We start from the raw sequence: 72,089 nt of genomic DNA, 5'->3' as shown, positions 1-72,089 counted from the left end.
CGAAAGATACTTTTGTTCTTGTTATAACCATTTATAAAATATTTGATACATAAATGATACAAGCTACAACAATAAACCTTCGTTCCCAGTTCAGCAATTAATGGTTACCCAAATATTTCACCAAGTGAAGTTAGTCCTCATACTCACCATGGGCATTCGTTATATAATTTACCCCCCCCAATACTTCCATGCAATTTATACATTATCCCTCTGGATCTCCTTGCAGTTTTTGCTGTCCGAGTGCTCCCATTTAAAAAGGTGGGATTATTCAGGAGGAACCCAGTTTCTTGTCTTCATGTAGTATTACCCAATGGTGCATGGCAATGACCAGAAACACTGTCTCCCAAATCACAAGTACAAACCCACACCCCAACAAGTCACATTAATTCTGCAACACACTGGGGTCCTTAAAACCACTAGTACTCACGTACTCACTCGTACTCACTATTGCAACAATTTGTTTATAATATTTAATGGTTAGTTTTGAATTGAACTGATCCAGTTTTACAGTTGGCTGTTCCACAGGTCTGTTTCAGTCAAATAACAATACAATTTTGAAAAGTATAGAAAAATTACTGCACAGCAGATCTCAACATAAACCTGTAACTGGTTTAAAGAAAGACTTGCATTTATATAACGCCTTTCACGACCTCAGGACATCCCAAAGCTCTTTGCAGCCAATTTGCACACAGCAAGCACCCACAAACAACAATGTGATAATAACCAGAGAATCTGTGATGTTGATTGAGATTGAGATATAAATATTGGCCAGTATACTGGGGATAACTCCCTTGCTGCTCTTCTAAATAGTGCCATGGGATCTTTTACATGCACCTTAAAGAGGCAGGTTTAATGGCTCATCCAAAAGATGGCACCTCTGACAGTGCACTGGAGTATTAGCCTAGATTTTTGGGCTTAAGTCTCTGGAGTGGGACTTGAAACCACAAACTTCTGACTCAGAGGAGAGAGTACGACCCACTGAGCCACGGCAGATAGCACACTTAACCAGATTACGTCTAGTTCCTCAGGTCATTCCACACATAAAAGCTCAGTGCCTAATTTTGCTTTATGCACCCTCACAAAAATGAAACAATGCATTTTCAGATGAAAGGTCTGGTCGAACAATTATTCGAACATCATGTTTCTAGTTTAGGTCATTGATTTTTAGAAAGTAAAAATAACAAAAGCTCAATCTGCTTCACGTACCCTACTTACAGTATGACATTTGGCTATGTAGATTGAGACAAACAGCATTACGAGAATTTATGCAGCAGTGGTTTTAGGCAGTACCTTGCCCATACTGACACACACTAATGATCACAAAGGTATCTACCGTTTACATAGGCAACTGAAGGCCATAGCTACCAGGCAGCTGCCAAAATCTAGCCCCTTGCCAATAGTCAGCCCCAACACACTGTATACTCATTTGGGGGGGGGGGGGGGAGGGAAGAGAAGCTTCATGCAGGGAATGGCTGCAGATAGCATGGAGGTAGCACAACAAAAACAGCCAACTATCCAGTTAAACTTCCCATCATAAACAGAACCCAAAAAAGGTATCTTTAAAAAAAAATGGATGAGGAGTTAATGTGTGAAGAGTTTGGTATAAATTGGATGTGTGAATGATTTACTTGTCACTAAGCAAAAGGTAAATGAAACAACTTAGTTTCTGGTGTTTACACTGCATAATCAAACTACCCGGAGTAGCAAGCAGGCATTAATCAGCACTGAACTTCCACATTCCTTACACACACACACTATTGAAGTTTCTAACTATTAATTGCTACATTAAAGTGAAACAGTTGTGTTTAATGAGTGAATGAAATATCTTTCTACTTTGGACAGTGTTAACATTAAGCACTCCCAGGACTGGTACAGTGCAGGTTAGGAAACAGCTGAAATTCACTTTACATTGGAGCCTTGCAGCTGTAGGAGGAATCGATCTACCCAGCAGTCTGGCTGTGGACCATCTCCCTGCATTTACTTTAACAAAACCTATTAGCCCCAAGCTGATAACACTCACTGTCATGCTTCCCCAAACATCAGATCATTTACAATATGGGATGCAGCTGATGAAAGAACTGCACATTTGCAGTCAGTTGCACCCCTTTAGTGTAAAAGTACCTGTTAATGGCAATGATAATAAATACGCAAGTGATTTCTATGTTGAAATAAGGATTTTTGAACAGCTTGAAACACATGGATATCATCTCTCCCCCTGCCCACTATTCTGGTATAGAAACCCAATTCATTCCAATTATACTTTACACAGTCAGTTGTTCCAGTAAGCATTATTAGACCAAGTGTAACATGGGTCAAGTACAATCCAGGGCTCCTCCATAGTCTCACATTATACAATTCAAATCCAAGCATTCAAAGTTGTCACATTCTACTTGCAATACTTCAGCAGATATTAGGAAGGAATGCCGTGCAAGCATGTCTACATTGAAGGAAACAGTAACTGCCACTTCACACATTGAACAGAACTGAATCCCAATTATCCACACCGAGATTTATAGTCAAACCACCAAATGCTAAAACTGCAATCCTGGTTGGCCCAGACGGCTGTCCAGAGACTGGATTGGCTGCAGCTTTCCCTCTGGCCATTGCTAAACAGCACAGAGGTTTGACAGAAATGAGGGAGTCCATGTAGAGAGGCAAGAGACACAGAAAAAATATCCAATGAGAAAAAAAACAGGCATCACAGTACAAATTAAACCACTGGCACAAGAAATACAAGGATGCTGCTGTGGTCTTTTGTACTGCGAGCTCAGTCTCTAAATAGGGCCTGGACATTTATGCTCCATTCAAGCGTGCAAACCAATGTATTTCAATTTCCCAATTTTACTCCTCTCCCCCATTCCACAAAAAATTGTGATGTCTAAAAGTTAATACAGATGGCAAACTTAACAATTCATCAACATACGCAAGAATTCAAAAATGGAGGCAAGTTACAAGTAGTTTAAATACAAATAGTGTTAACATTTGCACCGAGACACAACATACAAGTGCAGTTTTAAAAAAAAACATTTCACTGAGAAACCACTTTTGCTTTAGGTTTAGTTTGTGTGATACAACTATGGTGCACTGCGTTGGTGTCTGGACATGAAGTATCGGATGCACTGTGCTCCATGAGCCACATGCCCAGTCTTCACCATCTCATTATTAGTGGAGTTACACACAAAAAAAAAATCAGAACCAACCTGCAGACAAATAGATAGCAAGATTATACTCACTGATTTCAGCTCATTTCAGCAGCTTTCTTGGAACTAGAGATTTTAAATCAAGTTGATAGGTTTGTTGTATTGCAATTTGTATTCACTATAGAAGTTTACAGCTTCAAGTTGAGTTTCATTGGGACACAGTTTAGTGGCATAAATGGCAACACATTTATGGAGAATGCTGCAAATGTCACGGTGATAAAGCCAGATTTATAGCTTGTTGCACCCATCTCCAATTTATAATATTTCACTTTCTCTCCATTCACACCCTGGCCCGGATAAGAGGGCAGGTGAGCAACTTACTGATTCCTGTACTAAAGACATGATGGTGCCCACTCTGAGCACCTGAGAGAGGCTGCGTCTCTAACTTATTTTACCATTCCCCTAACTGTAGAGGATGGTGCACCCAATACTTCATATTCAGATACCATCATAGTGTAGCCATTATCCTTTCGACAGATGGTAATATTACTCATTACTCTATAAATGTTCACTGGATGTAGACTATTGCCGAGGATTACGAGTGCCCAAATAGGCACTATTTCCAGCAAAGGCCTGTGAACACCACTGCTGCACAGATCACTGGTCAACCAGAGGACAGTATTGTAGCTTAAATATACTTAAAAATGGAAAACTTTCATCACTAATGAGAATCCAAACAGGCAATGGATATAAACTAATCCTGAATGTAGCAGCTGAACAGGGGCTGGGTATGGAATAAACAAAAATACACAGGCATAGGTCGGGAACCTTTTCACTGTTCTCATTGTTTTATTGTAGGGAACAGTATTGAGTGAGTGATGAACACTTCGGTGGGCTATAGTTTCAATGTGACTGAAGTGTTCATTTCACTGACTCATGTCGGCTAAATCTGGTTAAAAAAGCTCCAGGTTAGAGGACAAGTACTGGTAGCAAGTTTCAGTCTAATCAGAATTGCCCCTTGGGGTACTGTCCCACTTTGGCTATGTACCTCCCGATAGAATATGTACATGATTAGTATGTGTGCATGCGGCAGATTAATGGTTACAGACAGGCCATTAGACTAAATTTAAACAAATTTCTATTCGCGAGAATTCAACAGGATCAATTTTGTGTGTTGCAGTTTCATCAATCACTTTTACTGTGTTTTCTCTCCCACTCTCACGGCATACAATGTCACATTGCTACCTTAAAAAAAAATCTACATTAAAAGAGAGTGCAAGTTACTGATCAGCATAGACTTCGGCACAGAAGAACCTCACCATCTCTGGAGTCTACCAAATGCCGTGGGTTAATTAGCTGTTATTTCTATGCTAGCCAGGACCAGTGCTTTTCAAACTTAGATTTTTATGTTTCGTACAGCTCTTGTGACCGGGAGGTGTACACTGGGATAGCGGTCAGTACCAGCTAGCTGTACAAAAACAAGCATTATTATTTCATATCAAACACAACTGTCCTGTTTAAGAACTCTCCAAATGCAGAATAAATTTGTTAAGATAGCAGCAACCTGGTCATGTATTCAACATAATTTTAATATTCGAAAAGAGTTTTTATACTGGGGGATTTCTGCAACATGTCAAAGAGCCAGAAGTTTTAGATCAGGATCAGTTTTTATCTGGAGTGAAGTAAAGTAGAACTATGTGGATAAGTACTAGCGACCCAGCGCTTCCAACTGTGCAGTGCTAAGGTGTGTGGAAAACTTCCTGAACACTTTATCTGTCCAAGGAGCGTGGGGAAAATTCTGGGATAGTTAGACTGGACGGCTGCTAGCTCCTCTGTAGCTGCTGTTACAGAATCAGAAGACTTTGGACATGTGCAATTGTAAGTATGGAAAAACACATGCCTGACCCTCATAGCTGAACAAATGTAGAAATTATAATGAAGGGAAAGAGTCTGCGAAGAATCCAAGTCCAAGGGTGGTCCTAAATTTCCACAGCATCGATAGGTCTCATGATCCAAATAGCCTGGAAACAAAAAGAAATTGATCAGCCATTTTTTGACAAAGTTGACCACTTTTAAACAACTTGGCTTGACGAGAACAATCTTACACAAATCAAGGCGTAATGGTGACACGTGGGCTCATGTACCTTTCTCTGCAAGGCAATACCAAACTTTTAAGTTTGATGGGAGGAGGCAGGGGTTATGAACTATTCCTTTTCTGCAACAAACAGCAGCAACTTTACACCTCTCCCTGCTCCACACCCAAGCAGCCAGTCTGCATCCATGTTGTCAGATAACAATCTGGATATTTGCACTGTGTGAAATTATTTGGGGCATTAAAAAGCTAAGCAAAAAGAGCCAAGGACTGGATGTGCAGGACAGGCCCGATTAGCAGGGGAGGCACCGAAAAGCGACAGGGATCTTTGATTGATAAGGCATCTAAAGACCATTGGTCATGGCATGTGGCAAACCACCGATTTTTAAGCGGAGCCTTATTTTGAACATCCATAGGGCAAGGTAGGAACTGGACAGTGAGTCAGGGCAGAATGTCACACATCTCACTCAGTGGTTGGACACACAAGGTCACAATGAACACTCCCACTCGATAACCCAAATCAAATAATCTGCAAGTCTTTAACCCATAGCCTGTGTTATTTGGGCTCAGCTTGGACCGAGAACTGATAAATATTTGTATTTGGTAGAATTCCAACTATCTTTTGCAGGTTGTGGGTGAAATGCGGCCCCAGGTATTCACCCCCACCCCGCCCCCCCCCATCTCTCCTCGGGTCTCTCCGCAGCACACTTGATCCCTTGGCTGAGCTTCTGCTAACAGTACTCTGAATCAGACGCTGGAAGACGCGTTCTCTGCTCTGCGCTTCATCGTAGTTGGGATTAGGGACTGGGCACGCAGAGGATAGTGGGTACTGACTCGGGCTGTGGGATTATCTCAGAACCACAGCAACAACTTGCATTTATACACCACCTTTAATGTAGTAAAATGCCCTAAGGCCCCCCTCACATAAAACCTAACAGGCGCATTAACAAAACTTAACACTGAGCCACATAAGATGATATTAGAACAGGTAACCAAAGAGGTTGGTCAAAGAGGTAGGTTTTAAGGAACATCTTAAAAGGAGGAAAGAGAAGTAGAGAGGCGGAGAGGTTTAGGGAAGGAATTCCAGAGCTCAAGGCCTAGACAGCTGAAGGCACGGCCGCCAATGGAAGAAGACACTACGAGGCTCCCTCCCAGCTGTAGGAACTTGGGACCCGGCTATCCCATCAGATACAGCAGTAAGACCGAGGTCAGTAACTTTCTACAACAGACACCCAGCAGTATAGCACACGCTGCTCTGTTGGATTTGAAGATAATTTAACACAACTTTTAATAAGTGAAAGCCAAACAAGATTCAGGGTCAGTTGACATGGTGCAGGTTGTTTTATTAGTTTACTGCTAATCCATTGCAGAGAGGCTTGAAGCAGAATCCTATAAAGCTGTTTAAATATTTCAGCCTAAAACAGCTTTTTTAAACAAACATAAAAGCAAAATACTGCGGATAATGTAAATCTGAAATAAAAACAGAACATGCCGGAAATCTGCTCTTCATTTCAGGTCAATGACCTTTTGTCAGACCTGAAATGTTAACTCTTGCTCTCAGATGCTACCTGACCTGCTGAGTATTTCCAGCATTTTCTGTTTTGATTTTTTTTAAACAAACATTTCACGGAGAGAGAGATGGCACAGTTTCTGGACTTACACAATCATACAGAACATCATGAAGATATTCCACAGTGCGATGAAGATGCGGAAGTATCGCAGACTCAGCAGGAACTCTGACGTTATCACCTGAGAAGCAAACCAATAATGGTGAGGCCACCATTGCCTCAGTGGTTCGATTGTATAGTCCGCCTCCCCACTGCTGTCATCGCCCCGCCCTTCCCCTCCCCTCCCCTCTCCAACTCCTAAGCAACAGAAAGGCTTGTCTCAACACTGGGATTTGGGAACAATTCCAATACATTGTCCCTCAAGAATTATTCAGCCTGGGTCTTTTCACGCCGACTTAAAATGAGGATAGCATCGCTGGAAACAAAACATGTCCCCACTTGCCTCAAGCAATCTTAACTTCACTTTCAAGGTTGAACATCAAATAGGTTACCTGATCACTGGGGAAGGCAATCAATCTGCTTTGGTCCACATCTTGCACTCAGTGTCTGCATGTACCCACCGTCACATATACCACAGGGTGGATGTTGTGGAAGGCTCCATTACTCCTACTTCAGAAGGATGCTGCTGTTGGGCCAATGTGATTTTTTTTATTTTCCACAACAGCCATGCTGGTGCTCTGTGAGTGAAGCCAGCAATTTGTTTCCTGCTGCCGTTGTACACCTAGGGGGAACCTTTACAGAGGTATGAGCCGTAGCTCAGTTGGTAGCCTTCTCGCCTCTGCGTCAGAAGGCTGTAGGTTTAAGACCCAACCCAGAAACCTGAGCACATAATCTAGGCTGATACTCCAGTGCAGTACTGAGGGAGTGCTGTACTGTCAGAGGTGACACCTCTCAGACAAGACATCCTGTCTTCCCTCTTAGGTGGATATAAAATATCCCATGGCACTAATGGAGAAAGAAGAGTGTTCTCCCCAGTTTCCTGGTCAATATTCATCCCTCAGCCAGCATCACTAAAAAGTTTATCCAGTCATTGTTGTGGGATCTTGCTGTACAGAAATTGACTGCTGCGTTTCCTATATTACAACAGTGACTACACTTCAAAAATACTTATTGGCTGTAAAGCACTTTGGGACATTCCACAGTCATGAATGGCACTATACAAATGCAATTTTTTTTATTTCTTGCATCTGTCTTTCAACCTAGGTCCTGGAGATGAAACGACAACATGCTTAACTCTGGATCCCCTGGACAGTATATCAACTTAATTAGAACTACTGAAAAATATATAAATAACACCTCTTGAAGAACATGCACTAAGTGCTAGGCAGGAAAACTACAGGATACAAAGTGAAGAGTTTGCACAGCTTTCAAAGCACAGCTGCATAGCATGATGTCTAAATATACCATCCCAGTCAGATTAGAATCAATTGTTAGCTTTTGGTTTGTTTGGTTGTCACATCATCCATTGCAACAGTCTGCCCTGGAATGTTGGAGGGAGAGGTAATGATGCTGCAAGAGTTTCCAGCCTCAAGGGTTGAGGGTGTGTAGTGGGTACTGGCAGTACCGACAGCGCAATACAAAAACAATACAGGATGTGATCATCTTCGCGATGGAACTTGGAACTTGACAAATACTAATGGAAGAAAATGAGCAGAAAATTCAAAATCGTTAAAAAGTACAAAAGGAGGAGAAAAGAATCATAGTCACAACAATGACTGGATAAACAAGTGGAGTGTGTTACAGTAGATCATCTCGCTAACAGTGACCACAACATAATTTAGTTCAAAGTAATTATGGAAAGAAACCAGAGACTATCAAAGATAAAAATGCTCAACTGAGTACGGGCTAATTTCAGTGATTAAGAAGGAACCTAGCACAGGTAGATTGGAAAAGGCGATTGCAGGATAAAGCAATAAGAGTAATGAAGGGCATTCAGGGAAGAGATAGTTCAGGTGCAAACTAGACATATTCTTTTGAAGGGAAAAGGTAGAGTATCCAAAGCAAAAGCGCCCAGGATGAAAAATAAAAGTTAAAATAAAATAGAAAAAGGAGGCTTATGAAAAATGTCAGAAGCAAGATTCTGTTAAAAACCAGGAAGATTATGGGAAGTACAGGAGGGTATTGAAAAAGTTAATACGAAAGGCAAAGAGAGGTTACAAGAAAAGATCAGCAAGCAACATTAAATTGAACGCTAAAACATTTTATAAACAAATAAATTGTAAGAAGTTTGCTAGGGAAAATGTTGGGCCTATTAAGGACCCAAAGGGAAATCTTCCTGTAGAGGCAGAGGACATGGTTAGAGTATTAAATGACTACTTTGTATCTGTCTTCACAAAGAAAGTGGATGTTGTGAAGGTTACACTAAAAGAGAAGGGGGAAGTTATGGGCAGGATTATAATAGAGAAGAAGTACTATAAAGATGAGCATTACTAAAAGTTGGTAAGTCATCTGGTCCAGATGGAATGCATCCCAGGTTGCTGAAAGAAGCAAATGTAGAAATAGCAGAGGCATTGGTCCCAATCTTTCGATCCTCATTGGATACAGGAGCAGTGCTGGAGGACTGGAGGGATGCAAATGTTATACCACTGTTCAAGGGGAGAGGGATAAACCAGGAAAATACAGGCCAGTCAGCCCAACATCAGTGGTGGGGAAGTTATTGGAAACCATCATCAGGGACAAAATAAACTTTCATTCGGAAAGGAATGGGTTAATCAAGAAGAGCTAGCATGGATTTGTTAAAGGTAAATTGTGTCTGACGAACTTGATTGAATTCTTTGATGAGGTAATAGAGAAGATTGATCAAGGTAGGGCAGTAGATGTTGTACGTATGGACTTTCGGAAGTCATTTGACAAAGTATCACACAGGCTTATTAAGATGGAAGCCAATGGAATTTAAGGGGAAAGTGACAGTATAGATGTAAAATTGGCTCAGTGACAGGTAGTAAAGGGTGATGGTGGATGGATGTGTTTCAGACTGGGAGGAGGTTTGCAACAGTGTTCCCCAAGGGTCAGTTTTGGATCCATTTGTAATTTTTATATACGACCTAGACTCGGGTGCAGGGGGCAGCATTATAAAGTTTGCAGATGATACAAAACTTGGCAAAGTAGATGATTGTGAGGAGGATAGTTACAGGCTCAGGATGACAGACAGGATGGTGAAATATTGAAAATAGGTGCAGGAGTAAGCCGTTTGGCCCTTCGAGCCTGCACCACCATTCAATATGATCATGGCTGATCATGCAACTTTAGTACCCCATTGCTGCTTTCTCTCCATACCCCTTGATCCCTTTAGCTGTAAAGGGCCACATCTAACTCTCTTTTGAATATATCTAACGAACTGGCCTCAACAACTTTGTGTGGTAGAGAATTCCACAGGTTCACAATTCTCTGAGTGAAGAAGTTTCTCCTCATCTTGGTCCTAAATAGCTTACCCCTTATCCTTAGACCGTGGCCCCTGGTTCTGGACTTCCCCAACATTGGGAACATTCTTCCTGCATCTAACCTGTCCAATCCCATCAGAATTTTATATGTTTCTATGAGATCCCCTCTCAGAAACAAATGGGCAGAAGCATGGCAGATGGAGTTCAATGTGAAGAAGTGTGAGGTGATGCACTTTGGGAGGGCTAATATGGAAACACTGTATACTATAAATGGCACAATTTTGAAAAGTGTAGATGAGCAGAGATACCTTTGTGTGCATATACACAAATCCTCAAAGGTAGCAGGGCAAGTTGATAAGGTGGTTTGAAAAGCATATGGGTTACTTATATAGGAATAGAATATAAAAGTGAAGAGATCATGCTAGAACTTTATAAATCACTGGTTAGGCCACAGCTGGAGCATGATGGACAAATCTGGGCACCGCACTTCAGGAAAGCTGTCAACGCCTTAGAAAGGGTACAGAGGTGGCTTTTCAGGGATGAGGCACCTGTACTTCAGTTATGAGGAGAGTACTGTTCTCCTTGGAACAGAGAAAGTCAAGAGGTGACCCAATAGAGATTTAAGATGATGAGAGGTTTTGATAAGAGTAAATATGGTCAATAACTAGAGGCCATAGATTCAAAAATAATTTGCAAAAGATCTAGAGGGGAGATGTGGAGGAAATGTTTCACTCAGTTATCAGGATCCGTAACGTTCTACCTGAAAAGGTGGTAGAAGCTGATTCCATAAATAATTTTAAAAAGGGAGTTGGACAGGTGCTCGAGGGTGAGGAACTTAACAGGGTTACGGACAAAATCCAGGGATGTGGGACCAAGCACGACTGCACTTGCAGGAAGGGAGCACTGGCATGACAGGCTGAATGGCCACCTGCTGTGCTGTAAGTTTATAATTCTGTCAGTCAGGGACATTGAGATCCTCCCCTTTAAGATGTATAAGGCTAGATCTGGGTTAGATGTCAGGAGGTGGTTTCTTTTCCCAGAGAATAGTAGACCTCTGGAACAAGCTGCCGTTTCATGTGGTGGATGTAGACTCACTGAATTCCTTCAAGCAAAAGCTGTATTTATTTCTAGCTGCGGCAGAGATGACCTCTGACAGAAGAGGGATACTTCAGGGAATGTAATGGCCAGAGTGATCTCTTGGACTCGTTTTGATCACCTAGATGGGTCGGAGAGTTATTTCCCAGATTTCCCCCCCCTCCCAAATTGGACTGGGCTTTTAAATCTGTTTTTTTCCTCTCCCAGGAGATCATATAGTTTGGGGTGGGGTGGAGTGTATATGTTGTGATACACAAGGTATCGCAATTGTGTGGGACAGGCTCGATGGACCAGATGGTCTTTACCTATCTGTAATTTTTCATATGTTTCGTAAGCTTTTGGTCACCTGTCCAAATATCTCCTTATGCAGCTCAGTGTCAAGTTATGTTTGATAATCACTTCGGTGAAGTTCTTTGGGCCATTTTACTACATTAATAGCGCTATATAAATGCAAGTTGTTGTTGTTGTCGTCCAAGAATAATAACAACAACAACAAATTTATATAGTGTCTTTAACATAGTAAAATGTCCCAAGGAGCTTCACAACAATTTTACACCATGTTAGATATTGACCATTGAAGGAGAGAGAGAAAAAGCGTGAGATGGACATGTAAAAAAAGGTTAAAGACTCGGGTCCGAACGGCAGCCAAAATGTGCACGCAGATAGACACAGGCGAAAAAACTATTAAAAAATATTCAAATTACATTGTAAATAGTACAAAAAGGAGTGTACAATAGTAAAATCAGTATAAGATTAATTATAATTAAACAAAATTAAAAAATATATACCATAATTATAAATTGTTAAAATAAGAAAATCAGCAATTGAAGGAAATTAAATCAGTTATTAGTTGCCTTTAAGATTCATTCCCTATCCAGTGATTCAATTGATCTGGAAGAACCACTGTTCTACATCCTTGTGATGTCATAATTGTTACTTTTTATTTCTCATTTTGTCCTTGACAGGACCTGTAATAGCTCCAGGCTCAAGCTGCCTCCATTGTCAGGGAGACGCTTATGTTCAATTCTCCCTCCAGCTGCTGCATGTATGTGAATGAATGTATGCAGCCTGTAGCTCAACGGTAGCACTGTCGTCTGAGTCAGAAGGTCATGGGTCAAAGTCCCAGTCCAGGGATTTGAGCACATAATCTAGGCAGGCACCGGCTCGACGGGCCGAATGGCCTCCTTCTGTGCTGTAATTATTCTATGTTTCCATGATTCCATTCTCTGACTCTCCAGTGCAGTACTGAGGGATAGCTGCACTGTTGGAAATGCCGTCTTCCTAGTGAAATGTTAAACAGAGGGCCCGTCTCCCCTCTCAGGTGGATATAACAGATCCCCATGGCACTATTCGAAGTGGAGCAGGGGAGTTCTCCCCAGTGTTCTGACCAATATTTATCCCTCAACCAACATCAAACAGATTATCTGGTACCTCTGAATATTTAATTCCCAGTCCTGGTCACTTTGCAACCACGTCTCTGTAATGGCTATCAGATCATACCCATTTGTCTCAATTTGTGCCGTCAACTCATCTATTTTGTTGCAAATGATTTGTGCATTTAGACAAAGTGCCTTTCAGTTTGATTTTTTTTACCTTTTTTTCCTGCTTGCTTCCTCTCTCCTTCAAACTCACTTTCTTTATTTTTGCTTGCTAATTCCAGCTTTACTCCCCTCCCTACTGAATCTATTTTCAGGTTCCCATCCCCCTGCCAAGCTAGTTTAAACCCTCCCGAACAGCACTAGCAAAGCCCCCTGGGAGGATATTGGTCCCGGCTCTGTTGAGGTGCAACACGTCCGGCTTGTACAGATCCTACCTCCCCCAGAAGCGGTCCCAATGCCTCAGGAAACTAAAGCCCTCCCACCTGCATCATCTCTCCAGCCACGTATTCATCTGCTCTATCCTCCTATTTCTGTATTCACTAGCTCGTGGCACTGGGAGTAATCCGGAGATTACTACCTTTGATACCTGGACTCTAAGGGATAAATTACGAGGAGAGATTACACAAACTACGGTTGTATTCCCTGGAATTTAGAAGGTTAAGGGTTGATTGAAGTTTTCAAAATATTAAGCGGAACTAATTGGGTAGACAGAGAGAAACTATTCCCACTGGTTGGGGAGTCTAGGACTAGGGGGCATAGTCTAAAAATTAGAGCCAGACCTTTTCAGGAGTGAAATTGGGAAACACTTCAACATGCAAAGGGTTGTAGGAGTTTGGAATTCTCTTCCTCAATTGGCAATTGATGCTGGAATCAATTGTTTATTTTAAATCTGAGATTGATAGATTTTCGTTAACCAAAGGTATTAAGGGATATGGGGAAAAGGCGGGAGTTAGGTCACAGTTCAGCCATGATGTCGTGAATGGTGGAATAGGCTCGAGGGCTAAATGGTCTACTTCTGTTCCTATGTTCAACCAACCTTCTATTGATACTGCTGCATTTCCTCTCATACCATATGCTTGAATTTTTCAAACAAACTTCCTGTGAAACAATTTATTGAATGTCTCCTGAAAATCCATATATGCAATATCTACTGCATACCCTTTATCTACCAAAGTGGTCACTTCTTCAAAAAAAACTTTACTCAGTTTATCAAATATGACTTTGAGTGTAAGCCATGGCTCAGTGCTTGTTTGCCTTGGAGTCAGAAGGTTGTGGATTCAAGTTTCACTCCAGAGACTTGATCACAACTATGTAGGCTGACATTTCAGCGTAGTATTGAGAAAGTGCAGCACTGTGGACGTAAAAGATCCCATGGCCCTGAGGAACTGGGAAGTGCAAAACTGAGGTGCTAAAATGCCATGGATGGTGGGAGGATCTAATTACAGTGTGTCAGCTTTACATAGGCACTTTCCATTATATAAAGTGTACGAGAAAAAATTGACTCAAAAACTTACAACCGGAAGTAACATTTTGTAGACAAGAAGTACGTACAGATGTATAGATAGCTCAGTGGTAGCACTCTTGCTCCTGAGTCAGAAGATGATGGGTTGAAGCCCCTCTCGAGACTTGAACATATAGACTGACACTTTAGGGCAATAATGAGGCAGTATTGCACTGTCAGAGGTGCTGTCTTTTGGATGAGACATTATATGAGGCCTTGTTTGCCCTCTCAGGTGCATGTAAAAGATCACATTCTGTACAAGTACAGAAATCAGTAAAAGCTAGCGGACAGGTACAAAAAATTAAAAAGGTTAATGGAATGTTGGAATGAAAGGTTAATTCAAGGGGATTGGAATAGAAAGGGGCGGAAGTTATGTTACAGTTATATAAAGCTCTGGTTAGACCCCATTTAGAGTAACTACATTCAGTTCTGGGCACCGGGCTTCAGGAAGCATATATTGGCCTTGGAGGGGGTGCAGCGCAGATTTACCAGAAGGATGCCAGGACTAAAAGGGTTAAATTATGAGGCTGGGCTTGTATTCCCTTGAGTATAGATGATTAAAGGGTGATCTAACTGAGGTGTTTAAAAGAGTGGATAGGGTAGATAGAGAATGTTATGTTCAGAATAACTCAACAAGACTATATGTTGTAAGCTCAAACTGATGTGACCTCAGTCTCTTTAATCAAATTCCAGAGTGCAACAGCAGCATGGCAGACAACCTTTTATACTTGCTTGCACGAGGTATGCAGGTGACCCTTGGGTCTCCAACAGGTGGCAAGTCTTACACTAATACAAAGTTTACATACATAACATCACTGCACCTCCCTCCCGCCCCCCACCCCCCGTCACACCCCCACCTCCCCCCAAAGTCTTAAATACAAGTTATTTACAAGTTGAGGCGATCAGGGGCTCTTCGTTCCCGGGTTGATTGCCTGAGTTGAAGTCCTGGCATGGGTGAGTTGGTCGGATCATTGCTGCACTGCAGCGCGGCTGGTCTGATCAGACTGTCGGGCACGGTGGTTCATCCTCGTGATTAACAGCGAGGTCGATTGCTGGTTGGGTGTGTGTTGGTGGATCAATTATGGTAATGTCCTCTTCAAACTGTTCGTGGTTGTCAGTGAATCGCAGTTTGGTCTGATCCAAATGCTTTCTGTGCGTTTGCCCATTCAGAAGTTTGACAACAAACACTATTCCCCTCCTTGGCTAAAACAGTGCCAGCAACTCATTTGGGACCATGACCGTAATTAAGAACAAATACAGGGTCATTAACCTCAATGTTACATGATATAGCCGCGCGATCGTGGTACATGTTATGCTGGTGACGCCGGATTTCTACATGATCACGGGTGGAGATCTGGGTGGACTAAGGAGAGTCTGGTTTTGAGTGCTCTCTTCATTAACAATTCTGCTGGGGGAACCCCGGTAAGCGAGTGGGATCGTGTCCGGTAGCTGAGCAGAACCCGAGATAACCAGGCCTGCAGGAAACCGTCCTTCAAGCATTTCAAGCTCTCCTTGATAGTTTGGATTGTCCGTTTCGCTTGACCATTGGATGCGAGCTTAAACGGGGCAGACCTGACATGTTTGATGCCATTGCGGGTCATGAACTCGTTGAATTACGAGCTGGTGAAACATGGTCCATTGTCACTAACAAGGATGTCGGGCAAACCATGGGTGGCGAACATGGCCCAGAGGCTTTCAATGGTGGTAGTGGACGTACATGATGACATTATTACACATTCAATCCATTTAGAGTTAGCGTCCACTGCTACTAGGAACATCTTTCCTAGAAGGGGGCTAGCGAAATCTACATGGACCCTGGACCACGGTTTGGAGGGCCATGACCACAGACTCAGTGGGGCTTCCCTTGGTGCATTGGTCAACTGTGAGCAAGTGTTACATTGGTGTACGCATGACTCCAATTCTGAGTCAATGCCGGACCACCAAACCTGGCAATAGCCTTCGTCATGACTATGCCTGGGTGGGTACTGTGTAGGTCGCGTATAAACGTTTCCCAGCCTTTTTTTGGCAAAACCACGCAATTCCCCCATAGGAGACAATCCGATTGGATGGACATTTCATCCTTGCATCGGTAAAACGGCTTAATTTTGTCTTGCATTTCCCCGGTAACAGCCGACCAGCTCCCATTAAGGACGCAGTTTTTTACTAGTGATACTACAGGGTCCTGGCTAATCCAGGTCCTGATCTGGCAAGCTGTGACAGGTGACCCCTCGCTCTCAAAAGCATCCATTACAAGAAGCAAGTCTGCGGGTTGCGCCATTTCCACCCCGGTGGTGGGCAATGGTAGCCGACTGAGGGCATAAGCACAGTTCTCAGTGCCTGGTCTGTGGCGGATTACATAGTCATACGCAGATAATGTTAGTGCCCATTTTTGGATGTGGGATGAAGCATTGGTGTTAATACCTTTGTTTTCTGAAAACAGCGAAATGAGCGGTTTGTGGTCGGTTTCGAGCTCGAACTGGAGTCCAAATAGGTATTGGTGCATTTTCTTAACCCCGTATACGCATGCTAATGCTTGTTTCTCAACCATACTGTAGGCTCTTTCAGCCTTAGATAGACTTCTGGACGCATATGCAACCTGTTGCAGTTTGCCTGACACATTAGCTTGCTGTAATGTACAACCGAACCCGTATGAAGCTGCATCACAAGCTCGTACTAAACATTTACACGGGTCATACAATACAAGTAACTTGTTAGAACACAGCATGTTTCGGGCCTTATCGAAGGCTGTCCCTTGAGATTTACCCGAAACCCAGTCGTCACCCTTACGTAGCAATAAATGCAAAGGTTCCAGCAAAGTGCTCATCCCGGATAGAAAGTTACCAAAATAGTTGAGGAGTCTCAGGAATGAACGCAGCTCTGTCACATTCTGTGGTCTGGGTGCATTCTTGATGGCCTCTGTCTTAGAGTCCGTGGGTCTGATGCCATCTGCCGCAATCTTTCTCCCCAAAAATTCGACCACTGGCACCAGGAAAGCACACTTGGAGCATTTCAGCCTGAGTCCCACTCTGTCCAGTCGCTTTAGAACCTCTTCCAAGTTGTGCAAGTGTTCGGTGGTGTCACGACCAGTGATCAGGATGTCGTCTTGGAACACAACGGTGCGCGGAACCGATTTCAGCAGACTCTCCATGTTCCTCTGGATGATGGCAGCAGCCGAACGAATCCCAAAAGGGCATCTGTGGTAAATGAACAATCCTTTGTCAATCTTTTCAAAGATTCAGCCAGCTCCTGTGTCAGGTAAGCAGAGGAAAGATCCAGCTTGGTGAACGACTTCCCCCTGCTAACGCTACGAACAGGTCCTCCGCTTTGGGTAGTGGGTACTGGTCCTGTAACCCGTTGATCACTTTGTAGTCTCCGCAGATTCTTACCGTGCCATTGCTTTTCAGCACCGGAACAATTGGACTGGCCCACTCGTTGAACTCGACTGGCAATATAATTCCCTCTCGTTGAGTGTGTCCAGTTCGATCTCGACTTTCTCCCGCATCATATATGGAACCGCTTGGGCCTTGTGATGAACAGGCCGCGCATCAGGGACTAGATGGATCTGCACTTTGGCGCCTGTGAAGTTGCCAATGCCTTGTTCAAATAATGACGGAAATTTGTTTAGCACTTGAGCGCACGAGGCGTCATCGACCGAAGACTGCGTTTTGATGTCCTCCCAGTTCCATCAGATCTTTCCTAGCCAGCTTCTGCCGAACAGCGCTAGGCCATCACCTGGTACAATCCATAGTGATAAATCATGCACAGCTCCATCGTACGATACCTTCACTGTCAATTACTGGTATGAGCTCTTTGGTGTAAGTGTGCAGCTTTGTATGAATTGGGCTTAGTTTTGGCCTTTGTGCCTTGTTGCCCCACAGTTTCTCAAAGGCCTTCTGGCTCATACTTGACTGACTGTCTAATTCCATGGAAACTGGAATGCCGTTTAATTTGACTTTCAACATTATCGGAGGGCTTTTGGAGGTGAAGATGTGTACCCCATACACTTCCTCTTCAGCCTTGGGTTGAGTTGCCTCTCTTATTCGTTCAGTGTGATCCGCGCCGGATCAGTCATCTTCTGCCGACTCTGCCACGTGGTGAGTCGCAACACGTTTGCACATTCGTTGGAGGTGCCCCATTTTTCCACAGCCTTTGCACATGTAGTGCTTGAATCGACATTGATAGGCTCTATGATTACCCCCACAGCGCCAACATAGTGTTAATGAATTCGCATTCATGCCCCACAGCAGACTCTGAGTCATCCTAGCTCTGGCCTCTGCAGGCGCGTAGGCCCTGCCATACATGTTATGTACAGTTCTGCCTGCTGAAGGCGTTATTTTATGCACAATACTTGCCGGTGAGCTTCGATGCTGAGAAGATATCTGCTTAGTGTTATCGTTCGTGGGCATGAAAGCCTCGGCTATCGTGATGGCCTTGCTCAGATCTAGGGATTCGGCACTCAGCAGTTTGCGAAGAATTACCTCGTGGCCGAATCCAAGCATGAAAAAGTCCCACAACATTTCCCCCCAAAATCCAGCAAATTTGCTCGGTCCCGCAAGGCAACTTAGGTCGACGACATAGCTCACCACGTCCTGGCCCTCAGAGCGATGGTGGGTATAAAAGTGATACCTGGCCTTTAAGATGCTCTCCTTCAGCTTGAGGTGTTCCCGAACCAGCGTACACAACTCTGCATATGTCTTGTTCATTAGTTTCGTTGGTGCTAGCAGATTTTTGATGAGGCCATAGTCATCATTATCACAGACAGTCCCTCGAAGCGAGGACGATTTGCTTCCATGCCAAAAAAGAATGAGTTCACAGGTGTTTCAATGAAGGACCTAATATTCCAGATCCCGAACTACATCTTGAAGGATGAAAGATGCCTGTGCTTGGATTTTTTTAACGTGTGGTGGCCGTTGCACATAAGTCACCACACGGGCTTGACAGAGCTAGGTCTTGGTCCAGTGGCAAGGATTACCCAAGATGACTGGAGACCAGCTCTGCTGCACAGACCGAGTGCGCACATATATAGCAGTATGGGCTGGCTCGTGCTGCCCTATATCGGGCCATACATCGTGGACCCAGAAACGGTGAGGAGAATTGCCCTGCGTTTGACCGCGTTACTGTCTGTATCCAGCTCGTTGGCCACAAAGTACTGGTCAAGACGCTCAACGAAGGCTTCCTAATCATCACCCTCAACAAATTTCTCAAGAATACCAATGGCAGCCATAACCGCCTGAAAGTTCATGATCTGTTACTCGGCGCCAATTGTTATGTTCAGAATAACTCCACTGTATGCTGTAAGTTCAAACTGATGTGACCTTGGTCTCTTTAATCAAACTCCAGAGTGCAACAGCAGCATGGCAGATAGCCTTTTATACTTGCTTACACGAGGTGTGCAGGTGACCCGGGGTTTCCAACAGGTGCGCCCCTTGGTGGCAAGTCTTACACTATTACAAAGTTTACATACATAAGAGAGAAATTATTTCCTCTGGTGGGTGTGTCCAGAACAAGGGGGCATAACCTTGAAATCAGAGCTAAGGCCATTCAGGGATGATGTCAGGAAACACTTCTTCACACATAGGGCAGTGAAATTCTGGAGCTCTCTCCCCAAATAGCTATTGAGGTTGGGGGTCAATTGAAAATTTCAAAACTGAGATTAATATTTTGTTCGGCAACGATATTAAGGGATATGGAAGAAAGGTGGGTGGATGGAGTTAAGGTACATATTAGCCCTGATCTAATTGAATAGTAGAACAGACTCAAGGGGCTGAACGGCCTAATCCTGTTCCTATGTATTCCAAGCACATAAGTGAGATATCCTGGCCAATATTTATCCCAATAATCCGTACCACCCAAACAGATTTTCTGCTTATTTATCTCATTGCTGTTTGTGGGATCTTGCTGTGTGCAAATTAGCTGTTGCGTTTCCTACATTACAACAGTGACTACACTTTAAAAAAAAGTGCGTGGGTCGTCCTGAGGATGTGAAACGCTATATAAATTCAAGTTCTTTACGGGCACGATGGGCCGAAATGACCTCCTTCCGTGCTGTAAATTTCTATGATATTGTACGTCATTTAAAAATAAGCAGAGGAGCTGTAATTATTTTAAATTCAATAAAAACACAGAAAATGCTGGAAATATTCCGTCAGGTCAGTTAGCATCTGTGGAGAGAATAGATGAGTGCATGTTTCAGGTGGGAATCTTTGTCAGAAATATAGGTTGCTTTTTTAAACCAAAATGGGTGATATTTCTTTCGTGTTTGTGTTTATGTCTGTTGTGTGTTTATGTCTGTGTGTACTTGTGTATGTCTGTTTGTGCTTGTGTTTTTGTGTGAGAGGGAGAGTATTTGAGTGCTGGTGCCCTTGAATCCTGGGGGAATGCATGTTTCAAGTAGACCCATTCGTCCTGGGTGACCTGACAAAGGTGCATATTGGATTCAGGTTTAAAGGAGTTGAAGTCTGGGTGTGCGGGGCCCGGCCTGCTGCCTTCTGCTTAATCCCGGGTAATTCTGATGACATCTAGACCTTGAGGGCAGGGCAGGGCACCTCCAAGAGCCCAATGCTGACAGTTTGTGGGGACAGTTTCGCTTTGTTAAGCCTTGCCTCTCACTGGGCTGTGCCTGGATGACTGCTTCCTCTCCTGCCTTTTAGGGCTATGTATGTGTGTTTGTGTGTGTGTGCTGTTTATTCTGTGTAGGCTGCAGTTCCAAGTCTCTGATTGGCTTTGATCAGACTTTGGCAGTGCAATTGTGTGTTGTGTGGGTGACGTCAGGGGGTTATTTGTGATAGTTCAAGGGGCTGGGTTAGGGGCAGTTACCCTGTCAACCGCAGCTGGGAAAAGGCAAACAGACAGATATAGAGAGACAGAGAGAGGGAAAAAGACAGACAAAGAGACCAGGAACCGGAGACAAGATTCAGAGCCACCTGGCCAAAGCACCCATCAGAAGCTGCAGACGCCGAATTCCCTCAGCATGGATATCCTGGCGGTGCTGAACCTGAGCGAAGTCGCTCTTTATTTTTCTAATATGTCCATGTTCCCGCTGTTTGACTTGGCTTATTACATCGTGTCCATTCTCTACCTGAAATACGAACCAGGTCTGTGCATTTCACTCTTTTTGCTGTATTGGGGGGGATTGTTTTTTTTTGGGGGGGGGGGAGGCGGGGACAAGGATCACATCCTTATTTCGATGTTCGCAGCCGGTGTGACCAGATGTGTGTGCAGAATTTGCTTAATTCAATTCTGCTTAGCAATGCAAGCGGGCGTTTTGACCTGAATTCTGGGCAGGGCCAGTTTCTGACAGCGACACACCTTAACGTGCGATTCTGTACCTATATATTTAGACGAATGAAACTTGCTCATCAGAACGGCAGCAGATTGTAAGGAAGAAGAGGAGTTAACCCCAGAAATAGAGGGCAGCCAGACTCTGCGTTGATGCAGTGAGTGCAGTACCGCAGTCTGTGCCCCTGTACATCCCCGAATCAGATTTATCTCCATGCAACTATTTACAACGAGGAATGTTACTTTCCTGTTCATCTCAGTGATCGCTGGGATGCGAGTTAAATCACTTTTTTTTTACTTCCCTCTCCTATTGTTTAACTCCTCCCCTTAAACTACCAGCGGACAGGGTATTTATGACACATTTGGAGGGATGAGAACCTCCAGAAATCTCCTTATGTGTCAGAAGAGGAGAGAATAAATAGAAATGTCCAAGAATAACTGCAGCTGTGTGGTTTGTGCCTGTTAATCCCCAGAGTTGGCGCAATGAGGGCACACTGCTGCTCTTAATATAGATGCAGGAAACTTGACTTCCACATCTACTTCAGCACCAGACTATTCCCAATCAGAAGGGGACTAAAAAGGAAAATAAAAACCGCATTAACCACAAAAGGACTGCCGGAATCTGAAAGGAAAAAATACATCTTCATGCTCTGTGAATATTCCTGGTCAGCGGTTGAATTTTTAAACCCCCTAAAACTGCTGTGGGGCAGGGTATTAAAACAGAGAACGATTGACTTGGAACATCTGCTGATTGAAGAGTAATACTATCAATATTTAAGGCATCAAAAGATCTGATCCAGGCAGTTACACAGGGATCGTGCCCTCTAATGCTGACCCTGCCTGTGTCACTCCCCGTCTGAGATGGCAGACGGGCAATCTGCTCCAGACAGGACAAGTGCCAATAGAGGGCGCATGTGTGCACACATACACACAGACATAAACACCCCCATTTTTCTTCATTGTGTCCACAAGTGTTAGCACATTGTGCAGAGGAATGCAGATCTGAGACTGCGGGTCTATTTCCTTGCATTGTAAAGCAGTAGTAGTATTAGGCAGTCCCTCGTATTCAGGTTGACCCACTTCCACACCAAAAAGGGATGTGTTCACAGGTGTTTCAATGAGGGACCTGACATTCTAGGTCCCGAAATACATATTGATGGGTGGAAGATGCCTGTGCGTGGATTATTTTAATGTCAGGTAACTGTTGCACACCAGTCACCACACGGGCTTGACTGAGCTAGGTCTTGATCCAGTTGCAAGGGTTAACCAAGATTGGAGAGCAAGCTCTGCTGCACGGACTTAGTATGCACACATGTTTCTACTATCCATATGATCGCAGTGTGGGCTGGCCCATGCTGCCCCTGGGCCCTCACCTCTCCTGGGCCCCGATCACGACGCTCCTGGGCCCCAATCTCTCACCGCTCCTCTGTCCCGATCAAAAATGGAGCAGTCAGTAACAGAACATTGATTGCAAAGTACTGTCATACAACTGGCCACCTCCAAAAATCAGCACTGTTCAAGCCCTGCCCTCCTTTTTCAACACAAAAATAAATTATTTTCTTCTTTCTTTGTTTACCAACAATTCTTTTATCCTCTACATCCGTATCTACCTGTAACTAGTGACAGTGACGAGTCCTGCCATTGTTGCTCTATAACTGCCTGGTAGATGGTTGGGCGTGCATAAGCCATGTCTGCTTTTCCCTTTCCCTATCTTCCCCTTCACGCAAGATTCCATTAATATCTGATTGAGGTGTAAAACTCCCCAGCTGCCAACACCCAGTGGGCAGCATTAACCAACTGGCATCACCTTACACCCTCTAATGCAAATCACTACCTATGCCCGCGAACTCACGCCACCTGCTCTTCCCTCTGTAACCCAAGCCATAGGCCTACTGCCTCTCACGTGCTCCTTCTTGCAGATCTAACTCCAAGCCTCAGCACTTGCATTTTTTTAATGCATTCCTCCATATCTCACAGAAACCTCAACCTCCAGTCATCCAGAGGGCAGAGGAACATACAGCTATATTGAATCTATAAAGTCTCTTCAAATATTGTGCAATGTTGGTCTTACAATCCATTCTTGTCCCACTCCTCTTGATTTCTTCTCTGTCATTGTGTGGTTTTAAAAATGTGGTTGAGAGTGAGAACTTACACATTGTAGGACTTTCCTTCTTGTTTATCTGTTCCAGGTAGTGATTTCTGAAATAAAGTATTTAGTTGGCTGCCACGCTTTGTAGCCTCACCAATCTTCTTACCTTCTGTCAACACGTTTGCATATCTTAATCTTCGTACATTGTCCTTGGCATTCAAAAATTAGCTACTGTTGTCTTCCTAATCAGTGGAGGCTGTGATTATCAAATGGCACCTGCCCTCCCACAACCCAAGTAACGCTCACTCAAACCTCCTTTCCACCTAGATCAGCATTACATCAGGAAATGGACTCCAATGATAATATCTCTTGGTGTAGCTCGCAATCCAGGTCAAGTTCCAGCCATGTTAGGTGCATAAAGTCTACAGTGTGAACCATGAGTCTGTATTAGCTTTCTTAATTATAATGTCCAACACTATCAAACAAACAGTTGAAATAAACTAATATAGCTGTGGGGTCAGCACTGAATTCCAACTAGAGCATGTCATTTCAGCCCCAGCCTCCACTGATATTTATACAGCTGCTGTGTACAAATGAAATTCACTGGCACTCAGACCCAAAAGTAAATCTGAAAAAGAGCACCATCTCCAAACACCAAGTAATGAGTCAATGTTTTCAAATCCTCCAGACCTAGTGTTTGAAATGATTGCAATGATTGCCCCTTTAAGTGTGAGCTTTACATCAGGTGAAACATGTTATTTTGGGAGGGAAGGGAGTGTTTGGAAAAATGAAAAAATTGCCCTCTAAATTTGTCTTCTGGTTGATCAATATATAAAGCAGTCACAGAGGTCTCCGCATTTCATGGAGGGCATGATAGTGGCTGAAAGTGGGTGGGAAGATACAGTTGGGTGGGGTTGGGCAGAGTAACATAATGATCTAATATCAGGCTATAGCAAATTATTTTGCTAAATTGATGAGGTCATAACATTTAATTATTACTAAGCTAATGAAGGCTGCAGCTGCTTGGGCGGCACACCACACTAATGCCGGGCCTAGTCAACGTGGAAATTTTGAGGATGAATTGTGTTTTTAAATAGGAAAGGAGTTGAATTTACATTACACCTTTCACTTCCTTAGAACACGGCAAACGCAACAGCCAACTTGCACACAGTAAGATCCCACAAACAGCAATCCCACCAATGAGATAAATAAGCAATCAATCTGCTTTGGTGATGTTGGTTGAAAAGAAAGTAAGACTTGCATTTCTATAGCGCCTTTCACGACCACTGGACGTCCCAAAGCGTTTTAGTCAATTAAGTCTTTTTGAAGTGTAGTCACTGTGGTAATGTAAGGATAAATATTGACCAGGATATTTATCTTCAAATCAGATCACAGACTCTTCTATAGGGCAGACGAGGCCTTGGTTTAAGATGTGATTTGAAAGACGGCAACTCTGATAGTGCAGTGCTCCCTCAGTGCTGCACTAGAGCGTCAGTCTGGATTATGTGCTCAGATCACTGAAGTGGGGCTTGAACCCATGACCTTTTGACTCCGAGGCAAGAGTGCTACCACTGAGCTGAGGCTGAACTTCATATTTAAGTACTACTTAAAGGAAAAGTTTATGGTACTGAGTTGCCCCTAATTCTAAAGGTTATAAACAAAATCACCTGTACATTTATTGATGTCTCTCAATTGTTTCTTGAAGGGTTTTATACTTCAAATCTATATTGGTCTTACAATTTATTCAAAAGTTACAGGGAACCTGGGAGTCAGTCTTTCTGTCGAAGTTGCACTCTTGAAAACATTGTGAATGGAGTGTTGCCCACCTGTAGAAGTAACAGGTTCCTGAGTGCTGAACTGGAAGACAGAGGGAGTAAAGGGTTATGGGGAGAGGGCAGGGAAGTGGAGCTGAGTCCATGGCCAGATCAGCCATGATCTTATTGAATGACGGAGCAGGATCGAGGGGCCAAATGGCCTACTCCTGCTCCAATGTCATGTTCCTATGTTCAAGCAGATAAAATGGCCTACTCCTGCTCATATTTCTTACGTTCTTATGTTAACTTTTCCATTACCATTTGTACCTTTATTCTCCGTCTTCTGTTCGTCTCCCCTGATCATCAGTAGAAAGTGACACAATAACCAGGGCAGCCCCTTAGACTAGCGGTTCATGAGACTATTTTCAAAACAGATGAGGCTTAAGTTGGATGACATCAATCCACCTGCAACAGGCAGCCAGCTGGGCAAACATGTGGAGCGGTTCCTGACAGGAAAATAATGACATGCTCTGTCTCATTTGCTATAATCTGGTCAGTCATCAAATGGTGCATAAAGTACTGGGGAAATTGGACAATGCTCCCTCTCATAGCATACTGGTCCCTTCAAGCCAAGATCTTTAGGGGAAGAATAACATAAATGAAAATTACAACAATATAGAAAATCTTAAATAGAAAATCTTTTCATGACCTCAGGATGTTCCAAAGCACTTTACAACCAATGAGAATCTTTGAATTGTAGTCACTGTTATGTAGGAAACGCAGCAGCCAATTTGCACACAGCAAGCTCCCATAAACAGCAATAAGATAATAATAACCAGATAAACTTTTTTTTGGTGGCGTTGGGTTGAGGCAGAAATATTGGCCAGGATACTGGAGAGAACTGCTCTCCTTCGAAATAGCACCATAGGATCTTTTACGTCCACCTGAGATGGCAGACAGAACTTTGATTTAACATCTCATCTGAAAGTTGGCACCAGTGACCATGCAGCACTCCCTCGGTACTGCACTGGAGTGCCAGCCTAGATTATGGGCTCAAATCTCTGGAGTGGGACTTCAACCTACGATCTTCTGATTCAGAGGCAAGAGAGGAACCAAGGTTGACATGTCTTTAATGTAATGATGGCCCAGGTTCTCTCATTTTTTTCCCTGTTTGCCAGCTCCCCAGCCTCCACTCCAGCTGTGATTCTCCGCTGCAAGTGTCGGCAGATATGGGTGTATGTAAAAAATAGGTTAATATTGGAAATGTCATCCTACGTATTTCCTGTCATTAACCACTTGGCAAAACTGGGTATCAGGAATTCCATTGCATAGGCAATGGGGGAGGGGCATTTTAAAAGTTAATAAAGGGTCACATTGTTTCTATGCAATAAAATAAATGAGAACTATATATATATTCAGCTGGCACTGCCGGCCATACCACACTGTGGCACAACCAATTCCAATTACCTCAGTTGGGTCATCAGCCAACAGCAGGGATACTACTGGAAGCCCGCCACCTACAGCTGAATGTGCTGGGTCCGAAAATCTAGGCCAAAATGTCCCAAAACGCTTCACAAAGCTGAAAAAAACGGTCACCAAGTGCTGGCTGGACAAGGGTTAGGGCTGGTTTCTGAAGATAAAATTGAAGAAATATGTTTCAAGGAGGTTTTTAAAGGAGGGAAGGGAGGTAGCGTGGCAAGCATTCCAGAGTTTTAGGCAAAGATGGTTGAAGGATCTGTGGCTAAATGTGGAGCAGTGGAGGGGACGGAGAAGCGTGGCGGGTAGCGGGATGCTAAATAGGCCAGATGGAAGAGTGGAGGGTGCACTCAGGGATATAGGCCTAAAGGAGGTTGGTGAGTTGAGAGGCATGGCCATGGAAAGACTTGCAGATGAGGACAAGAATTTGGGGGGATAGAGAACCAATGAATGTCAGCGAGGGCAGGGATGACAGGCAAGCAGAATGAGGATTTAGTGCTGGTTAAGGTGCAGATGGTAAGGTATTGGGTGTGTTGCAATTTGTGAAGGTCAGAATTCAGGAGGCTCGTGAGAGCGTATTGTAGTCATTGACTCTTGAAGTAACAAATGCATGGAGAGGGGAAATTTTGCAGAGACAGAAACAGACAATATTGGTGGTGTCTAAGATGTGCAGTCTGACAGCTGAGGGTAAAACAAAACTCTGAGGCTGTGCACCATTGGATTTAAACTGAGGAAGTTGCCAAAGTGAGAGGGATGGAGTTGGAGGCTAAGATGTAGGAGCCAAACATGAAGGCTTCAGTTTTCCTGATGTTAAGCTGAAGCAATTACTTCCTGATCCAGGCCTAAGTGTCAGTTAATCAGTTAGACAACACAGTAGTGGTCAAGGAGTCAAGGCTGGTGATAGGGAGTTAGAGCAAATACCGTCAACATGTGAAAGTTGCCTCCATGCCTATGAATGATGTTGCCAAGGAGTAGCATGTAAATGAGGAAAAGAAGGGACCAAGGATAGAACCCTCAGGCACCCCTGAGGTGTCCATGTGGGAACAGGAGGAGAAGCCACCACGAGATATGTGTTGGAACAGGTAGGAGCGAAAACAAACTAGGGCAGGGCTGCAGAGAAAGGCCAGAGGTGGAGGAGAATAAAGTATCAAACACTATGGCGAGGCCAAGGGAGATGAGGTGGGATATTTCAGTGTGGTTGCAGTAACAAAGGATATTCATCACTTTAACCGGGACACGCTCAGAAACCAGATTAAAGAGTTTTATGAATGTTGGCAATCATTAAGGGTGGGGGAGGACACAGTCTGAAGCGAGGGACCACTGATAGTCAACAAACATTGAGCTAAACAAGGGTAGTTGTGTGATTAAAAAGTTGGACTGGAGGGGAACAACTGCACAGGAGATGCAGTTCATATAGATCAGCCTGGTGAGGTCCTGAGGGAGATGCTGATTGCGGGGAGGGAGGGAGGAGGTGGAGGTAAATGCAAGGATATGGGAGTTCAGGGGTGGGGGGAATAAGAGGGGGCGGAGGCAACCACGTGAATCGCTTCAATCGTTGAGATGAGAAAATCATGGGCTCCTTGCATTGGTGTTGGAGGTGAAGATGGGGGAGCAGAATGATATAACTAGCCATTCACCTTTAACTACGATGAATTACATTCACAGCACCACACAGGACAGACAAGGTTTGCATCACACGCAATCCTCTTCAGAGACACAAAAACCTACAGGATACAAGAACTACATATTTGCATTGGTTATGTTACTATTCAAATGAACACAACTACCACAGAGTGAAATTTTAATCTGCTTTCATTCAGACCATTGTCTCAGCCTGTATATTGGAGTCATTGATGCTTTATCATTTTTATTTAATCCTAATCATCCATTCATGTGCATTGTGAATTCATCTGCCAACTTACTTTAAACCCAATAGCCAAATAAACTCACATAATTATTCTCTTAAAAGTTATTGGGGGAGAAATTAGAGTGTTTAGCGCCACACGTTAGTGCCAAAAGGTGAGATACACAGACTGAGCGACACAGACTGAGACACGCAGACTGAGATACGCAGACTGAGATATACAGACTGGGACACACAGACTGAGGAACAGACTGAGATATACAGACTGAGATACACAGACTGGGACACACACAGATTGAGGGACAGAGACTGAAACACACAGACTGAGATACACAGACTGAGGGACACAGACTGAGAGACACAGACTGGGACACACAGACTGGGACACACAGACTGAGATACACAGACTGAGATACACAGACTGAAATACACAGACTGAGGGACACAGACTGAGATACACAGACTGAGACACACAGACTGAGATACACAGACTGAGATACACAGACTGAGGGACACAGACTGAGATACACAGACTGAAACACGCAGACTGAGATACACAGATTGGGACACACACAGATTGAGGGACACAGACTGAATACACAGACTGAGATACACAGACTGAGGGACACAGACTGAGATACACAGACTGAGGGATACAGACTGAGATACACAGACTGAGATACACAGACTGAGGGACACAGACTGAGAAACACAGACTGGGACACACGCAGATTGAGGGACACAGACTGAGATATGCAGATTGAGGGACACAGACTGAATACACAGACTGAGATACACAGACTGAGATACACAGACTGGGACAGACGCAGATTGAGGGACACAGACTGAGATATGCAGACTGAGGGACACAGACTGAATACACAGACTGAGGGACACAGACTGAGATACACAGACTGGGACACACGCAGATTGAGGGTCACAGACTGAGATACGCAGACTGAGGGATACAGACTGAGATACACAGACTGGGGGACACAGACTGAGATACACAGACTGAGAGACACATAATTAGATACACAGACTGAGATACACAGACTGAGGGACACAGACTGAGGTACACAGACTGGGACACACAGACTGAGATACACAGACTGAGATACACAGAATGAGGGGCATAGACTGAGGGACACAGACTGAGATACACAGACTGAGGGACACAGACTGAGCGACACAGACTGAGCGACACAGACTGAGATAAACAGACTGGGAGACACAGACTGAGAGACACAGACAGCGACACAGACTGAGCGACACAAACTGAGCGACACAGACTGAGATACACAGATTGGGACACACACTGAGAGACACAGACTGAGGGACACAGACTGAGATACACAGACTAAGGGACACAGACTGAGATACACAGACTGAGATACACAGACTTAGGGACACAGACTGAGGGACACAGACTGAGACACACAGACTGAGACACAGACTGAGATACACAGATTGGGACACACACTGAGAGACACAGACTGAGGGACACAGACTGAGATACACAGACTGAGGGACACAGACTGAGATACACAGACTGAGATACACAGACTGAGGGACACAGACTGAGGGACACAGACTGAGAGACACAGAATGAGATACACAGACTGAGATAAACAGATTGGGACACACACTGAGAGACACAGACTGAGGGACACAGACTGAGATACACAGACTGAGATACACAGACTGAGATACACAGACTTAGGGACACAGACTGAGGGACACAGACTGAGATACACAGACTGAAACACGCAGACTGAGATACAGAATCTACTGCTAGCTGATGGCGGTTTCAGCGGCGCACACCATTTCCATGTTGCCGGTAGCGCTGATGCTAAGCTCGATCGCTGGGGACATCGCAATCACTGAGATCATGACGTCAGTGAGTGTGCAACACTCACTTGACGCCCAATCTCCCAATTTCGTTTTGGCCATTGCAGTTACCGGTTGGAGAAAGCAATGACAGGTAGCGGTGGCGGCAGCACAGGAGGAGTAGTGCATTAGGAGGCTTCGCTTCACCAAGGAGGTGGTCATAGAACTCTACCACCTCCTGCAACCAGACCTCCAGCCTCAGACCAGGGTGACCACAGCTCTCCGAGTGGCAGTCAAGGGCACTGTGGCCCTCAATTTCTTCGCCAGCAGATCCTTCCAGTCTGCAGCGGGAGACATATCTAAAATCTCGCAGTTCGCCGTCCATTGCTGCATCCGTGAGGTCACCGAGGCTCGTTACACCAGAAGAAGGGACTCCATGGGCTTTCCGATCACCAGAGAAATAGGATAGCGGGCTTCCCTTCCCCATGGTGCAGGGCGCCATCGACTGCACCCAAGTGGCTTTGCGGGCACCGCATAACAATCCTGAGATCTTCCATAACTGCAAAGGCTACCACTCATTTAATGTGCAGTTGGTGTGTGACCACACACAGTGAATCCTCAATATCAATGCCTGCTATCCTGGCAGCAGCCATGATGCCTTTATCCTGCTCCAGACTAGTGTGCCAACATTCTTCCAGCCACCACGTCAAGCTCGAGGGTCACTGCTCGGAGAGAAGGGCTATCTGCTCTCCACCTGACTCATGATTACCCTTCGCAACCCCAACACTTGTGCCCAGCACTCATATAATGAGAGCCATGCTGCCACCAGGAACATCATCGAGCATCATTGGCCTACTGAAGCAACGGTTCCGCTGGCTTGACTGTTCGGGAGGACCCTCCAGTACTCGGCTGAGCAGGTGTCCCATTTTGCGGTGGTCTGCTGCATGCTCCACAACTTGGCCATCTTGAGGGCACAACAACAACGGCAATGGAGGAGTGGCAGTGGTGGATGTAAGAATGCTGTCATCCTGAAAGAGGACAGCAGGTTCCTGCTCCACTGACCCACTGCCTCAGTATTCCTAGAAATCTGTTGAAGCACAGATTGCTGACCTGCTGCGGCACTGTGAAAGTCAGAGCATGGATGCAGAGACTGCATGAGGGCAATCTGAGCTTTTGCTGCAGCACGAAGATGTTGGGTCGATTCCGCCTGTGCAATGGAAGCTACGACATCGCTCATCATGCGCGCCATCATGTCTGGTTCGCCACGGTCTCTCTGGGAGTGTACCATCATTTCCAGACTGGAAATCCTGAGCTCCATGCTCTGCGCAGAGCCCCGTGCAATGTTGGAGGCGTACTCCTCCACACTCCTTGACATTGCCGAGCAACTGTCTGGCAGCCTTTTGCCATTGCACCAACCATTTTGGTATGCATGCCCATCTTCCTTCTTCTGAAGGCCTCCCCATCGAGGTCCTCATCTGAATCCTGTGCAGCAGAACTCACAGTGACCCTCGAGCTACCCTTTCCCCCTGGTCTTGATACAGCCCACTCGTGCCCGGTGCCTCACCCTGTGCAGATCCCTCTACTCCACTGGCCTCTAAAGAACTGGTAGTGCCAGTATCTGAGCTGGTGTCTGCGACTGAGAGATGCAGTGTCTTCTTCCTCCTCCTTCTTTCCCTCTTCGCTCTCTGCGGTGTCCTTGGGAACAGGCTGCTCGGGTGCTTGCTGATTATCTGAAAGCAGAAAGGCACAGTTCAAACTGTCACAGGACGGGAGAGTGGAGAGCACCAGTTCCAACTGTCACAGGACAGAGAGTGGAGAGTATCAGTTCAAACTGTCACAGGAGCATCCAGTCATGCCTCGGTAACTGCCCCCAAAGGAAGTGGAGTGTGGGAAGTTGCACTTCGCTTCTATTGAGGGGTGGTAAGGCCAATTCTGCGGCGGGAGCAGGACTTCCACGCTGGGGGCTAAAATTCCCTGCCACAGGAGGTTACCGCCCCCAAGATGGGAGCCTGTGCGGGGAGGCAGAGGGAAGATGAGGGGAGATGAGGGTGGGGGATGGAGGGGAGAGTGGTGGAGGAGGGGGGGCAGAGAAACCCAGGGCGGGGGACAGGAGGGGCCACATTGCAGCGGCGGTCTGGGGGGGGTGAAGTGTGTTGGAGGGGCGGGCCTGGGGGCTCTGTGCCTCGGTGCGGGGAGTGTTCAGAGTGGGGTGGACGGGTTGACTGCGCAGATGGTGGTTGGTGGATGTGGTGTGGTTGCTGTCGCGGGGGCGTGACTCCGGGGTGGCCGGGGCTGGGGGCTCGACATCCGGGGGTGTTCGGCATTTGGGAATGATTCTGACGGGCCGGGGCGGGTTGGGTGCGGGGGGAGTGTTTCCGGTGTTGGATGGGTCCGGAGCCGGGGGGGGGGGGGGCACGCTCTTGGGATGGGGGGTGGGCTGTTTGGGGCTGGGATTGGGAGAGACTTCTTCACTCGGGGAGTTGTTGACCTGTGGGGTTCCCCGCCGCGGAGAGTTGTTGATGCCAGTTCATTGGGTGTGTTCGGGAGGGAGTTGGATGTGCTCCTTGTGGCTGGGGGGATCGGGGGGGTGTGGAGGGGGTGTGGGGGGGGAGGTGCTGGGATGGGTGATCAGCCATGATCTTGTTGAATGGCGGTGCAGGCTCGAAGGGCCGAATGGTCTGCTCCTGCACCTATTTTCTATGTTTCTATGTTTCTATTAATTGGGTTATGGTGAGGGGATGGAGGCGAGGAAGCCAGCTTGAAAGTGATAAAAGGTTGTGGGCTGAGGGGGAAGTGCGATGTGAGAAGAGGAATTAGGAATGAACATACCATTGATGTCCCTAAGGGGGCATCATCGTCATCATCATCATAGGCAGTCCCTCAAAACGAGGATGACTTGCTTCCACGGCAAAAAGGGATGAGTTCACACGTGTTTCAATGAAGGACCTAATATTCCAGATCCCGAACTACATCTTGAAGGGTGGAAGATGCCTGTGCGTGGATTTTTTTAACGTGTGGTGACCGTTTCACACCATCCACCACACGGGCTTGACAGAGCTAGGTCTTGGTCCAGTGGCAAGGATTAACCATGACGACTGGAGACCAGCTCTGCTGCACGGACCTAGCGCGCAAAGATATGAATATAGTACTTTGCTAAAAAGCAGTCACATGTAAGGAAATTGGTTTTCAATAATTCATGCTAACTGAAGTCAGCAAATCACATCAATAACACTAGAAATTAGAGTAGTGCTCACTGACATCAGAAACATAACATTTCTACATAAAATCAACAAAAAGTATCCCTCAGAGTAATTTTAATAATTAACTGAATTTAATTGCAACACACGTTTTTTGGGAGGAAGGAGACAGAGACCTTTCAATATTGAAGTCATTAAAACATTGTTTGGGATATTTGATTGCAATATCTTCTACACGAGGAAATGTTTTCCATTTTCATAACAAGAAAGACATTCAAATGACTTACACAAGGCGAGGTCAACGTCACTGGTGGCCACGGTGCCAACGACCAGGCAGCCAATGATCTCCAACACTCGACTCTCCAGCTGGCTCAGCGGTTCAATGTCAGCCTGGCTCCCACTGGTCTGCTCCTGTTCCTGGTGATTGTGAGCGACCTTAGCTTGCAAGGGTAAGGGATATTCAGTTATATGAAGAGATTAGAGAAGCTGGGATTGTTTTCCTTAGAGCAGAGAAGGTTAAAGGGAGATCTAATAGAAGTGGGCCTGGTAGAGCGCAGGACCCAGAAGTCAGCTTGGCTTGGCTTCCAGTTGGATGGGGAACGCTGGAAAAGAGGCCGCAACCCCAGTAGGTGCGGGCCCCGACCCCATGGTGGGGGCTCGCTCCCGGGGGTGGGGTGGGTCTGATCGTGGGGGGGAGTGTCCAATCCCTGACCTCGGGAGGGGGTTGGTGGGTATGATCTTGGGGAGTCCGTTTACCGATCCAGGAGAGGGCTAGGGTTTGTATGGGGAGGGCTGGTGGTGGGGGAGCTTGAGGAGCAGGGGGAAGCACTCCTGGCCTGCAAGGATTGGTCCCCGAGGCTGTCCTCGCCTCGCTGCATCTGCCGGGATTCCCAAGGCCTGGGAACCCCAGCCGGCGGCTGGCTACAATTAAAACTGCAAAGCAGGTTAAATCCAAGACTAGCAGCCTCATTATCATATTTAAAGTGCCAACCCGCCTTCTGGGATCGGGTTGGCACCCGCCCCCCCCCATCCCCGCCCTCCCCCTCACCCCCGCCCCGACTCCGTTAAAACCGGAAGTTGGTGTCAGGATTCAGTTTTTTAACACTTTATCCACCCAACTAATCTCAACCTACCCGTTTTTTGAGGTTAAAATCCCCCCCTGTGATTCTATCATTCAAGGTCACCAATGAGGACTGGAATAACTACTATCTGGAATGAAGAGGCAGATGTAGGACTGAAGAGAGGACATGTGGCCAATTTGTGGATCCGAAACTGAAGTAGGATGCTTGGAACTGACATGAGTGTGAAATGGGGTAGGGGTGGGGAATACATGTGAAAGTGTTGGCACAGTGATTTGGAGACCCAAAGGGCTGTGCACAGCTCCAGGGAACAGTGAAATACAGCTTCACACTTGTGGTCCCCTTCTGGATTTCCAATCTCAACTGAGACTTTAGGTCCTGAATGGAAGGAATGGGGACAGTCATACCTAGCCATTAGCAATGGATCATCGGGTAGCACTCTTGCCTCTGAGTCATACGGTTGGTGGTTCAAGTCCCACTCCAGAGACTTGAGCACAAACTCCAGGAGTACTGCACTGTCAGAGATGCCGTGTTTCGGTTGAGATGTTAAACCAAGGCCCCATCTGCCCTCTCAGGTGGACGTAAAAGATCCCATGTCACTACTTTGAAGAAGTGCAGGGGCGTTCTCCCCAGTGTCCCAGCCAATAGTTATCCCTCAACCAACATCACGAATAAAAGATGATCCCATTGCTGTTTCTGGCAGCTTGCTGTGTGCAAATTGGCTACTGCGTTTCTAAAATTACAACAGTGACTATGCTTCAAACTGACTTAATTGGCTGTAAAGTGCTCTGGAATGTCCTAAGGTCATGAAAGACACTATATAAATGCAAGTCTTTCTTTCTTAACTCTCGCACGAGCAATTTCAGGATGGCATTGGAAGAAGCAGGGAACAGATTGCTTGTCCTTTCGGCTGCAAATGGTGTGTGGTGTGATGGAGACCCAGGCAGAAGAAGAAAAAGGGATCTCACCTTTGACAACAAATGTAAAAGGATAAATGGCAAGTACAAATGGCTGATTGGTATGTTTTTTTCCAGGATCAGTGGATGTGTCCTGCCGTAATCCAATTGCTTCATGGTTGTGTGCAATGCTTTACTGCTTTGCCAGTTATATAATGGCTGATGTACTGCTTGGAGAATCGCCCCTCCGTTATTTTAACACTTCTCATATCTTGCTGGCAACGGCTGTTTGGTGAGTGGACATAGATTTTATTATTCAGAGAAATCACTTTGTTTAAATATCATATATTATTATTGCTGTGGCTGTGATAAACTCCTAGTTGGTGGTCAGATGAGTCCTAGTAAGGGTGCTAGGGTATATTTACAGGACAATTCACTACAAAACAAATCATACCTTTTTATTCTTATACAAGACTGTGGTTAGCCCCCATTTAGAATACTGTGTCCTGGTAGGTGATATTGAGGAAAGGCTACAGACGAGGGTCCCAAGATTAATTCCCTATCTAAAGCATCTTAAGCATCCAGATAGGCTCAAAGGGATGGGTGTCTATACTTTAGAAAAGCATAGATTTAGGGATAATTTGATCGAGGTTTATAAAATTATGACGGGACTAGAATATATTTGTGTGGACTAATTATTTCAACTGAATAGGTTAGGGAGGACCCTGGGTCACTCTTATAAGTTATGGAAGGGCTGAAGTAGGTTAGATGTCAGGAGGTTCTTCTTTTCCCAGAAAATAGTGGACCTGTAGAACAGGTTGCCGGCTCATGCGGTGAACGTGGATTAATTGAATTTCTTCAAGTGAGAGCTGGACCCGTTTCTAGTTTCTGGAGATCACCTGGTACAAGAGGTAGGTACCTTGTAACATTGATCAGGGCCAGGGTAGTCTCCTGGACTAGTTTTGATCACCTGAGGGAATGGAGAACAATTTTCCAAATACTTACACCCCCTAATTATCTATTTGGTTAGAGTTAAGAAACAATAGAGGTGCCATTATACTACTAGGTGTACTCTATAGGCCACCTACTAGTGGGAAAGATATAGAGGACCAAATTTTCAGGGAAATTACAGAGAGGTGCAAGAATTATAGAGTAGTGATAATGGGGGACATCAATTATCCTAATATAGACTGGGATAGTAATAGTGTAAAGGGCAGAGGGGGGGGAAGAATTTCTGAAATGTGTTCAGGAGAACTTCCTTGATCAGTACGTTTCTGGCCCAACGAGGAAGGAGGCATTGCTGAAGAATGAGGTGGATCAAGTGGAGCAAGTGTCAGAAGGAGAACATTTAGGGAACAGTGATCATAAAGGAAGCAGTTGAGATATTGAATAGGATCAAAATTGATAAAGAGGAGGTACTCGAAAGGCTGGCTGTACTTAAAGTAGATAAGTTACCAGGACTAGATGGGATGCATCCAAGCTTGCTGAGGGAAATACAGGTGGAAATTGTGGAGTACTGGACATAATGTTCCAATCCTCCTTGGATATGGGGGTGGTGACAAAGGACTGGAAAATTGCAAATGTTTCATACACCCTTGTTCAAAAAAGGGTGTAAGGATAAATGCAGCTACTATAGGCCAGTCAGTTTAACTTCGGTAGCAGGGAAGCTTTTAGAAACGATAATCCGGGACAAGTGCAGATTAAATAAGGGAAGTCAGCATGGATTTGTTAAAGGCAAATTGTGTTTAACTAACTTGATTTAATTTTTTGATGAGGTAACAGAGAGGGTTGATGAGGGCAATATGGTGATGTGGTGTACATGGACTTTCAAAAGGCATTTGATAAAGTGCCACATAATAGGCTTTGCCAGCAAATTTGAAGCCCATGGAATAAAAGAGACAGTGGCAGCATATAAACGAAATTGGCTAAGTGACAGGAAACACTGTAGTGGTGAATGGTTGTTTTTCGGACTGGAGGAACATATACAGTGGTGTTTCCCAGGGGGTGGTCGGTACTAGGACCACTGCTTTTCTTGTTATATATTAATGATTTGGACTTAGGTGTACAGGGCACTATTTCAAAATTTGCAGATGACACAAAATTTGGAAGTATAGTCAACAGTGAGGAGGATAGAGATAGACTTCAAGAGGACATAGACAGGCTGGTGCAATGGGCGGACACATGGCAGATGAAGTTTAACGCAGAAAAGTGTGAAGTGATACATTTTGGTAGGAAGAATGAGGAGAGGTAATATAATAAACTAAAGGGTACAATTATAAAAGGGTTGCAGGAACAGAGAGACCTGGGGGTATATGTGCACAAATTGTTGAAGGTGGTAGGGCAGGTTGAGAAAGCTGTTAAAAAAGCCTACGGGATCCTGGGCTTTATAAATAGAGGTATAGAGTAAAAAAGCAAGGAAGTTATGATGAACTTTTATAAAATACCGGTTCGGCCACAACTGGAGTATTGTGTCCAATTCTGGGCACTGCACCTCAGGAAGGATGTGAAGGCTTTAGAGAGGGTACAGAAAAGATTTACAAGAATGGTTCCAGGGATGAAGGACTTCAGTTATGTGGATAACTGGAGAGGCTGGGGTTGTTCTTCTTAAAGCAGAGACGATTGAGAGGAGATTTGATAGAGGTGTTCAAAATTATGAGGAGTCTAGACAGAGTAGATAGAGAGAAATTGTTCCCATTTGCAGAAGGGTCGAGAACCAGCATAGACAGATTTAAGGTGATTGGCAGAAGATCCAAAGGCGACATGAAGAAAAACTTTTTTATACAGTGAGTGGTTATGATTTGAAATGCACTGCCTGACAGGATGGTGGAGGTAGATTCAATCATGACTTTCAAAAGGGAATTAGATAAGTACCTGAAGGAAAAAATTAGCAGGGCTACGGAGAATGTGCAGGAGATTGGGACTAGCTGAAGTGCTTTTGCAGAGAGCTGGTTCGGGGTCGACGGGCTGAATAGCCTCCCACTGTGCTGTAACGATTCTAGATTCTATAATTGGCCTGGGTTTTTATCTGTTTTTTCATATCTCCCAGAAGATTATATGATTCAGGATGGTGTATGTATGTATTGTGATGAATAAGGCATCACAACTGTATGGGACAGGCTGTATGGATAAGTAGGTCCTGTCCTATCCGTCATTTTTCATATGTTCAGATGAATTCCAATCACTTTTTGGGATCTTTTGACCATTTTTCCACAGAAAGGATTTGAAAAAGATTGTTGTGTTTTAAAGCATAATATATTCAAATAAGTTATTTTCATAAAGGGCTCTGTGATAATAGGTAATTAAGATGCCAACGAGCTGTAAATTCCTGGATTCTTTTACCTCCGTTCAGATATCCACAGAGCTAGCAATTTGTTAGCTTGTCTTGGTAAATGATAAACAACTCACACCCATTGTATTGGAGAGTTGCTAATCTCGGGGGCACGGCAAGAGATAATACACAGAGACAAACAGAGGCAGAAGGAGGATTTTGAAACGGGATATTGCTCTAATGGTCAGGTTTTTAATGATATAGCTGTGAAGCAGTGAGACCCAACAAAAGGTTGAAAAAAGGATGCAATGCTGGGTAGTTAGAAATGAATTTGTTTAAGTCAAGCAAAATAAGCCACTGATATGGCGGATATAAGGGGAAGCTAGATAAATACAAGGGAGAAAGGAATATGTTGATAGAGTGAGATGAAGTGGGGTGGGAGAAGGCGCGTGTGGAGCATAAACACCGGCATAGATCTGTTGGACTGAATGGCCTGTTTCTGTGCTGCAAAATTCTATGCAATTCTATATAATATGGGAAAGCATAGCGTATTCATAATTTTTCGACTACAATGTTTCGATAAACATGCATAATTACAAGTTATACCAATGGAATTAAAAGAATCTGATCACAACGGTTACCCTGTATGTTCACTCACTGTCAAATAATGCAGCTTAACAATTTATCAAGCCTTAATTTACCAAGTGTTTCTTCGGTCCACTTTCAGAGAGATTGAAGAAGTGCATGTACAAAAGGCACAGATATGTGTTTAGGTCACAAGGGGGTACTATTGTTACACCCCCTCCCCTGGTTACACTATTGTGCAAGTAAATATTGGGCAGTGTGAGTCAATTCCTGTAAAAGTAAGATGTTCAGACCACTCATGGTGTGGCTGATTTCCCCTTCCTAACTCAAGATTCTGTGGCTAATGGTTCTGTTGTCAATGCTACTAAAACTAGGGATTGGAATCTTACTTTCCTGATTTGTATTGCTCATTGACACACCACACCACATAGTACTGAGCCGTTGCTACAGAACCAGTGGGAACCTGTTCAACCTTTGCCGTCTCCAGGCCAGGTCTAAAATCACTCCAACCTTTGTCGTCGAGCTACAGTATGCAGATGACGCCTGCGTCTGCGCACATAAAGAGGCTGAACTCCAGGACATAGTCGACGTATTTACTGAGGCGTACGAAAGCATGGGCCTTGTGCTAAACATCCGTAAGGCAAAGGTCCTCCATCAGCCTGTCCTCGCCGCACAGCACTGCCCCCCAGTCATCAAGATCCACAGCGCAGCCCTGACAATTTTCCATACCTCAGGAGCCTCTTATCAACAAGAGCAGACATTGACGACAAGATTCAACACCGCCTCCAGTGCACCAGTGCAGCCTTTGGCTGCCTGAGGAAAAGAGTGTTCAAAGACCAGGCCCTCAAATCTGTCACCAAGCTCATGGTCTACAGGGCTGTAGTAATACCCGCCCTCCTGTATGTACAGTATACACCTCAAGTCGCTGGAAAAATACCACCAACGATGCCTCTGCAAGATCCTACAAATCCCCTGGGAGGACAGACGTATCAACATTAGCGTCCTCGACCAGGCCAACATCCCCAGCATTGAAGCACTGACCACACTTGATCAGCTCCGCTGGGCAGGCCACATTGTCCGCATGCCAGACACGAGAATCCCAAAGCAAGCGCTCTACTCGGAACTCTTTCACGGCAAATGAGCCAAAGGTGGGCCAAAGGTTAAAAGGACAACTCTCAAAGCCTCCCTGATAAAGTGCAACATCCCCACTGACACCTGGGAGTCCCTGGCCAAAGACTGTCCTAAGTAGAGGAAGTGCTTCCGGGAGGGCGCTGAGCACCTCGAGTCTCATCACCAAGCGCATGCAGAAATCAAGCGCAGGCAGCAGAAAGAGCGTGCGGCAAACCAATCCCACCCTCCTTGACCCTCAACGACTATCTGTCCCACCTGTGACAGGGACTGTGGTTCTCGTATTGGACTGTTCAGCCACCTGAGAACTCATTTTAAAGAGTGGAAGCAAGTCTTCCTCGATTCCGAGGGACTGCCTATGATGGATAGAGTACTGAGTCATTAAAGGAAATGGATCATAAGCATAACTGTTTACACATACAGTTAGACTAATATACAAATTAAGATCTGTTACATGTTCGCTAAGGATGACCAAGCTGCTGAGTAATTTGGGGACACAATTTAAAGCCTGTAATGGAGTCTATTGTATGTGGAGAGATCGTATCCTTTATCTAAACTAAAATGCTAATACATGCAGGGAAGGACTCACCAACACTAGACTGCCTCTCACTCCAATTATTGTACTTCAGACCCATTTGTTTATAGAATCTGACAACACAGGAGACCATTCAGCCCATCATGCCTGTGCCAGCTCTCTGAGCTATCCAATTAATCCCACACTTCTGCTCTTTCCTCATAGTCCTGCAATTTTTTCCTTTTCAAGTATTTGTCCAATTCCTTTTCAAAAGTTACTATTGAATCTGTTTCCAATGCCCTTTCAGGCAGTGCATTCCAGATCATCATAACTCGCTGGGGAAAAACATTCTCCATATGACTCCCTTGGTTTTTATGCCAATTATCTTAAATCTGTGTCCTCTGGTTACTGACCCTTCTGCCAGTGGAAACAGTTTCTCTCTATCTACTCTATCAAAACCTTTCATAATTTTGAACATCTCTATTAAATCATCCCTTAACCTTCTCTGCTCTCAGAACTGTACAGTATTGTGAGTGATGGATCTTATAGTTCACCCAAAGGGATTTTCAGTTGCATCAATTGTATCCCACACTTGGTTTCATTTCCAATTGATACAGGTTTGGAAACGCAATAGATTTGTGCTAATGACTGTCACATGACAGTCACATCTTACCAAGATCTGGGAACAATGTTTTTGAGAAGAACAAAAATGGATTGCAAAACAGTTGAAATTCTTAGTGATGACGATTTTTGCTAACGGTAATTCACTTTATTTCATAGACAAATAGTGGCCGTGACTGGAAAGAAGTGGAACTTTACAGGGCAGCAGTGATCATAGAAAGGAGAACATGGTTCCCTCTAGGTTGCTTCATACCAGTTTCAAAAGTGAAAGGGCCGAGTTCCAGCGTATTGTGCCCATATGTCTCCCCTTTTTTTGAAAAAGAAAGAACTTGTGTTTACATAGCGCCTTTTACGACTTCAGGACGTCCCAAAGCGTTTTACAACTATTGAAGTCATTTTGCGGTGTCGTCACTATTGTAATGCAGAGAAACACGGCAGCCAGTTTGCACACAGCAAGATTTCACAAACAGCAATGAGATAATCAGATAATCTGCTTTTTAGTGATGTTAGTTGAGGGATAAATATTGGCCAGGACATTGGAGAGAATACTCCTGCTCTTCAAAGATAGATCCATGAGATCTTTTAAATGTTCCTGGGAGGGCAGACAGGGCTTTAATTTTCTGTCATATGCGAAAGATGATACCTCCAACAATGCAGCACTCCTTCAGTATAGCATCATAGCAACATAGAAACATAGAAAATAGGTGCAGGAGTAGGCCATTCGGCCAGTCGAGCCTTCAAGCAGGAGTGTCAGCCTGGATTTTATGCTCAAGTCTCCAAAGTGAGACTTGACCCCACAACCTTATGACTCAGAGGTGAGAACCTTATGACTGAGCCACAGCTGACACATTTTGGGAACACCTTTTTAGATTCCTCCTTCCCCGCACATCCTCCTGGACCAACAGGAGATAAGTGGTGGACCTCCATTGAGACTTCTACCAATGCTGCTTTGTAATCAGGCGATAAGAGCGGTCTGACTGTTCTCTAAGTTCCCTTACCCTTTTAATTTTTTTCCTCCAACTAAAGATTCCTCTATTTATGATCTCCTCATTTGCTCGTTGAGTTTCAGAGCCCAGCAGAGGCATGAGCTTGAACCTTTGTCCTACTGCTCCAGGGTGCTGTGGGGGAAAAATATCATCAAAGTAAATCATATTAAAAACATACATTTGGTGAGATTAATGTTGGTTTTACACTGCACCTAATCAATAGATTTTAGCAGTTAATATTGAAAGTCCGTGAACATTCATTACCAACACAAACTGAACCCATGCTTTCAACTTAGGTACCTCATCTTTTACTGTCCATTGAACCTTTTCTACAAATGTGTGGCCTTCATGCCTGTGAAGTTGGTCCTCACTGCTATGAAAGAGGTGGTGCGGGTCCACAAAATTAGTGTGGGTGTTGACCATGCTCACCATGCCTATCACCATGGATGGATCATCATGTTTTTGGTTGGATGGGCCAAAGGTAAGTAGCCTTTTATCTCTTTATTTTTTGAGATGTTAAACTAGGCGTATCAGTGCTAAATATTCATTTTGTGTATATAACTCCTTCCTGCATCTGAGCAATTGGGCATCTCATTAGAGGCACGGCTGCCTTCCCCTCCAGAAAAATGTATTTGCTTGTGATGGAGCCTGAAATGGGATTGGTGTTGGCACTGGGGCTGGTGTTGGTTTGAAAAAAATGTACCATTTTTTGGCCTGGAAATCGATGTCTGTAAAGAGAGAAAAACCAAGTTGTACAGTCAACTCAAAAAAACACAGAGCCACCTGGAATATTAACTAGTGGTGCTCATTATTGTTTTGTTCCCTACAGGTGCTGGAATTGCATTGATCTCCAACTTTGAGCAGCTAATTCGTAGAGTCTGGAAGCCAGAATCAAATGAGTTTCTCAACATGTCCTTGTAAGTGAAAATGGCAGCACAATGGGGGTAAATATGTGTTGGGCGGCAGCACAAATGGGCGAGAGCGAATCGGCAGCATGCTTTTGACTCTGCACAATTTTGTCACTCAAGACTAATTTAACCTCCGCCCCCAGTATTTCTGGAGTGGGGGATTTAGTGATTAAATCTTTGACTACTGTGATACATGCAAGTTCAGTCCTGTTCTCCCAGCCTCGGCTATACTGCTGCGTGAGTGGAGTAGGGGGGATCGGGTGTGGGGTGGGTTGGTGGCAGAGGCCAGATGCCTCTCCACAGGGGAATGGAAGAGTTGTGAAGAACATCATTGATGAGCTGGTGTCATAAACCTCCTGGATGTACCTGAAAGCAAGCAACCTATTCTGTCCTTTTCAGCCATAAGAGTGGCTTGGGCCCAGGAGACCGAGGCCACATAAAAACCTCACCAAAAAAATTACTACTAAAAAATTGGGAATATTGCACAGACGGTGAAGCTAACTGTGCAATTTTATTATGTCCTCTCACAGCCCGACAAAAGCCAGTCTGGTTGGAGCAGTTATCTTCACCTTACAGCAGACCCACTGGCTGTCCATTTCCAAACACAACATCGTCTTCCTGTTCACCATTTTCATGGTTGTTACGAAGGTAAATAAATCTTTTCAATTCGTAGAAATAAAGGTACGTTTTATGAGTGCGACACGCCAGGCATTGCCTTGAAACACTTTTTGCTAATCATTGAGATGTATTGGTAAGTAGATGCCTGGTGGCACTTGCAACCTAAAGGATCAGGAGGGGCTGAAATGTTGAAACTCAACCTTGATTGTTACTCAAAGCTTCTTGTCTTTGTTTTGGTGTTCTTTAAGTGTTGTGTATCAAGACATGAGGCTGAAACAATATGTAAAAACAGAGACCTCCATTTCTAGGATGCAGAAAAAGGAGGGCAAGGCGATTAGTCCAACCTTGGAGGAGTGAAACCTCCCTTGCAATTGTGTAAACTTTGGGCTGATTAATTTATTGCATTCTTCCAACTGATGGAGGAAATATTAAATAACTATTGCTCAACCATTGGTGGCTGTGCCTTCAGTTACCTGGGCCCCAAGCTCTGAAACTCCCTCCCTAAATCTATCCGCCTCTCTAGCTCTCTTCCTCTTTTAAGACACTCCTTAAAACCTACCCGTTTGACCAAGCTTTTGGTCATCTGCCATAATTTCTTTTGTGGCTCGGTGTCAAATTTATTTGTTTTGTCTTATAATACACCTATGAAGCGCCTTGGGTCGTTTTACTACATTAAAGGTGCTATATAAATACAAGTTGTTGTTGTTGATGAAATATGACCGTGATATGTGACGCATGAAAGGGAAAAGACTGAGAATATGTCAATTTCTTTAAATGCTGATGAGCTTTGCCGAATGTCCAAGGACAATGCGAGATTCACACGGCACTTTTCACATATAACAGTATCACGAACGGTATAAATTATATTGTTACTTATATTTCACAAAGCATTTTGGTGAAACACAGAATAGTTTTGCACTGGTGAAAAATATATTACCGTACATTGGATTTGGAGGGGAGGACGCCCAAAATTGTTATTCATTAGTAACGTTACTGTTTTTATACATTGTCTGGAAATGTTCATGATTATATTCTGAGCATAGCAACAACTGCGAGGCCCATCATCATCATAGGCAGTCCCTCGGAAATGAGGAAGACTTGCTTCCACTCTTAGAATGGGTCCTTAGGTGGCTGAACAGTCTAATACGAGAGCCACAGTCCCTGTCACAGGTGAGACAGATAGTCGTTGAGGGTAAGGAAGAGTGGGACAGATTTGCCGCTCGTTCCTTCCGTTGCCTACGCTTGTTTTCTGCATGCACTCAGTGATGAGATGTTGGGATCGAGGCACAAGGCCACATGGTACAGGAATTACATTTAAGGTGAGAAGAAAATAAGTCGGTAAAGCACAAGTTAGTGTTCAAAAGAATATTTTCCTGTTATTTGTTGTGTGCTTGAGATTTTATGCACTCGAATAAGTACACGGTGATAAAACATTCCCAGTAAGCAAAGAAAAAAGTCTTACAGCCAACAAAATACTTTTGAAGTGTAGTCACTGTTGTAATGTGGAACACGCAGCAGCCAATTGCACACAGCAAGCTCCCACAAACAGCAATGTGTTGATGAACAGATAATCTTTTTTTAGTGACTTTTGTTGAGGGATAAATATTGGTCAAGACACCAAGAAGAACTGCTCTTCTTCAAATAGTGCCATGTGATCTTTTATGTCCACCTGAGAGAGCAGATGGGGCCTTGGTTTAACGTCTCATCCAAAAGATGGAATTTCTGATAGTGCAGCGTTCCTTCAGTACTTCATTGGGAGTGTCAGCCTAGATTTTAGGCTCAAGACTCTGGAGTGGGACTTGAACCCATGACCTTTTGACTCAGAGGAGTGAGTACTACCCACTGAGCCACAACTGACACAAATAGAGAGACATGTTAACCCTTTCACTGTGGTCTGCCCTTCCCCCTGGGGTTTCTACCTACTGTCAGTTGTAAGCCGCACTTGTCCAGCAGAGGTAAGTGGGGAGGTGAGTGAGTCCTTTACAAAATTCTCAATTTTTTTGATTGATTGATCTTTAAAATAAGCAAACATGTTGGCACCAAGAGTGGGCATCAGGCACAATAAGATTTATTGTCCTGCTGCGAGTATAAAGTGGACTTTTTCACTTTACTATTAGTGGATGCATTCCCACCAATAATATGGAGCAACGGTTTACAAGGGGATGTCCCAGTCCATGCTGCATGAATTGGATGAATACAGGGCCTGGCCATACTTAATGATATCCTTTAGAGTGAGCAATTATTGAGGCTTTGGACAGCACAAAATTCAGTCCGAAAGCAAAGCCAAAGACACTAATGGAACATATCACCTGGAATGCCAAGGCCATAAGACTGTCGGTGATACCAACCCACACTATCACTGACTGCCAGAAATACCAAACAAAGAAAGACTTGCATTTATATTCCCAAAGAGCTTTACAACCAATAAAGTACTTTTTGAACTGTAGTTACTGTTGTAGTGTAGGAAACATGGGAGCCAATGGGCGCACAACAAGGTCCCACAAACAGCAATGTGATAATGACCAGATAATTTGTGCACATCACCACTGCACTACAGACATGCCAATTCCCATAACATTACCACTGCCAGACATACTAATCCATGCCAACACTGATATGTCAGAGATACTAATACAGATCATCACTAGGCTGCCAGATATACTGACACATACCACTGCTGGACTGATTTATTTAATAATCTATAATGCTACCGTAGTACCAGACATATCAATCTATACTACTACTGCTGTGCCAGAGAGGTGATCGCATTGAAACATACAACATTCTTACAGGGCTTGACAGGGTAGATGCAGGGAGGATGTTTCCTCTGTCTGAAGAGTCTAGAACCAGGGGTCACAGTCTCAGAATAAAGGGTCGGCCATTTAGGACTGAGATGAAGAGCTTCTCAGATGAAGAACTTCTTCACTCAGAGGGTGGTGAATCTCTGGAATTCTCTACCCCAGAAGGCTGTGGAAGCTCAGTCTTTGAGTACATTCAAGACAGATATCGATAGATTTTTTTAGATAATAAGGGAATTAAGGGATATGGGGATAGTACAGGAAAGTGGAGTTGAGGTAGAAGATCAGCCATGATCTCAATGGCGGATCAGGCTCGTGGGGCTGAATGGCCTACTCCTGCTCCTAATTCTTATGTAATGATACTAATTTGGCGTTATAACCCACAGTCTGGCGTGGTGGTAGTTTGAGGGATGACAAGTTTTGAAATATAATTTGGATAAGAGGCGGTTTTTACATAAGTTTTGGATGGTCGACATAAGGGGAGCATTCTCATTCAGTGCAGTTCTTCAGGTTCCTTATGCCTCCTATGGAGCAGCAGCTGACTCTTCACTTTAAAAACTGAGAGAACTCTTAAACACTTTATAAACCAATATTAGTGATATTATATAACCAAGTAACATCTCCCACTAGCTTGCTATCCTGTGAATGAAGTGCCTCAACTCCACTTTCCTGTAGCACCAGATAAAACAGGTTCAATTAAATTTCGACAAAAGAATTAAAAAAATCGCAGGGTCAGCTAAAAGTTACAAAACATCCAGAGACAACGTACTAGTTTTACACCATGAACCCGACTTTTGTCACTGTCCCCCCGCAGCCGCCAAGGTTCCGCCGGAAATGGAATTGCCCATCTGCCGTCGAGGTTCCGCCCAGTTCCGCCCACATCACAGTGTCCCGCTCGCCCCTGACGGATATCTGTAAACGTCCATTTTGGTTATTTTTCCTGGCCTCCTGTCGACCTGCCGCCCACCAGAAGGCCCGCTCTGGAAAAGCAGGTCTGGGCGGCAGTCGGCCAGCACTTGCAGATCGGGTGGGAGGGAGGGAGATAGGCAGCGGTGGAGTGCAATGGGAGGCAATTCTGGCACATCGGCTGGGTGGGAGTGCTGGTGGCCATCACATCACAGCAGCCAGTTGGATTCTGCACCATATCAGTGGGACTGCTGGAAAGAAGTTAGGTCAATGTTGCATTACTTTCTTGCTGATGATGATGTTTAAATTGGATGTCATAAAACCGACTGAAGTGTGACTAAGCTAATGGAGGCTTTTTTTATTGCACCTTGCTGAAAGTCCTTCATTGGGAAGGCCAATGGCGAAGGGAAAATTATTATGAGTGAGTGAATCTCACATCTCACATTTTGTACATCCAAGCTGATTCATTAATTGTCTTGCACAATGTACTGCAATGTAACTGATGACCATGTCATCTCAGGGGTGGCACTCCTCCATGTTTGGCCTTAAGGTCTGCCCTGTAACTTGGTAAACTAGAGTAATTGAGTGGCAGCCTTCCTGCATTCATTGTCGTCTTGTCTGATGACAGGACCCATTATCATCATCATCATCATCATCATAGTCAGTCCCTCGGAATCGAGGAAGACTTGCTTCCACTCTTAGGTGACTGAACAGTCCAATACGAGAATTACAGTCTCTGTCACAGATGGGACAGGCAGTCGTTGAGGGAAAGGGTGGGTGGGACTGGTTTGCCGCACGCTCTTTCCACTGCCTGCGCTTGCTTTCTGCATGCTCTCGGCGATGAGACTCGAGGTGCTCAGCGCCCTCCCGGATGCACCTCCTCCACTTAGGGCGGTCTTTGGCCAGGGACACCCAGGTGTCGGTGGGGATGTTGCACTTTATCAAGGAGGTATTGAGGGTGTCCTTTAAACGTTTCCTCTGCCCACCTTTGGCTCGTTTGCCGTGAAGGAGTTCAGAGTAGAGCGCTTGCTTTGGGAGTCTCGTGTCAGGCATGCGAACAATGTGGCCTGCCCAGCGGAGCTGATCGAATGTGGTCAGTGCTTCAATGTTGGGGATGTTGGCCCGGTCGAGGACGCTAACGTTGGTCCATATGTCCTCCCAGTGGATTTTCAGGATCTTGCGGAGACATCGTTGGTGAAATTTCTCCAGCGACTTGAGGTGTCTATTGTATGTGATCCCTGTCTCTGAGCCATACAGGAGGGCGGTTATTACTACAGCCCTGTACCCCCATTATACACTGCAGTCAGATGTGGATGGGAAGATATTCCTGATGAAGCAGATGACCTGAGGGACAGATGTGTGTTTAGCGCAACGCATCACACATGATATTAAAATGACACACGCACAAACAGAGGGTGAACAATGTGAGTGTATTTACAAGTGCACAATGACAAATGTTACATAATATTATGACATATACATACATTTACACGAGGAAGCAACACCCACCCCTCCACTCGGCATCACCACCTCTCTCCCCCGCCCCCACCCCCCCCGCCGCTCTTGCAGCTATGCCCGATTTCCTCTTCCTCCCCATGCCTACACGACGAATTGGCCCTTCCTTGCCCCTCACTGCCTCTGGTTGAGGAGGTTGTGTAGGAGGGCACCGGGATGTGTGCAGACGTGTGTTTATCAGTGAGAACATAGGGCACGGGACCGAAGGTGCCGGGATGTCCTGCTCCTCCGCATCCGTCTGCTTTGAGGGTGTGGGGTCAGGAGCTTGCAGCACGCGTGCAGAAGCCATCTCCTGCCTTATGGCCTCAACGCTTTCTGTTGTGCGCTCCAACACTGTGAGAAGGCGCTCCCTCCTTTGATCCTGCTTGGTGAATGTAGCGATGCTGCCAACTATTCCAGCCATGATCTGCAGCAGCTCGCGACCTACCTTCACGCACCGGTGGTTGATAGCTGCACCATCTGGTTCATTAGAGCAAGCCGTGCTGCATCCGCAGGTGGTTGCTCGCTGCTGCTAGGTGGTGGGGCCTTGCTTCCCTTTGAGCCACGGCCTCTGCGCTTGCTTGAGCTTTCTTGAGTTGAGTCTGTTGGAAACTTCAGGAAATCTGAGCCCGATCCGAGGTTCTGGGGACACTTGGCTGACTTGGTAGGAAGCTGATGCCAGCCACTTCTGGCTTCTCCAGGTGAAGGGGCTCTTCTTCCTGGCCCTGGGTGGCAGAGGTGGGAGCGGTGGACATGGGTGATATGGGCTGGGGGTGCAGGAAGGATCCGGTATCCTCGGGTGTGGAGCCCCCTCTGGTCGCACTCAGGCTTGCTTGTTTAGCTGCTTGTTTTCTCTACACAAACAAACGTTGCAGCCTTTACCCCCTTTGTTCATGCCCCCCACACACACTCCCACACACACAGACACATCGCACGCACAACCTTTTTGGGCTTGGACAGGAGGGACGAATAAATTTGTGCTCACTTTAGCTGTCGCCACCAAATCATTCCACTGTTTGCGGCATTGGTCCCCATCTCGTTCCATGTTGCCCATTGCACTGACCATCTGACCTATGTACATCCAAAGATGACGGTATTGGGCTGGTGGAGGCTTGCCACGACCATCCCGGGTGAGTTCGCTGTACCTGTGCTCCACCTCTGTCACTAGCTCCTCCAACTCCTGCTTATTGAACCACGGAGCTCTGGGCCTGGTTTTGCCAATCTTCATTGACGATTTCTGCCCAATCATCTCTATGATGAGAGGAATGGCTGCTCAAGAGTCTGGGTATAAATTTGTCACACTGCCCCCTCTGCAACTTGGACTGGCCCCTCTCCAATGCCACCTCTGCTCTCTACCTCCAACTCTCTCCTCTCTCTCTCCCTCTCCTGTCTCCTCTCTCTCAGTCTCCTCTTTCTCCTCTCTGTCTTCTCTCTCCTCTCTTCTCTGTCTCCTCTCTCCTCGAAGATGCAATTGAGTGCTCTCCTTTTATGGCCATGAGAACTTCCTTAGCGTGCAAGGGCCACAAAAGGACTACAGGTCCCTTGGGGCTATAGAGCTGGAGCGCCGGGCCCTGGAACATCGTGGGCGGAGATGCGGCGAATGAATGTATGGGGCCCAGAAGAGACGAGGGCCCAGGGGCAGCACGGGCCAGCCCACATTGCGATATGTGTGTGCACTAGGTTCGTGTAGCAGAGCAGGTCTCCAGCCGTCCTGGTTCAACCCTTGCCACTGGATAAAAGCCGAGCTCTGTCAAGCCCATGTGGTGATTGATGTGCAATGGTCACCACACGTTAAAAAAATCCATGCACAGGCATCTTCCATCCCCTCAATTGGAGTTCAGGACTGGAACATCGGGTCCTTCATTGAAATATCTGTGAACTCATGTGGAAGCAAGTCATCCTCGTTCGAGGGACCGCCTATGATGATGACAGGTCCCTTCACCAAAACTACAAAAAAAAAGGCCAAAATTCCGTGCATGCGCAGTGGAGGCCTTCCGAAAATACCCGAGTGGAGACGCCTCCACCTGACGCACCCTAATGACATTTGCCTCCGAGTCCCGCCGACTGACGCCAACTGCCACTCCCGCTGCCGCCCACACAGCGGCTCCTGACGGGCCCCAGCGGCAGTGGGCGCCAAAATCGGACCTCCCGCCTGGTGGCCACTGATAAATGGGTGGCCACCAAAGTCGGCCCCCGTATATATTAATGACTTGGATGAAAAAATATAAAGTTGTACATCCAAGTTTGCAGATGAAACTAAGATAAAAGGGCACGGTAAGGTGTGTGGATGGGAGCAGCAAGTTAGAAATGGATATAGATAGACTGAGTGAATGGGCAAAACTATAGCAGATGGAGTTCAATGGAGAGAAGTGTGAGGTCATCCACTTCAAATACAAGAACAACAAATCTGGTGTGGGAATCCAAGATAAGGGGACAAATCTTAAAATTAGAGCTAAGTCATTTACGAGTGAAATCAAGAGCACTTTTTTACACAAAGGACTGTGGCTATCTGGATTCTCCACAAAAGACTGTGGATGCTGGGTCAATCGATAGATTCTTCTTAGCTACGGAATATGGATCAAAGGCAGGTAAATGGACCAACCATGATCTAATTGAATGGTGAAACATACTTGAGGGGCTAAATGGTCTATTTCTTTTCCTACCTTATGTATAATTACAAGTGATTGGAAAATAAGGTCAACAAAATAAGCAATGCGAAAAGTAAATGGATTTCACTAGCTGTTGATATTTTGCATTCTGCCATTGTAGGTGTTCATGACAGCAACACACTCCCAAGGGTCACCTTTCGCTCCAATTGAAGCCTTCATTTGCCCCATTGTCTTTGGGACCGCCTGGGGTACATACGATGATCATGATCGTGTCTGCTCTCGTGACAATATGCAGAGCTCCCCCCCTTGCAATCAGTCTCCGTACACAGCCAAGACAAAGGAAGATCTTAATGAAGGGACAAGGAAGAAGTGCAAAAAGACTGAATAAGTGAAGACAGTTATCAAAGTGTGCTGAAAGTGCAATTACTGGGACTTAATGTGATCTGGAAACTTTTACTATGAGGAAAATCAACATAATTGTACTCATACAGTCTACTAGGGTTTGCATTTGAGCTTGTCTGTCTCATTAAATGGAAAGAAAAATGTGAACAAATGGTAGTTAGCCTGTCCTTCTCAGGAATGTGTTTCCCTGTCTCAAGTCCCATCTAGAAAAGGCAGACAGCATTAATACTGGTAACGATTTATCAGTGTTTCTGAGAGGCCATGTGGGTATAGAATGTGAAGTAAATGGAAATATTCATCCCGGATATTCTTCTAAAATTGCTGGGATGTACTGTTGGAACTACATAAGAGAAAACACCTTACTTAATGTAACCAATACTGTACTAGATCAGAGAGAGCTTCATTTTGTCACTGTTTGCAAAAGTGAAAATAAATTCTATTTTCCAGCGTTGTTACCTCATGGCTTTTGGACTGAACAGACAAAACCAAAATGGAGGTGTTATAAATACCAGCTAGTGGTGACATGGAATGGCCTCTACTGATAATTACAGCGCCTGTTCTCAGTCTGGTCTAACAGTGGGAAATGCAGACACTGAAATTGACTCTGGTATGGACAGTGAAGCTGTAACAAGCAACTGGAAGTAAATGGGTCAAACTCTCCATTATCATAGCAGACAGAGAAATGCCATACGCATGCATTAAGCATTAGTTCACTAATATCTAGGGTATAATGTGCAATAGCTGTATTTGTGCCACTGATACTTACTAGAAACACCACGTCAGGAAAATTCAGGCCAAAAGTAGATCAATGTGCCTTTTCTCCCTCTATGATAGAATCTTCTCATATTTTACACGCGCACTCCCATCTTTTTCAGGTGAATGTAGAAAGTATTCTGTTGTTGCCAAAAAATACAATGTAAGGAACTGTGTTATACTTGTGGTCTACCAAATGAAAATGATGTAATATAATAAAGATTAAGTATAAAACACCGTTTATTAAAATATATTGAGTGCCCTCCATCTGCTATGTTTTCCACAACAGCAATAATCACTGGTTATTAAACAATTTTGAGTTAATAACGTTTTTTTTTTAATTCTTGGAATGTGGAATAAATACTATTGAGCCAGTATTCATTGCCCATCCATAGGTACTCTGAGGGCATTTAGAATCAACTGTGTGGTGTGGGATTGGAGTGACATGTAGCCCAGAACACGCTCCTTCCCCGAAGGGAACTGAACCAGTTGGGTTTTCACAACAATGCGGCAGCTTTCATGGTCATTTTTCATATGTCAGCCCACAAATTATCACATGCATTGAATTCAAAATGTACAACTTGCCATGGTGGGACATGAACTCACAATATCTGAGTTTCTAGTCTAGTATCATAACTACTAAACTAGCATAACCTGTAAACAAACAAAGTTACGAAGTATGACTCTAAGAAAGCATGAAACCAGGAAAGGGCATCCAACTCATGAAGCAAGCCTGTTTATTTAATGCACCATTTGCTTCGGTATGCATGCTACCCTACCTAATCTGCTAAAGGAAGTGCTGCTGTGTTTCTTCTCCCCCATCCCACACAGGAAATCCAGTAAAACTCCAGAACATTTGTCTAATCTTACACTTCCTCTTGACACATTCTTCTACTTTGGTACTTTACCACTTAGTATATTTTTCCCCACTTCAATTATTTTTTTAACTGCTCTCCTCCTCTGTACCATTTTCTGACAGAGAAGGTGAGTAGATGCAGCTCGTGGACCTCTGCTTAAAAAGTAAAAAGACTTGCATTTATATCGCGCCTTTCACAACCTCAGGCCATCCCAACGCACTGCAAACAATTACAACCGTTACAAGCATTGAAGTACTTTTGAAGTGCAGTCATTGTTCCCTCCATCATAAGGTCAGAAGTGGGGATGTTCGCTGATGATTCCACAGTGTTCAGTTCCATTCGCAACTCCTCAGATAATGAAGCAGTCCATGCCCGCATGCAGCAAGACCTGGTCAACATTCAGGCTGGGCTGATAAGTGGCAAGTAATATTCGTGCACACTAGTGCCAGGCAATGACTATCTCCAACAAGAAAGTCTAACCAGCGCTCCTTCACATTCAATGCCACCGCCGAATCCCCAACCATCAACATCCTGGGGGTCACCAGAAACTTAACTGGACAAGCCACATAAATACTGTGGCTACAAGAGCAGGTCAGAGGCTGGGTATTCTGCGGCATTTGTCTCATCAACTGACTCCTGAAGTCGTTTCACCATCTACAAAGCACAAGCCAGGAGTGTGATGGAATACTTTCCACTTGCTTGGATGAGTGCAGCTCCAGCAACACTTAAGAAGCTCGACAGCATCCAGGACAAAACGGCCCGCTTGATTGACACACCATCCACCACCTTAAACATTCACTCCCTCCACCACCGGCGCACCATGGCTTCAGTGTGTACCATCTACAAGATGCACTGCAGCAACTCATCAAGGCTTCTTCGACAGCACCTCCCAAACCCACGACCTATACCAACTAGAAGGACAAGGGAATAAGGCACATGGGAACACCCATCGCTGAGTCAAAATCCTGGAACTCACTCCCGAACAACACTTTGGGAGTAACTTCATCACACAGACTGCAGCAGTTCAAGAAGGCGGCTCACCATCACCTTCTCAAGGGAAATTAGGGATGGGCAATAAATGCTGGCCTTACCAGCAACACCCATATCCCAGGAATGAGTAAAAAAAAAATGTAGAAAACTCAGCAGCCAAATGGCATACAGCAGGATCTCACAAACAGCAATGTGATAATGACAAGATAATCTGTTTTAGTGATGTTGGTTGAGGGATAAATATTGGCCAGGACACCGGGGTGCAGTGAGAAAAATTCACCAGAACCCCCCCTATGTTTGGGCTCATTCGAAAGGAAATTTAATTTGGGACTATCTACTGAAAAGTTTGGAACTCTAAAGTGCTTAGGGAGGACACTACGAACTTTAATAGAGTTATGAACTTTTACAAGACAAATTCAAGCCTGTGGGCGGATCGAGGGAACAACTTGATTATTGGAACTGTCTGGGTGTGAAGACTGAGGTAACCTGTCTGGAAGAATGAGTATTTGGACATCTTCCTCCACAAGCAACATTACCATCACAGTATCGCCCAGAGATAGCTCCCCATCAACATGGGTCTGGACAAACCATTTTCAGCATATACATCACAAAGAGGCCCAATCCAGCCTCTATGCGAAAGACGAAGCACAAAAGGACATTGCAATTACCAAACTAATTTTTCCATCAGGAAACAGTTTTTCGAAGATCAACCCACCAAGACATATCAACTTTAACGAGCCCAACAAAATATTACGAAGAAGAACCATGCCCGCCAAAATTATACAATGGATTGTGAACAGATTGGGTGGCAAGATTAGAACACTGAAATCGTATAACTGCCCCTGTTTTTCAACAGAGGTTAGTGTGGGGGAGAGAGGTGGTCGCTACTACCTCATCAAGACAAGGAGAGAAACCAACATGACAGTTGTAAAACTAACTTCTCCAGCCTCGAAGTCTTGAAGTCCTGAAGGAAGGAAGAACATCACCATCTACCATTAACTATCAAAAGGATTGGTAAGCATAAGTCCCTGCCCTGGAGTCTAACCTGGCTAGAATTAGGTATTGGGAGGTGGCAGGTATAATTTTACTGCAACCCCCTTTGAATGTGTAGTGTATTGTACTTTATTAGAGTGATTATAAGTTTGACCTTGTACCTTTCCTTGTCTTGTTATTTGTTAGAGTGATTGTAAGTTTGGCCGTGTATTTTCTTTCTAGAGTAAATAAGCCTGTATTACCTTGACTTTAATAAAACCGAAGTTCTTTGCATCAAACCAGTGTCCTCTGCACTTTTGTCACACCTCCCAAATAAATCCAGAGTACAGAACCCAAGGGAGGGGGAGCGATTCGAAACCGCTCAAGTTGGTCAGAAGGGAACCTGACCCCCTCATAGAGACCACAACAAATACCCCCCCCCCCCCGCCCCTTACAAAATGGCGACCGTGGTATGACTCTGGTACACGGGGTGTGATGTAGAGAGTGCTGGTTTGGGGCAAAGAACCAAAATGGAAGAGAGCATTTCCTCCAATGTATATAAGAAGATCAGTGTAACTAAAGAATGGGTGCTTAGTCTATTGCGCTGACGCTGCAGCCCAGTGGACAGCAAGTAAAGATCACAAAGAAGCAATAGAGAAAGCAATTTGGTTGGTCTGTCTACAGCGACAGGTCCAACTGCTAGACAGAATGAATGAAACATTGCAGGCAGAGTTATGGGAATGTGCAGAGAGCTACCAGAAAAGGGTTATGTCAGAAGAAAGATTATCAGGAGAACTCCGTAAGCTAAAACAGGAAAGGACCCAAATAATGGAAAGGTTTAAAAACAGTCAGCACTATTTTCAATGTCAGGTTACTGAGGCCAAAAGTAATGAAAAGTCACTGAGGGAAGAAAGCACTCGCCTCACCCTACAAGTAAAAGAGCTCCATGAAAGATTCAAAGATGTGCAAGCAGCGTATAAAGTAGCTAGCACTAATGGGTTTGAATCGGGAGTCCCTACGAGCAACAAATTAAAAGTTTAAACCTTGCTCTGTCCGAGGCAAAAGGCATGGTATGCCTAATAAGCCCGGGTACACCCCAGGAAAACCTGCAAGAGAAGGAAGAAACTACCTGGCCACTACCTGTGGCACCGGTGACTATACCGGTTCAGCAGCAGGAGGGGTAAATCAGTTGCGGGGCGGACAGAGATAGTGAACCACCACCACCTGTAGCACCGAGTTTCAGTTCGGCTTGGCCGCAGGGAGGAGAGGGAGGCGAGCCAGAACAGGGAGAGCCAGAACCAGGGCCAATGTGCCCGGTCCGGCAACAGAAGTTTGGCCCGCCCACCCTTAACGGGGGTCCATGGCCCCTGGAAAGTCAGTTTGTGGTCCCTCACACTCCCCACCAGCTTAGGGCTATGATAAGCCACCTGGGAAAGCTAACTCCAAAGGGAGACCCTTCGGATCACTTTATGGAAGTGGAACAGGCAGGGGATATTAATGGGTGCGACGATGCCGAAATGGCAAAGGTGCTTCTCCTATTTCTAGACAGCAAACTGTACCAGTCCCTCTCTACTGAGAGCAAAAGAGGACAGAAAACACTTGCTGCCGTCCAAAAGGACATTTTAGAAGCTGTGGGCTGCAATGACGGAAGTCCCTTCTCTAGAGTAGAGAAAACGGTGCAGCTCACAGGAGAAACCCCACAGACTTTCGCAGACCGACTGTGGCCGGTGTACAAAAGCGCCTGTAGTGGGGACATTGTCATGTTTGTAATCTTCACATAACTGTAACCTTTATATAACAACACTGTACACTGTATACACCTGAGTAATGCAAACCTTGACCACAGGGGGTGAACTTGTGGGAGACGCTCCTCACCTGGTCATCCAGGTATATAAAGGGAGGTCCTACGCAGGATCAGCACTGCTTGGTCCTGGGAATAAAGGTTCAGGTCACATAGTGACCTTGTCTGCAATACATGCCTCGTGTGATTCTATAGTAAGGTGTAAGGACACTACATTTGGCGATGAGAAACGGGAATCAACGACCCTCGAGGATGGCCACCGGTAGCACAGAGGAATGGTACAGTGTTGGTGAGGACTGGGACGATTTTGTTGAGAGGCTCCAGCAGAGCTTTGTCACGAAGGACTGGCTGGGAGAGGAAGCGGCTGACAAATGGAGAGCGCATCTACTGACCAGCTGTGGATCCAAGACGAACGCGCTGATGAAAGACCTGCTCACACCTGAGAAGCCGGCGGACAAGTCCTTTGAAGAGCTCAGCACTTTGATCGGTGAGCACCTCAAACCGGCGAGCAGTATACACATGGCCCGGCACCGGTTCTATACACACCGGCGTCGGGAGGGACAAAGCATATCGGACTTTGTTGCGGAATTTCGGCGTTTGGCCAGCCTCTGTAAGTTCACAGACACCTGCAGGGGGGAGATGTTAAGGGATTTCTTCATTGGTCATGCCAGGATTTCCAGGAAGCTTATTGAGACCAAGGACTTGACTTTGGAAAGGGCAACGCTGATAGCTCAGACCTTCATGGCAGGGGAAGAGGAGACTAAGATAATTTACGCGCGCAGCCCTGGTTCCAATGTGGACCAGAGAGTTAACATTGTAAACGAGACACAGAACCCCGCAGACAGGCAAGAGCAATTCGACACCGCCCAGGCAGCAACAGGCTCTAGGATGGGCCAGCAACAGAGACAATGGCAGGGGGATTGGCAATTCATACCATCACAAGGGACAATGCATCCCGGGATGGGACCATTGACACTCAGCAACAGAGTGCTCAGGAATAATCAAAGAGACAATCAGAGAGGAATGCCTGTTAACAGTTCCTTTGTTCACAACAATCTCAGCTCATGCTGTGGCAGACATGCTGCGAAAACCTGTAGGTTTAAAAAATGTAGTGTCCTTATACCTTACTATAGAATCACATGAGGCATGTATTGCAGACAAGGTCACTACGTGACCTGAACCTTTATTCCCAGGACCAAGCAGTGCTGACCCTGCGTGGGACCTCCCTTTACATACCTGGATGACCAGGTGAGGAGTGTCTCCCACAAGTTCACCCCCTGTGGTCAAGGTATACATTACTCAGGTGTATACAGTGTACAGTGTTGTTACATAAAGGTTACAGTTATGTGAAGGTTACAAACATGACATCACCTCCCCCCAACGTCTTTGGGTCAAAGATTGAGTCTTTCAGGCGGTCGACGCTCTCTTGTGGAGCGCCGCAGTTGGGGCTCTGGTGATTGGGCCTTTGCATGCGTCTCTGTCGCCTGAGGTGATTCCGGCCTGTCCGGGCTGGCCGCAGGGACTGTGCATGCTGGTGAATGTCCTTGTTGCTCGTTCACTGGCAGTGATATGGGTGACAACTCATGATCTTCCTCAGGTTCCTCAGTGTCCATGCTGAACCTTTTCTTTACAATCTGTAGAAACTGTAACTTCAGTGGACATCTGGCTAGAATGTGCAGAAAGCCCGTAGCGAGGCTAGTTTACGAGGCAGAGGAACCAGACGAGGGGTCGGCAAGGCAAGGTGGTGCTTGGGGCAAAGCCATGGACGCTGAAGTCCAGCGGGTTCATGTGGCAGACGTCCACAGCTCGTACACCAAAACGCCACCTATGATGATGAAAGTTCTACTAAATGGCATCCCGGTACGCATGGAGCTGGACACAGGAGCCAGCCAGTCACTTATGAGTGCCCAACAATTTGAAAAACTATGGCCACTCAAAGCTAACAGGCCCAAACTGGAATGCATTGACACGCAGCTACAGACGTACACCGGAGAGATCATCCCAGTACTAGGCAGTGCAAACTTGGTGGTCACACACAATGGATCAGAGAACCGGCTGCCAGATTGTCCCGGGGAATGGCCCCGCGCTCTTGGGGAGGAGCTGGCTAGCCGAGATGAACTGGAAATGGGGGGATGTGCACACCATTTCATCTGTGGAGCGAAGTTCATGCTCACAGGTCCTACAGAAATTCGAGACACTTTTTCAACCAGGTGTCGGGACCTTTAAGGGCACCAAAGTAGTGCTCATCACTCCGGACGCCAGACCAGTGCACCACAAAGTCAGAGCCGTGCTGTATGTGATGCTTGAGAGAATTAAGAGTGAGTTGGACAGGCTGCTAAGAGAGGGCATAACTGCGCCTGTTGAATTCAGTGCCTGGGCAAGTCCCATTGTTCCTGTCCTTAAAGCTGATGGCTTGGTCAGGATTTGTGGCGACTACAAGGCCACCATCAACCGAGTGTCACTACAGGACCAATACCCGAGAGCGGAGGATCTTTTTTCCACGCTGGCAGATGGCAAGCTGTTCACCAAGTTGGACCTCACTTCAGCCTACATGACTCAGGAACTGGCTGAAGAATCCAAGCTTCTGACCACCATCACTACGCACAAGGGGCTGTTTGTTTACAACAGGTGTCCGTTTGGCATCCGGTCAGTGGCCGCTATCTTCCAGAGGAACATGGAAAGCTTGCTTAAATCCATCCCTGGAACAATCGTATTCCAAGATGACATCCTTATCAAGGGTCGAGAAACCGAGGAACACCTCCACGCCGACTGGACCGGGTAGGCTTGCGACTAAAGAAATCCAAGTGCGTGTTTTTGGCTCCAGAGGTCGAGTTTTTGGGCAGGAGGGTTGCCGCAGAAGGGATCCGGCCTACCGAATCCAAAACGGTGGTGATCCGTCGTGCGCCCAGACCCGGCAACACATCGGAGCTGTGGTCATTTCTGGGACTATTGAACTACTTGGGGAACTTTCTGCCGAACTTAAGCACATTGTTGGAGCCACTGCACGTGCTCCTGCGTAAGGGTTGTGAATGGCTTTGGGGGGACTGTCAAGAACGGGCTTTCAATCGGGCGCGGAATCTGCTTTGCTCTAACAAGCTGTTGACCTTGTACAACCCGTGTAAGAAACTGGTTTTAACGTGTAATGCATCATCCTGTGGGGTTGGGTGCGTGTTGCAGCAGAGTAATGATGAGGGCCAACTCCAACCTGTGGCTTATGCCTCCAGGTCGCTCTCCCAGGCAGAACGGGGATATGGGATGGTTGAAAAGGAAGCACTCGCATGTGTGTACGGGGTGAAAAAGATGCACCGGCAGAAGCTTCGAGTTAGAAACGGACCACAAACCGTTAACATCCCTGTTGTCCAACAGCAAGGCTGTCAATGCCAATGCGTCGGCTCGCATACAGCAGTGGGCCCTCACGCTGGCTGCGTATGACTACACCATACGTCACCGGCCAGGCACCGAAAATTGTGCTGGTGCGCTCAGCAGGCTCCCACTGGCGATCACCAAGGGGGCGTCGGAACAAAGCGCGGAGATGGTCATGGCCATTGAGGCTTTCGACACCGCAGGGTCCCCCATCATAGTCCGCTAGATCAAAATCTGGACCAACAGAGATCCCCTCCTATCCCTGATAAAGAAATGTGTCCTGACTGGGGATTGGGCGCCAGCACATGGAGCGTGTCCCGAGGAGGTCAGGCCGTTTCACAGACGGATGGAGGAGCTCTCCATCCAAGCCGACTGCCTGCTATGGGGCAGCCGGGTAGTAATGCCCCAGAAAGGAAGGGAAGCATTCATCAGGGAACCCCACAGCGAGCACCCAAGCATCGTGCTAATGAAGGTCATTGCCCGGTCATATGTGTGGTGGCTGGGAATTGACTCAGACCTGGAACACTGGGTTCGCAGGTGCACAACGTGTTCTCAGCTGGGAAATGCCCCCAGGGAGGCCCCACTCAGCCCGTGGCCCTGGCCCACCAGGCCATGGTCACGTGTTCACGTAGACTACCCGGGCCCAGTCTGAGAGCAAAAAAGGACAGAAAACACTTGCTGCCATCCAAAAGGACATTTTAGAAACTATGGGCTGCAATGACGGGAGTCCCTTCTCTAGAGTAGAGAAAACGGTGCAGTTCACAGGAGAAACCCCACAGGCTTTCGCAGACCGACTGTGGCTGGTGTACAAAAGTGCCTGTAGTGGGGACATAGACAGAGGTCACTTAAACCCGGACAAATTCGCACACTGGCTCTGAAGCCTAGTCGCTAACAGTTTACCCAGAATAGGAACCAAGGCTGAGGCCTGGTTCGACCCCAGAGATCCCCAAGCCACGGACCAGGGAGTGCTTAGGCAACTGACCCTAGCTTACAGAAATGGCAGAGGGACAGAAGAGCACCCACAAAAGGGAAGGGTTCACGAAATCCGACCTAACCAAGACAAGAGGGAATGGCGGCTCGAGGGGGGCAACTCCTCCGATACAAAACATACCTGCTTTGGGTGCGGAAAGAGTGGGCACTGGAGAAAGGATTGTAAAAATCCTTGGAAGAATAGCACAGGAAAGAATTCCCCAGCCCCTGTCCAAAAGACCGAGACAGATAAGCCAGTCCCTCCCCACTCATTTGAGACCTTTTTAACTGCACTCCGAGTCATGTTAGATGGCCCTGGGAAGGTAGCCACCGCCACCAGTACCGAAATCCCATCTGCCCCCTCGCAACCAAAATCGTAACTAGGACAGGCGCAGCCTGTCCACCAGTGTGCCCTTGAGTATGATGCGTGGGGGAGACCGACCGTACAGATGGAAGTGGAAAAGGTGAAAGGGACTTAGCTGCTGGACACCGGTGCCTCAAGCACCCTTGTCTATGTAGCTAACCCCGCCACCTCACCTCTGTCTAACGGGGTCCCCTACAGCTTGGTGGGTTTCACAGGCACTGAACAGACTGGCTCATTCTCCGTTCCGCTCTCCATTCATTTAAGTACACTCCACACTAAGTGGACTTGTGTCCTGATAAAGTGGGAGCAGGAAGGGAGAGGGATCCTGGGGGGCTGACTTCCTCCTAGGCCACGGGATCCTAGTGGATTTAAGTGTCTTTGGGGGTCAGTCTGCACGGGACAGAGAGAGTGAGGTGAAGGTTATCCTGGGAAAACAGGGAAAAGGGACGGTGTGCACCATGAAACCAAAGGAGGGTTACGACCCTTGAATCACTGGTCAGTAACACCCCTGTAGAATATCAACAGTATGTGTGGAAAAACCTTGCAGCTTTTGCCATTCACAAACACGACTGCGGGAGAATAAATGGGGTCGAGGTTAGCATAGATGGGGACCCCGTGACCCGACCAAAGAAACAGTATAACTTCCCCAGGGAGGCGGAGGCAGACATGGAAACAGCCTTGGGTTCGCTGGTTAAACAGGGGGTATTGAGACCAATAGCTACCCATGTGAACTCTCCATTGTGACCGGTTAAGAAACCGGACAACTCCTGGAGAGCCATGGTGGACTATCGAGTACTCAACCGTAACATCCCCGCCTGTGCACCCACTGTTGCTGCTGTCGCCGACCTCATTGGAAGTATCCCAACATCCGCGACCACCTTCATGGTGCTCGATATTTCCAACGTGTTCTGGTCCATACCTTTAAGAAGGGAAGGTCAGTACAAGTTTGCTTTTACCTTTAAGGGACAGCAATACACTTGGAACTGTCTCCCTCAGGGCTTTCACAACAGCCCCAGTATTTTCCATCAGTGTATGGCCAACTGTTTAAAGAGTTTCAGCAGACCCACAGACTGTACCTAGAGGGGCGGTGGACTGTGTTACTGGAGGAGTTGTCCCCCCAATCATTTAGGACTCGGATGCACCTCCAGCAGCCGGAGCCTTAAGAAGGACTCCCTGCACACCACGGCCAAAGACACTGTGGTCACCAGTGCTCCATATTAAATGGTTCAACCCCGGGAAAGGGAGCAGCCACAAAGGGCACCTAAGGTCAGAGACCAGCCCGCGAGCAGGGACACCCAGCCAGTAGCCTCGGGCAACAAGGGACCCCCAGAAGAGATGGCGGTGGACCAACCACCAAGTGGGAGTCCCCAGCCCATAGCCCTCGACCAGGCAGCCACCCCCAATGGAGCGGTGTGCTGCAGCACTGGAGGGGACGTTCCCCCGATAGTATGGGACTCAAACCCACGTCCGGTCAGGGTACTTAGGGTTAGACGGTGCAGACCGATCTATCACCTACCTCGCTGGACACCCAGCGGGAGAAGAAGAAAAAGAGAAGGCAGGAATTAACCTGGCCACCCGGAGACGGGTGGCAGATGTACATATATAGTGATGTGAATTTAAGTATGTTTAGCAATATGAATTTAAGTATGTTTAGTGAATAAGTTTAGAATAGCGTAAGATTTATCTGTGTAATGATAAGTGTATACGTATTAGTTAACTGGGTAAGGAAAAGAATCTACCTGTGCAGCTGTTAAAAGAGACACAGGCCAGGTAACACCCGGGAGTAAGAAGAATCTACCAGTATAGCTATTAAGGAAGCACCGGTAAGATAACAAGCAAAACTGCTGTGAGATAAAAGTTAAAAGCAGGAGTCAGTCCACAAGGAACTGAATAAGACAGCCAGTCAATTAAAGGCTATGAGCCCAAATTCGGAACTCGGTCACCTTTGTCAAGCCAGAGAACTTTCTCAGGGCTAGACAATGTTTCATGTACCCCTACAGGAGATAGAGCAGCATGAGAAGGATCCTATTCCTGCTCACCCTGATCAGGATGAGCAGCAGCGACAGAGGAGACGTGGAAGAATCCCTCATTTACGTGTGTTCAGGAGGGAGAGCACCGATCATAACCGCCGGGGATGGCCCCCGAGACGTGGAAGAACTCGTCATTTACGCCCACGAGGGAAGATGGCCAGGGTGGCTGGGATCTAATTCTACCGCTACTCCAGCCAGGAAGGTTTTACCTACTGGGAGGTCTCAGTTCCATGCCTCCGGATACGGATCATCGCTCCCCGTCAGTGTTACAGAGGGAAAGCGTGTATGTTTGACTTGCAAAGGACAAATTCCCCTGGGAAGATGGTGGTGGCTCAGAAAACTCAGCAAGGACCATGGGACCAAGAATCGGACTGGGAAAGACTCGGTAACGATACGTACCACACCATCATGGGGACATGGGGAGAAGGGACAGTGCGTTGGGACAGATGGTGGGAGTCCGAACAAGGAATTTATGTTTGCATGTGGGGATCAGAGAATATTTGTCCTGCAGGCATATTGATCGCCTTCACCAGGCAATGGCAAGATGAAGGGGAAGGGATGGGGTGGGATTCTAGCCTACACGGGTGCGCGGTCCCACACTCCCCACTCCCAATTAACGCCACCGAACTAAGAGCACACATTAAGAAACCCCTGCCCACAACCCCGCCAATACGCACAGTAATAGAAAGATGTCCTACCACCACCAAGGGACCTGGGAACGGATTAGTATTGGTACCGACTGAAAAGGTGTTATATCAGGGGGTACATTATGCAGTAGCTTCAGTAATATTAAACCTTACCGAGGTACACCTACCTGCATGGTGTCCAAAGGAAACAGAGCTGCTATACCAGGCCCTACTTAGAGACATGTTCAAGAAATGTTATGAGTTAGACTTTGGAAATGTAGACAAAGCAGACCTATACACCCTAAACACTAGGGACACCATGGGCTCAGGGAGACCTAGAAAGGGAATCATAAACGATGTTTTCACTACCTACAAAACAGCATCCTCTGTAATAAATAGCCTCGATGACATAGAGCTGCAAACACAGATAAACAGTTTAAAGACCTAATTGAGAAAAATACTAAAACAGGAGAATACCGTAGTAGGATCAGAACTACACGAGGACCAGGCTATGACTGTCCATTTAAAAGAAATAGTGGCTGAGCTGGAAAAACATGCACAGACAGTGAATTCACTTATACGGGAGGATAGAAACACTTCTGAACAGGCTGCACAGAACGAGGTGTGCGTACTATATGCGGCATGGGTGTTGGGCGAGGGCCGCAACAACCTGGAGGATTTAAAACAAGGTGTAGTCCCCTCTTGGATCAGGAACAAGCACCTCGCAGCCCTCCACCCATACAGCAATTCACTAAGCCCGTGCCAGCTCCGCCTAGCCTCTGAAGCCTACCCTGTCCCAGTAGACTGTGGGAAATCTCACCACACTATTATGGGGATAGTATTAAGGATGCCGGTCATGGGTGGGACAGCCCGACCCGCACCAGTATACGGGTGGAGAACATTGGAGTTATTCAGGGAGGTGCACACATTCGTTTCGCAGCGGTCCCACCCGATGTCATAAAGTGGGAGCACGCTGTAACGGGTACTGACCTCTCCAGGTGCCGGAGCCGGGGTGCATACGTAATATTGTGTCCCCAGTAATTAAGTGCCCATTCAAAGTCACATTGTGGGTTTAAAGCTGCTGGTGCACAGCCTATTAACTGCACCATGGAAGTAATGACACAAGACCATGTCCCTCCACAGGTAGCATACATAGGGGGTGGGACATATTGTGTCACCACCAGTGCGCCCCATTACCAACATGGACACTTCTGGTGTCCGGTAAGTGACAGCAGTTTTTGCTTCAAACCTGAGGCATCAGTTCAAGTGACCCAGGAACACATTGTCCCCATTCCTGAACCCTCCACTCTCTACCTCACTGTGAAGGAAAACATTACAAACCTGCAGGATTATGTTGTACATTTTGGCTATGCAATTCCCCCTCTACCCGAACATCTTACCGCTCTACTAAAAGCCATAATTATCTCACAAAAACACTTCTATACTCTAGAACAGAAACGAATGAGATAGGGATAAAGATTCTTGAGATCACCATTCCGCCTCAGAAATATAGAAGTCCCAGTCTGGATCCGAATTGCTTCCCATACTTTTAGTTATTTGTCAACTCGCGATTATACTTTACTTATGGTGTCTCACTTGCCGAGTGAAACGCAGAGGCTATCAGGTCAGGCACCAAAGGGTGCTATACGCTCCTTGGCCGAACTTGGGAATTGCGCAGGGAGGAGTGACACCATACTACCATGTTTAATTTGTGTTTGATTTTACCTGCTGTAAACCGCAACATCGCGAGTGTTGCAAGAGTGTTACTTAAATGTTTTGACTATGTACCTTTATTTTACTGAACTTCAAACGTGTTTGACTATGGACCTTTTATGCAATTTGAGAATGTGTTACTAGGTGTTTTTATTTTACTTTACTTGAAGTTGTGTATGACTGTATACCGTCATTTTACTGTGGAAACCGAGTAAAAGAGGGGCATCATACCCCCTCTATGCTATAACCGAATTGTAATGACTGTATTCGCCTGTATATCGCATTGCATTTCAACGGCGGATGCAGGGTAATGTTTAGCTCATATAAATGCAGGGAAGGTTGACTCTCGGGAGCAGGAATTTTGCTTACCTTGATTGACACTCAAGGAGTGTAGAGTGTCAACAGGGGGGACTGCAGTGAGCAAAATTCACCAGAACCCCCGCCCTCCCCCTTGTGTGTGGGCTCATTCGAAAGGAAATTTAATTTGGGACTATCTACCGAAAAGTTTGGAACTCTAAAGTGCTTATGGAAGAAACTACGAACTTTAATAGAGTTATGAACTTTTACAAGACAAATTCAAGCCTGTGGGCAGACCTAGGGAACAAAGGAAGCCCACTTGATTATTGGAACGGTCTGGGTGTGAAGACTGAGGTAACCTGTCTGGAAGAATGAGTATTTGGAAATCTTCCTCCACAAGCAACATTACCATCACAGTATCACCCAGAGATAGCTTCCCATCAACTTGGGTCTGGATAAACCATTTTCAGCATATACATAACAAAGAGGCCCAATCCAGCCTCTATGCGAAAGACTAAACATAAAAGGACATACCAAACTAATTTTTCCATCAGGAAACAGTTTTTCGAAGATCAACCTACCCAAGACATATCAACAAGACAGAAGAAAGGGGACAGCCTTGCCTGACTCCAGATCTGATTGGAAAGCTTTCAGTTTCCCACCCATTGATTTGAACTGCACTACTGATGTCTGTGTAGAGCAGTTGGACCCAATTGCGGATACCCTCCCCAAACCCCATTTTGGAGAGCACGTCCATCAGGTATGTGTGCGATATCCTGTCAAAGGCTTTCTCCTGGTCTAAGCTGATTAAGCAGGTATCCTCCCTCCTGTCCCGCACATAGGCGATCGTATCCCTGAGTAGCGCGAGGCTATCAGAGATCTTCCTGCCTGGGACAGCGCAGGTCTGGTTCGGGTGAATCACCAGCTCAACAGAAGACTTGACCCTGTTGGCGATGACCTTTTACAGGATCTTGTAGTCCACATTGAGCAGCGAAATGGGCCGCCAGTTTTTGATTTTCTCCCTCTCCCCCTTCTGCTTTTAGATGAGGGTGATGATGCCTTTCCTCATCGATTTTGACATGCTGCCAGCCAGAAGCATACCCCCATACACTTCCAGCAGGTCTGGGCCTATCCAGTCCCACAGAGCCCAATACAACTCGACCGGTATGCCGTCGCTTCCGAGAGTTTTATTCGTCTCGAAGGACCGGACGGCCTTTGTCAGCTCGGCCAGAGTTAGCGGGTGGTCCAGACTCTCCCGCTCGCTGTCATCTAAGACCTCCGAAAGAGACGACAGGAAAGACTGGGAGGCCGCGCGGTCTGTGGGCTTGATGTCGTACAGCCCGGCATAGAAGGATTTGCTGATCCTCTGCATGTCAGGCTGCGAAGACGTCACAGAACCGTCTTCTTCCTTTAGGCTGGTGATCACAGAGCTCCCACTGTGTACCTTTTGGAAGAAGAAACGCGACACGTCTCATCCTGCTTGACGGAGCGGACTCTGGAGCGGAAGATGATCTTGGAGGACTCTGAAGCAAAGAGCGAGGCTTGCTGGCCCTTCACCTCTTCGAGTTCCTCCGCGACATCGACCCCCATCGACTGCAGCAGGAGCAGGTTTTGCATATTCGTCTGGAGTTGGGACAATTCCCTGTCTCCCTTGTATCGAGCCCTTTGCCGAGTCCATCAGGAGGGATGCGGGCATTAGAGGGGTGATGATCCCAGGCAGCGGAGGCGCTCAGGTCAAGACTTCCCTGTACATGGACGACGTGGGCGTTTTTGCTCGGATCCGCAGCTGGTCCGCAGATTGCCTGAAGGTGTTAGGAATATGGTTCGGAGAGGACGGGGCGTGCGCCAAAAACTGGGAAGAGCGTATTGCCAAAGTGAAGCAAAAACTGGGATGGTGGAAGCTGCACTTCCTCTCCATGGCAGGAAAGAACCTGGTCATCAGGAGTGAGGTGCTCTCGGGGTTGCGACACGTGGCACAGGTCTGGCCCACGTCTCACTCCTATGCCGTGGCAGTTACCCGGGCCGTCTGGAGGTCCAAAATGGAACGTGTCCGCAGAGACACAATGTACAAATCTCTGGACAGTGGAGGAAAGGATGTTCCGAACGTGGCCCTCATCCCGATGGCCACCTTTGTGTGCGGCTGCATCAAGCTGTGCACAGACCACCGGTACGCAAACACCAAGTGTCACTGCGTGCTGAGATTCTACCTGTCCCCTTTGTTGCGAAGGATGGGCCTGGCCACGCTGCCGCGAAACGCCCCCACCAGCTGGACCATGCCTGCCCACCTGTCCTTCGTGGAAAAGTTTTTCACAAAAAAACCCTTTGACCACAAGGCCATAAAACAGCGGTCAGCACATAACGTCCTGGACACCCTACGAAAGAAGGAGAGGGTGGTTCCCTGAGTGGACTGTTGAACTCGTTTGGCAGAACGTCTCATCACCAGAGCTGTCACACAAGCACCAAGACGTAGCTTGGTGGCGGTGAGGAGGGCCTTACCCGTCAGAGCGTTCATGCACAGCCGACATCTCAGCAGCACGGCACGGGGCCCCCGAGTCGGCTGCGGGGCGGAAGAAACTGTCACCCATCTCCTTCAGGATTGCGCCTTTGCAAGGCAGGTTTGGAAAGAGATGCAGTGGTTGCTGTCGAGGTTCATCCCGAGTAGCTCTGTAACACAGGACTCTGTGCTCTACGGGCTGTTCCCAGGGACACACACCGAGACAGACATCACCTGCTGCTGGAGGGCCATCAACTCGGTCAAAGACACTCTTTGGTCTTGCCGAAACTTGCTAGTCTTCCAGAGCAAGGAGATGTCCACGTCTGCGTGTTACAGACTGGCGCAATCCAAGATCCAGGATTACGTGCTGAGGGACGCACTTAAAATTGGTGCAGTCGCCGCAAAAGCACGGTAGGGAAGGGCCACAGTTTAAAGTCCTTCTGCCACGGTAAACCCGGGGGCAGGAATCAGTACAAAAGCCTCCTCGGGCCGTACTTGTAACTTCTTTTTTGTGTACATGGAGCACCTATGTAGTGCCATGTACAATGCAAGGTCTGTTTCGTGATACACGTTGGAAAGGAAAAGTGTAAATGGACTGTCACCCATTCCGTGTACTGTATAGTGACACATGTAATGTAATTTGTTGAATGTACTACAATGTATCCCGTATTGTACCGAATTGTACTTGAAATGAAAAGCAAGGAAATGTCTCGAACGGAACTGCCGTCAGCACCCGAATATAATGTATGGGATTGCTGACTGCAGCTAAATGTACTGAACTGCTTTTGAATGTACTGTACAAATTTTTACATGAATAAAGTATATTTTGAAATTTTAAAAAAACTCAAGACATATCAACTTTAACGAGCCCGACAAAATATTACAAAGAAGAACCAAGCCCGCCAAAATTATACAAAGGATTGTGAACAGATTGGATGGCAAGATTAGAACACTGAAATCGTATAACTGCCCCTGTTTTTCAACAGAGATTAGTGTGAGGGAGAGAGGTGGTTGCTACTACCTCATCAAGACAAGGAGAGAAACCAACGTGACAGTTGTAAAACTAACTTCTCTAGCCTCGAAGTCTTGAAGTCCTGAAGGAAGGAAGAACATCACCATCTACCATTAACTATCAAAAGGATTGGTAAGCATAAGTCCCTGCCCTGGAGTCTAACCTGGCTAGAATTAGGTATTGGGAGGGGGCAGGTATAATTTTACTGCAACCCCCTTTGAATGTGTAGTGTATGATACTTTATTAGAGTGATTATAAGTTTGACCTTGTACCTTTCCTTGTCTTGTTATTTGTTAGAGTGATTGTAAGTTTGGCTGTGTATTTTCTTACTAGAGTAATAAGCCTGTATTACCTTGACTATAATAAAACCAAAGTTCTTTGCATCAAACCAGTGTCCTCTGCACTTTTGTCACACCCCCCAAATAAACCCAGAGTACAGAACCCAAGGGAGGGGGAGCGATTTGAAACTGCTCAAGTTGGTCAGAAGGGAACCTGACCCCCTCATAGAGACCACAACAATCCCCCCCACCGCCCCTCCCCCACCCCCTTACAGGGGGAACTCCCATGTTTTTCTTCGAACACCTGAGTGGGCAGACATTTAGGTTTAAGCATTCCTTCATTATTACACTGTGTGTGTCGGTCTCGATTCTGTGTTGAAGGTTCTAAGCTTCCAATAGGCAGTCTCATGCCTCCCTTTGTTTATATATATTCAAGCTACCTCAAAAATACTATAGCAACTGGTAAAGTAATACAAAGTATTACAAAGTATTTACAGCACAGAAACAGGCCATTCGGCCCAACAGTTAGATGAAGTCCTTACTACTAGGGGGATCAAGGGGTATGGCGAGAAAGCAGGAATGGGGTACTGAAGTTGCATGTTCAGCCATGAACTCATTGAATGGTGGTGCAGGCTAGAAGGGCCGAATGGCCTACTCCTGCACCTATTTTCTACGTTTCTAACAGGTCCATGCCGGTGTTTATGCTCACCACGTGCCTCTTCCCACCCCTCTTCATCTAACCCTATCAGCATATCCTTCTATTCCTTTCTCCCTCATGTGCTTATTTAGCTTCCCCTTGAATGCATCGATGCTATTCACCTCAACTACTCCCTGCAGTAGCGAGTTCCACATTCTCCCCACTCTCTGGGTAAAGAAGTTTCTCCTGAATTCCCTATTGGGTTTATTAGTGACTATCTTATATTTATGGCCCCTAGTTCTTGTCTCGCCTGCAAGTGGATACATCTTCTCTATGTCTACCCTATCAATTGCTTTCATAATCTTGAAGACTTCTATCAGGTCATCCCTCAGTACTTTATTTTCCAAAGAGCCCCTGTCTATTTAATCTTTCCGGAATGGCATAGCCTCTCAATTCTGGTATCATTCTTAGTAAGTCT

At 46.0% G+C, this 72,089-nt stretch overlaps 1 protein-coding gene across 1 annotated transcript; it reads left to right on the top strand.

The window, feature by feature from the left end:
- The first annotated feature begins 21,026 nt into the window (after positions 1-21,026).
- LOC139274749 (trimeric intracellular cation channel type A-like) lies at positions 21,027-53,099 on the top strand. Its single transcript, XM_070891436.1, has 6 exons — positions 21,027-21,249; positions 35,757-35,910; positions 43,017-43,201; positions 43,550-43,637; positions 44,159-44,276; positions 52,214-53,099. Exons 1-6 carry the CDS (start codon positions 21,126-21,128, stop codon positions 52,439-52,441), a joined length of 897 nt encoding a protein of 298 aa, XP_070747537.1. The 5' UTR covers positions 21,027-21,125; the 3' UTR covers positions 52,442-53,099.
- Positions 53,100-72,089: the final 18,990 nt, after the last annotated feature.

The sequence above is a fragment of the Pristiophorus japonicus genome, chromosome 10 (genome assembly GCF_044704955.1).
Source record: "Pristiophorus japonicus isolate sPriJap1 chromosome 10, sPriJap1.hap1, whole genome shotgun sequence".
NCBI classification, from domain to species: domain Eukaryota; kingdom Metazoa; phylum Chordata; class Chondrichthyes; family Pristiophoridae; genus Pristiophorus; species Pristiophorus japonicus.
The sequence above is the reverse complement of the archived record's forward strand: the minus strand, read 5'-3'. Positions and strand labels throughout refer to the sequence as shown.

Excerpts from the sequence above, each read along its gene's own strand:
- LOC139274749 (XM_070891436.1), top strand. The coding sequence starts at position 21,126 with ATGGATATCCTGGCGGTGCTGAACCTGAGCGAAGTCGCTCTTTATTTT. Across the intron at positions 21,250-35,756 it reads CTACCTGAAATACGAACCAG|GATCAGTGGATGTGTCCTGC; the intron begins GTCTGTGCATTT and ends GTTTTTTTCCAG. Across the intron at positions 35,911-43,016 it reads TTGCTGGCAACGGCTGTTTG|GTACCTCATCTTTTACTGTC; the intron begins GTGAGTGGACAT and ends CTTTCAACTTAG.